At 41.8% G+C, this 72,089-nt stretch overlaps 1 protein-coding gene across 2 annotated transcripts; it reads right to left on the bottom strand.

Moving 5' to 3' along the window:
- Positions 1–26,998: 26,998 nt before the first annotated feature.
- On the bottom strand, positions 26,999–55,983 carry BNC1 (basonuclin zinc finger protein 1). 2 transcript variants are annotated; one of them, XM_015142893.3, is made up of 5 exons: positions 55,811–55,983; positions 39,277–39,376; positions 37,995–38,230; positions 34,088–35,952; positions 26,999–29,214 (listed from the first exon to the last, which is right to left on the bottom strand). In XM_015142893.3, the coding sequence occupies exons 1-5, from the start codon at positions 55,907–55,909 to the stop codon at positions 28,530–28,532; spliced, it is 2,985 nt and encodes a 994-aa protein (XP_014998379.3). In that variant the 5' UTR covers positions 55,910–55,983; the 3' UTR covers positions 26,999–28,529. The 2 variants fall into 2 exon arrangements, with proteins under 2 accessions (XP_014998379.3, XP_001111612.3); XM_001111612.5 differs by lacking the exon at positions 55,811–55,983 and adding an exon at positions 54,429–54,962.
- Positions 55,984–72,089: the final 16,106 nt, after the last annotated feature.

The raw sequence follows: 72,089 nt of genomic DNA, 5'->3' as shown, positions 1-72,089 counted from the left end.
CAAACCAGCAAGGTAAATGGGGATGCAATATCTTTTAAATCTTTGATGATGGCACTGACCTCTGAAATTCTTCCAGAGATGCTTTTGGTTTACATCCTGGTAGGGAAGGAAAGTTCCAAGGTCGTCTTCCAGTTGGCTCTTCCTGTCAAAATAGTCCTCACTCAGTAGATCAGAGGGCCAATGTAGGGATTCTTACAGTTGCTGAATAGGCCTATTTCAATTATACATTCAAGAATTGTGTAAATAACCTAATTTTCTGTTAATTTCAGAATGTGTTATTGAACAAAACACAACTCGTGTCTAAAATAAAATGTCTCTGAAAGGTTGACAGTCAAAGTATGGGCACAGACATAGTAGGCAAATGACAACATAAAGAATACAATCCTGGCCAGGCCCGGTGGCTCACGCCTGTAATCCCGGCACTTTGGGAGGCTGAGGTGGGTGGATCACCTGAAGTCAGGAGTCGAGACCAGTCTGACCAACACGGTAAAACCCCGTCTCTACTAAAAATACAAAAATTAGCTGGGCGTGGTGGCATACGTCTATAATCCCAGCTACTCGGGAGGCTGAGGCAGGAGAATCACTTGAACCCAGGAGGTGGAGGTTGTGGTGAGCCGAGATCACGCCACTGCACTCCAGCCTGGGTGACAGAGCGAGTTTCCGTCTCAAAAAAAAAAAAAAAAAAAGCCCACTACATCAATGATACAATGATGACTGGTTCTGATGACAAGGAAGTAGCAAGTATCTTGGTTGTCATATTAAGACACATGTGTGCCAAAAGGTGGGAGATAAAAACCACACAAATTCAGGGACTTAGAGAGGTTTTTGGAAGTTCATGGGCCTAAAGCATGTTGGAATATCTCTTCCAAAAGGATTGACATAGTACTATAATTGCACTTTCTACCATTAAAAAAGAGGTTTCCTTTTTAATGCTTGACTTGCTTCTGGAGGTCAATGTATGGTATATTTGAGTGTGCTCCAACTCAGTACCTTGACAGTTTTGAAGGGGGCTCCGAACACTAAAAGTCTCTGCATCAGGTCCAAGCTGTAGTAACGAGCTGTTTTGCAACTTGAACCTTATGTGCCAGATGTACTTGATAGGTTTATGGCACAAAGAGATGTTCAGTGAGGCCTTCTGAAAATCCCTGAAGGAAGATCACAGAGCAGGTCTCTAGGATTTGAAAGCAAAGTCATGCCCCATTCTCCAATTGAGAACTAGCTCTTACTGGGTTCCTGTAGAGCTTGATTGTTTAACCATGGAACATCAAGTTGACCATGTAATCTTAGTTTCCTCTTATGAACTAGGTGTTATCTGATTCATTAAGCAATAAAGGTGAGCATTCACAGCAGCAATTATTAATTAAATAGAAAATGTAATAGGGATCAAAATTAAGCAAACCGTGAGGGCACAAAGAAATTACATATGACACCTACTCCTGCTTCACTGTTCCTCTCCCTCTATGTAACCCTATAATTTACTGTTGAATTCCTTATTACCAATTGGCTTAGGAAGAAAAACTCAAACGTAATGATACTTGTACAAACAGGAAGTAGACTGCTGTAGCATTACAACCTCAGAAGGATTCCTGAAAGACAGTGTTGAAGAGAAATTATCTCACCTAGCAGAACTTCCAGCAGTCCATTTCACTGGCAACTGGGTCAATGTGAAATACTCAGAGGAGAGAATCTGTACTGGCCCATGGGCAGGGGTTAAAGAATTGGCCAGTTGGTCAGGGACATTGGAAAAAATAAGATCTGCAAATCAGTGAGAAGAGATCTAGGGAAGAGATATGAGAATGGACCTATTTAAAAGTGCACAGAGTGTAAGAATATTTGTGTCCAATGTGGATGTTCACCAAAGGCACCTACTATAGAATAATCATGTAGACAGAAAGACATGCTCTGAGGAGGTTAGCCAGCCCCTTTCCCACCCAATGTTTGCTCAATTGCTCATGTTCAAAGTGGCCATAATGGCAGGGATGGACTTAACAGCATAGACTACCCTCACCAAAGGTGATCCAGCAACCATTGCTACATGTCTAACCTCCCAGCAGCACAGACCAGTGCTGATCCCCAATGTGGTGTGGGTGATAATTTGTTCCCATTGAATAATCAATTATTATATGGACATGGACTTATCTTTTCTCTCTGCAATGCTTCTGATAGTACCATCCTCCCTAGACTTATGGAATGCTTTAGTCGTCACCAGAGTATTTCATGCATCACTTTTGACTAAGTAATTCATTTTACAGAAATAGAAGAGTCACAGGGGCTCATGCCCATGTCATTTACTGGTTGTACCACATATCCAAACACCCAGAAACAAATGGCCCAAGAGAACAGTGAAACAGCCTACCAAAGACAATTACAGTATAAATCGGAAGACAACACTCTAAAGGTTGGGGTATATTCTACAAGATGTGTGTGTGTGTGTGTGTGTAGCCAGTTATCAATATATGTGCTATTTTTTCTACAGCCAGAATACTCAAGTCTGGGGATGAAAGTATGGAAGTGGGAGCATATCCTAACGCCCCACTCACAGAATTTTTGTTTCCTATCTTTGATAAGGTTCTGCTGGCTTAGAAGTCTTAGTTTTCCAGGGAGGAATGCTTCCATGAGGGAACATAATTGATTTACATTTTTTATTTATAAGTTGGGACTACCATTGGCCATTTTGGACTTCGTATGTCTCTCAACTAACAGGCAAAGGAGGTTATTGTATTGGCTGGAGTCATCCCAATTACATAGGGCAATTTAGTTGCTCAGACATAATAAAGCTCAGTAGATTCTCTAGGGTACCTCTTAGTACCATGTCTAGTAGAAAAAAAGCTAATGAAAAACTAAATGAAGACAAATGGGGATCAGACCTTTCAGGAATGAAGGTTTGGGCTACTACAAAGAATCTGGGTCAGTTGAGATACTAGCTGAGGATAAAGGGGGCTGAAATGTACAGTGAGATAGGAAGCTCTATATAACAACTACAGCTTCAGCACCATGTACAGAAATGGGGTGAGGCAGCTATGTATATTTTTTCCTTTCTTGATATATACGTATACATCTGTATATATTATTTTTCCTCCCTACTTCTCCCTTGTTATTTTAGATAAGGGTTACTGTTAGTCATTAGGTCCCAAATGATTCTCATGGGATTCCAACTAAACTAGAAGAGAAAGTAGCATCACACAGAGATGGATATGGGGACTGTAATGAGTTTGCATATTACTTTTTCAGGGAAGAGGATGAGAACTTCTTTGTTGTTCTTGTTGTTCTTTGGTTGTGTCTTGATAGGTGGAGGCACAGAGTTGTCATTTTTCTTGGAAATTTAAAGTATGAGCAGAGGAGTGTACATGAATTCTAGTAGAGAACTGTTCCAGTTATTTACCTATTGTTTTTTAGCTTAAAATTCCCCTCTCTATGCTTTGCCATATATGTGATACTGGGGCTAGTCTCTGCAAACTAGATTTCCTAGATTCTCTCACCAACTGGCTTTTTTTTTTTGTTTGTTTTTGTTTTTTACAAAGTCTTGCTCTGTTGTCCATGCTGGAGTGCAGTGGTGTGATCTTGGCTCACTGCAACGTCTGCCTCCTTGGCTCAAGAGATTCTCCTGCCTTAGCCTCCCGAGTAACTGGGATTACTGGCGCCCGCCACCACGCCTGGCTATTTTTTGTATTTTTAGTAGAGATAGAGTTTTGCCATGTTGGCCAGGCTTGTCTTGAACTCCCGACCTCAGGTGATCTGCCTGCCTTGGCCTCCCAAAGTGCTGGGATTACAGTTGTGAGCCACTGTGCCCAGCTGCCAACTGGCTTTTAAAAATGATGCTCCACGAGGTCAGGAGATTGAGACCATCCTGATTAACACAGTGAAACCCCATCTCTACTAAAAATACAAAAAATTAGACGGGCATGGTGGCAGGCGCCTGTGGTCCCAGCTACTTAGGAGGCTGAGGCAGGAGAATGGTGTGAACCCGGGAGGTGGATCTTGCAGTGAGCCGAGATCTTGCCACTGCACTCCAGCCTGGGCAACAGAGTGAGACTCTGTCTCAAAAAAAAAAAAAAAAAAAAAAAAAAAGATGCTCCAAAACACTAACAGAATAAAATATTTTAGATATACACAATATATGCTTCTTTATTCCCTTATAACTTATATACAGGTATGCTTACGAATTCTGTTAGAGATAAAAACACATTAAGATAGAAAAATATAAACTGATGAGATAGAAATGGACTATACAACATTTAAGACCAAATAATCTTTATTGTATTTATTCACAGCACAACTTTACTGATACTGGATTTCAAATACTTTTCCTGATAAAATCTGACTTTCTTGGGACTGAGTTTTTAGTAGATCTGTTTAGATCGTTGTAATAATTTGTTATATACACTTTGTAATGTGGTTGATAAAAGTTCATTCCTACCAGTAAAAAAATTGTTATGTCTGTCATTGCTTTATTGTTTTGTTTGCATATGCTTATTATTATCTTCATTCCACAGGTTTCTTGTTTGTTTTGCTTTGGCAGGAATTTTTGTAAATTCTTTGTTCACTTTGTACTGGATGGCTTTTAAAACTAGATAGTAAAGGATGTTAGCAAGACTGTGGAGTAGGAGATCTCAGCCTTCATTCTGCCACATAAAACAACAAGTAGCTCTGCATGAATGGAAATAGATCTGGGAGAACTCAGGAGTGCAGTATAAAAGCTGCAGCAACACAGTGGAGAAAGAAAACACAACAACTCTGAGAATAATCACACAGAAAGGGAGAAAGGTAGAAAGGACAGTTTCATTTTGCCTACTTCATCCCACCCCTTAGGCTGGCACAGCTCATGGGGGAAAGGGAGAACAGGGTGAGCATCCAGCTTCCTCAGCATTTTGTGGCACTGTCTGAAGGACCTGCTTTGGTTTCACCCCATCCAGATTGCCGGGGAGATTGGCATAGCCAAGACATCTGGAGACAGCTAGGAACAAAGAAGAAAGGTACCAACCATGATACTGATGAGTGCCACTGTAGTCCCTAATAGCCTGCTCTGCAGAGGAGCCCAGATGACTTCAGTGCTGAGGACCTCAACAGCCCTTGTGGCCACCAAGGACCTTATAGCTTTTACTGCCGAGGACCCTGCAGTGTTTGCCATTACAGAGCCCAGTGCCTGGTCCACAGAGGACCCCAGCAGCTTTTGCCAATGAGGACCAACAGCCAGTACAGCTACAATGGATCCCCCATTCCCCCCAGCTTTTGCTGCTGCTGAGGGCCTTGCAGATTTTTTTGCATTTGTGGACCCCAGCTGCCTCAGCTGCCCCCTGCCCCAAATGGAGCCAACCCAGTCAGTGCTACCACAGGCATCCTAGCCCCAGGGCCCAGCACGGCTACTGCATGTGCATGTGTACCTGTAGCCAGTCCCATACCTCATTGCTGGCCCCCACTGCCTCGTGTGTACCTTCAGCTGGCCCCTGACATACATGCTTAGTGCTGGCCCTGGCTGCCATCACTGCCTGCCTCAGCCATGCCTACTGAGCAGTACTCGTTGCTAGACTGAGAGGTGCTGCTAAGGACCCTAAGACCCTTCACAGTCACCATGGACCCACCATAGACCATGCAATTGCTGAAGTCACAGACCCAGCTGCCTGAGCTGATGCGTCATCACATACCCTTGAACTTGGAACTGCCACACCCTCCCATATTTGGTGTCCTGTGTCATTAGATCTGATACCACAGCATGCTCCAGTGCCTCCACCCCCAGTTGGCACCCCTATAAACCTTCTCCTGAAATTGAAAGTCTTTTATTACTGAAGCCAATCCACAAAGGCTGGAAGAGGTGACTGTCTTCAAATGCACACATCACTTGAAATTATGCAGTCACAGGAGAAAAAATAATAAAAAATGAAGAAAGCCCACAAGATCGATGGGAGTCCAGCACACAAACCAATATATGCATTATGGGAGTCCTAGAAGGCAAAGAGAGAGAAGACAGGGGTAGAAAGCTTATTTGAAAAATTGTAACTGAAAACTTCTCAAATCTGGGGAAGGAAATGGGCATTCAGATTCATGAAACCCTTAGGACCCCAAAAAAGTTAAACATAAAGAGGTCTACACTAAGACACATGATATTTTACCACATTATAATTAAACTGTTAAAAGTCAAAGACAAAGCAATAATTTTGAAAGCAGCAAAAGTGACTCATCACATACAAGGGAACTCCATAAGACTATCAGTAGATTTCTCAACAGAAATCTTGTAGCCAGGAGAGAGGAATGACACTCTGAAAGTGCTGGAAAAGAGGACTTGAAATGTTCACAACACATAGAAATAATAAACACTCAAAGTAATGGAGGTCCTAAATACCATGACTTGATCATTACACAGTCTATGCATATAACCAAATATCACATGTACCCCATAATATGTTCAAAATTATGTATCAATAAAAAAGAAATAAATGAAGCTCCAATTATGGACATTAAAGAAATGGAGATATATGAAATGACTGAAAAAGAATTCAGAATAATCCTCTTAAAGAAGTTCAGTGAACTACAAGAATATTTAGATAGAAAATTAAATAACATTTGGAAAATAATACATGAACAAAGTGAGGAGTTTAACCAATAAAAACAATGAAAATTAGTCAAATAGAAATCCTGGAGATGAAGCACTGAAAAACTCAACAGAAAGCTATAATAGCAGACTCAATTAAGCAAATGAAAAAATCAGTGTACTGGAAGACACAGCATTTAAAATTATCCCATGAGAGCTGCAAAAGACAAAAGATTTTAAAAAATGAAGAAAATCTATGAGAATTATGGGACACCATCAAGAGACCAAACCTTTACATAATAGGAATTGTAGAAGTAGAAGAAAGAGAAAAAGGGTTAGAAAGCATATTTAAAGAAATAATAGCTAAAAACTTCCCTAATCTAGGGATAGATGCCAACATATAGGTACTGGAAGCACAGAGGTCTCCCATCTATTTCAAACCAAAGAGGAGTTCATCAAGACATATAATAATCAAACTACCAACAATCAATGGCAAAGAAAAAATACTGAGAGCAGGAAGAGATAACAAACACATCACGGAGAAATGCCAAAACAACTATCATTTGATTTCTCAGCAGAAATCTTGCAGGTCAGGGGAGAGTGGGATGATATACTGAAAATATCAAAGGAAAGAAAAATGGCAACCAAGAATACTTTACTCAGCAAATGTGTCTTTCAGAAAGGGAGAAATAAAAACTTTCCCAGACAAACAAAATCTAAGAGAGTTCATCACTACTAGACCTATAAATTGTCAAGGGATACAAATTACAAAATGATGTAAATTCTGACATTGAAAACAAAATGTGTTTGTATGGGAGTAAAAGTGTAGAGTTATTATATGTAATCAAAGTTAAGTTGTTATAAGCTTGAAATAGGCTGTTATAAGATGTGCTATGTAAGCCTCATGCTAACCACAAAAAAAATCTTTAGAAGCACAAAACAAATTGGAAAGGATTCAAAGCATATAACTAAAGAAAACCATCAAACAACAAAGAAAACAGCAAGGGAGGAAGAAAGAAAGAAAGCATCCAGAAAACAACCTGAAAACAATTAACAAAATGGCACTAGGAAGTCCTTTCTTATCAATAATTACTTTGAATGTAAATGAATTAAGTTCTCCAATAAAAAGACACCCAATGACAGAACAGATGTAAAAACAAGACCCAACTATGTGATACTTATATTTATTATTATAGTATTAAAGTATTAATTATTTAATACTTATAAGTATTAAAAATACTTCACTTTTAAGGACATACATAGACTGAAAGTAAAGGTATGGAAAAAAATATTCCATGCAAATGAAAACCAAAAGAGGCCCGGCACGGTGGCTCACGCCTGTAATCCCAGCACTTTGGGAGGCCAAGGTGGGCGGCCCACGAAGTCAAGAGATAGAGACCATCCTGGCTAACATGGTGAAACACAATCTCTACTAAAAATACAAAAAATTAGCCTGGCGTAGTGGCGGCGCCTATAGTCCCAGCTACTCGGGAGGCTGAGGCGGGAGAATTAACCCGGGAGGCGGAGCTTGCAGTGAGCCGAGATCGCACCACTGCACTCGGTTCTGGGCGACAGAGCGAGATGTCATCCCAAAAAAAAAAAAAAAAGGAAAACCGAAAGAGAGGAGGGGTAACTATACTTTCATCAGATAAAATAGGCTTTAAGTAAACAATTTGTAAAAAGAGACAAAGGACAACATTATATAATAATAAGGGGTCAATTCATCAGCAGGATATAACAATTGCAAATGTATATGCAGCCAACATCAGAGTACCTAAATATATTTTAAAAACTTAAAGCAAACTTGGCCGTGTGTGGTGGCTCTGCCTGTAATCCTAGCACTTTGGGAGGCAGAGGTGGGTGGGTCATTTGAGGTCAGGAGTTCAAAACCAGCTTGGCCAATATGGAGAAAACCTGTCTCTATTAAAAATACTATATCTATCTATCTATCTATCTATCTATCTATCTATCTATCTATCCATCTTAACCAGGTTTGGTGGCTGGTGCCTGTAATCCCAGCTAATCAGGAGGCTGAGGCAGAAGAATTGCTTGAACTCGGGAGGTGGAGGTTGCAGTGAGCCGAGATCATGCCACTGCACTCCAGCCTGGGCGATAGAGACAGACTGTCTCAAAAAAAAAAAAAAAAAAAATTCAAATTTGTCTAACCCACAGCCTGTAGGCAACATGTGGCTCAAGACAGCTTTGAATGCTAAATGCTGCCCAACACAAATTTGTAAACTTTCTTAAAACATTATGATATTTTTTTCATGATTTTTTTTCTCATCAGCTAGCATTAGTGTTAGTGTATTTTATGTGGCCCAAGACAATTCTTCTTCCAATGTAGCCCAGAGAAGCCAAAAGATTGGATACCTCTAAAAGATCTGAAGGGAGAGATAGATTGCAATCCAATAATAGTAGGGGACTTTAATATCTCACCTTCAACAATAGACAGATCATCCAGACAGAAAATATTGGACTTGACATCACTTTAGACCAAATGAACCTAACAGACATAACAGAACACTCCACCCAATAGCAACAGATTATACATTCTTCTCAAGCACACATGGAACGTTCTCTAGGCTAGATCACATGTTAGGGTACAAAACAAGCCTTAGAAAATTTAAGAAGATAGAAATCATATAAAGAATATTTTCTAACCACAATCATATGAAACTAGAAATCAATAACAGGAGGAATTTCGGAAAATTCACAAATACATGGAAATTAAACATGCTCCTGAACAACCAATGGGTCAATAAAGAAATTACAAGAGAAAACTTAAAATATCTTGAGATAGCAATAAAAAGACACCATACCAAAAGCTCATGGGATGCAGCAAAAGCAGTTCTAAGGAAAGTTAATAGCAATAAATGCCTACATAAAAAAAAAAAAACTCAAATAATTTAATGTTAAGGAACTAGAAAAAGAACAAACTAAGCCCAAAGGTAGCAGAAGAAAGAAATACATCCTCGTTCATTCTTGATGAACACAGATGCAAAAATTCTCAGCAAAACACTAGTAAACCGAATTCAATAACACGTTAAAAGGATCATCCACAATGATCAAATGGAATTTATTCCTGGGATGCAAGATTGGTTCAATGTATGCAAATTAACAAATGTGGTACATCACACTAACAGGATGAAGAACAAAAACTATATGATCGTCTCTTAGATGCAGAAAAAGGCTTAGCAAAATTCAACATCTTTTCATGGATAAACACTCTCATTAAATTAGGTATAGAGGAATGTACTTCAACACAATAAAAGCCATGTACAAGAAGCCCACATCTAACTTTATACTCAATGGGGAAAAATTGAAAGTCTCTCCTCTAAAATGTGGAATGAGACAAGGATGTCCACTCCTGCCTTTCTTTTTTCTTTTTTTTTTTTTATTGAGACAGAGTCTCGCTCTGTCGCCCAGACTGGAGTGCAGTGGCCGGATCTCCGCTCACTGCAAGCTCCACCTCCCGGGTTTAAGCCATTCTCCTGCCTCAGCCTCCCGAGTAGCTGGGACCACAGGCGCCTGCCACCTCGCCTGGCCAGTTTTTTGTATTTTTTAGTAGAGACGCGGTTTCACAGGGTTAGCCAGATGGTCTCGATCTCCTGACCTCGTGATCCGCCCCTCTCGGCCTCCCAAAGTGCTGGGATTACAGGTTTGAGACACTGCGCCTGGCCACACTCCTGCCTTTCCTATTCAACATAGTATTATAAGTCCTTGACAGAGCAATTAGGCAAGAGAAAGAAATGAAAGGCATCCAAATAGCAATGGAAGAAGTGAAATTGTCAGTCCGGATGTGGTGGCTCACGCCTGTAATCCCAGCACTTTGGGAGGCTGAGGTGGGTGGATCACCTGAGATCAGGAATTGGAGACCAGCCTGGCCAACATGGTGAAACCCCATCTCTACTAAAAATACAAATATTAGCCAGGCGTGATGGCAGGCGCCTATAATCCCAGCTACTTGGGAGGCTGAGGCAGGAGAATTGCTTGACCCCAGGAGGCAGAGGTTGCAGTAAGCCGAGATCGCACCACTGCACTCCAGCCTGAGTGATAGAGTGAGACTCTGTCTCAAAAAAAAAAAAAAAAAAGAAAAAAAGAATCAGTAGCATTTCCATATGCTAATAATGAACTATCCAAAAAGAAATAGAATAATTTCACTTAAATAGTTATAAAAATAAATAAAATGCTTAGGAATAAATTTACCAAGAAGGTGAAAAACCTATATACAAAAAACTATAAAAGAAATTGGGCCGGGTGCAGAGGCTCATGCCCGTAATCCCAGCACTTTGGGAGGCCGAGGAGGGCAGATCAGGAGGTCAGGAGAAGGAGACCATACTGGCTAACGTGGTGAAACCCCGTCTCTACTAAAAACACCAAAAAAAAAAAAAAAAAAAAAATTAGTTTGGCATGGTGGCGGGTGCCTGTAGTCCCAGCTACTAGGGAGGTGGAGGCAGGAGAATGGCGTGAACCCGGGAGGCGGAGCTTGCAGTGAGCCAAGATCACGGCCACTGCACTACAGCCTGGGTGACAGAGGGAGACTCCATCTCAAAAAAAAAGAAAGAAATTGAGGCCAGGTGCAGTGGCTTACGCCTGTAAATCCCAGCATTTTGGGAGGCCGAGGCGGGCTGATCATCAGGACAGGAAATCGAGACCATCTTGGCTAAAACGGTGAAACTCCGCTCAATTAAAAACACACACACACACAAAAAAATTAGCTGGGCGTGGTGGGGGGCGCCTGTAGTCCCAGCTACTCGGGAGGGTGAGGCAGGAGAATGGCGTGAACCCAGGAGGCGGAACCTGCAGACAGCCAAGACTGTGCCACTGCACTCCAGTCTGGGTGACAGAGCGAGATTCTGTCTCAAAAAAAAAAAGAAAGAAAAATTTTAAAAAAGAGAAAGACATTAAAGAGTCTGGGTGCTGTGGGTCACACCTGTCATCCCAGCACTTTGAGAGGCCAAGGCAGGCGAATCACGAGGTCAAGAGATAGAGACCATCCTGGCCAACATGCTGAAACCCCATCTCTACTGAAAATACAAAAAATTAGCTGGGCGTGGTGGCGCATGCCTGCAGTCCCAGCCACTGGGGAGGCTGAGGCAGTAGAATCGCTTGAACCCAGGAGGCAGAGGTTGAAGTGAGCCAAGACTGCGCCACTGCACTCCAGCCTGGGGACAGAGTGGGACTCTGTCTCAAAAAAAAAAAAAAAAAAAAAAGAAAGAAATTGAAGTATACCTAAATAGAAAGATATCCTGTGTTCATTGAGTGGAAGAATTAATATTGTTCAAATATCCGTGCTACCCAAAGGAATCTACAGATTCAATTCAATTTCTATCAACATTCCAATGTCAGTTTTCATAGATACAAACAAACAAAAAAGTCCTAAAATTCATATGGGACCACAAAATCCCCTGAATAGTCAACAAAATCATGCACAAAAAGAACAATGCTGCGGATCACAAGGTCAGGAGATCGAGGCCATCCTGGCTAACAAGGTGAAACCCTGTCTCTACTAAAAATACAAAAATTAGCCGGGCGAGGTGGCGGGCGCCTGTAGTTCCAGCTACTCGGGAGGCTGAGGCAGGAGAATGGCGTAAACCCAGGAGGCGGAGCTTGCAGTGAGCTGAGATCCGGCCACTGCACTCCAGCCTGGGCCACAGAGTGAGACTGTCTCAAAAAAAAAAAAAAAGAAAAAAAAAGAAAAAGAAAAAAAAGAAAACTATACTACAGAGCCATAGCAATTAAAACAGTATGGTACTGGCAAAAAAAAAAAAAAAAAAAAAAAAAAACAGGCATATCAACCAATGCAATCGAATAAAGAGCCCAGAAATGAACTCATGCATGTATAGTCAATTGATTTTGTATAGAGTTGGCAAGAATGCACAACTGGAAAAGGATAGTCTTCAATAAATGGTTTTAGAAAACTTGAAATCCACATGCAGAAGAATGAAATTGGATCCTTATCTCACACCATATATGAAAATCAACTCAAAATGGAATAAAGATTGAAACATAAGATCAGAAACTGTAAAACTACTGAAAGAAAACATAGAGGGAAAACTATACAACATTGGTCTGGCCAGTGATATTTTGAATTTGGCCTCAAAAGGGCAGGCAACAAAAGCACAAATAGATAATGGGATTATATCAAATTAAGAAGCTTCTGCACAGCTAAGGAAACAATTGACAGTGTGAAGAGACAACCTATGAAGTGGGAGAAAATATTTTCAAACCACATATCTGATAAGGGGTTAATATACAAAATATATAAGGGACTCAAACAACTCAATAGCAAGAAAACAAACAAACAAAATAATATAAAAATGGGCAAGGGACTTAAACAGACATTTCTCGAAAGAAGGCATACAAATGCCCAACAGTATATGAAAAAATGCTTGATATTGCTAATCACTAGGGAAATGCAAATTAAAACCACAACGTGATATTTCACACCTGTCAGAATGACTATTACCAAAAAGACAAAAGATAACAAGTGTTGGTGAGAATTTGGAGAAAAGGGACTCTTGTACATTGTTGGTGGGGATATAAATTAGTACAGCCATTATGGAAAACTATATAGATGTTCTTCAAAAAACTAAAAATTGAATTACTATATGATCCAGCAATCCTGCTTATGGTATTTATGTAAAAGACTTGAAATCAGTTTGTTGAAGAGATGTCTGGACTTCCATTGTCATTGCAGCACTGTCCACAATGGCCAAGCTATGGAATCAAGCATAACTCCAAGTAGTGGAGTAAGGGGAAAATGGAGAAATGATGGTCAAAGGGAATGAAATCTCAATTAGACAGGAGGAATGAAGTTTTTTCTTTGAGATTTATTGCATAGCATGGTGAATATAGCGAATAATAGTGTTTTGTACGTTTCAAAATTGCTAGGAGAGTAAATTTCAAATGTTCTCACTATAAAACATTGTAAGTATTTTAGGTGATGAATATGTTAATTAGCCTTATTTAATTTTTCCACTTTGTATTCATAAATCACAACATCACTTTGTTCCCTATAAATGTATACACTTATAAACTTAATTTATACTGGGGTAGGGAGGCAGTGGGGTCAGGGAATTCCATTTTTTTTTTTTTTTTGAGACGGAGTCTCGCACTGTGGTGCGATCTCGCTCACTGCAAGCTCTGCCTCCCGGGTTCCCGCCATTCTCCTGCCTCAGCCTCCCGAGTAGCTGGGACTACAGGCACCCACCACCATGCCCGGCTAAGTTTTTGTATTTTTAGTAGAGACAGGGTTTCACCATATGTTAGCCAGGCTGGCCTCGATTTCCTGACCTCGTGATCCGCCCGCCTCCGCTTCCCAAAGTGCTGGGATTACAGGCGTGAGCCACCGCGCCCGACCGGGAATTCCAATTATTGTAAAAGCTTTTTGGTGCTAGTTGACTTTAAAAATTATATGCATATATTACTTAGATAAAAAAATGAAAAGTAGATGATTAAACAAACACTTTTTTTTCTTTTAACAAAAGAAAGGAAGAAGATGGTAGGATGCTGGCAGGTGGTAGTATTAGAGTGATCTTTTTTTTTTTTTATCCTTGTCTTTTACTGTTTCCATGCACATCCCCCCTCTGTACCTCCAATTAGTTTGTATTACTTTTGCATTCAGGAAAAAATTCCCAATATTTAGGAAAAGCTAACGCTTCTTCATATCCTTAGATCTGTACTCCGGTGGCTTGGATATTGGGTCAGAGAAGCTCCTTCCTTCATTAACAAAAGTCATACTATCCTACATGTTTATTTTTTTATCCAAGCATTGTGCAATAGCTTTTTCTCCCTGTCCTTCAGGAAGCTGTTCAGGCTACACCCTACTGCACATCCTGACCTCAGGCGGTCCCTGTCAGCGGACAGCAGAGTCCTCAATTGACTAGCTTTGGAAGAATTGAGTGGGGTCTGAGCTGTAGGCAATGAAAGTGAATCTGAGTTAGAGCACCTGGCTGGGTTGAATACCCATGACCGACCAGCCAAGGAGAACTGCTCACCCAGAAACTCAGGCAAGCCTCCACGTTTTGGTTCATTGACCCAGCTCAGGAAGAGGGAGAGTGGAGAGTGAAGGAGGAAAGGACAGTAGAGACTGGTTCTGAAAGTTGAGAGAGCAGACAGCTGAGGGTTCTCACTTTCTGTGTGTCCTTTTTTTCTGAGCCCAGAGGTCATGTGGTATAGCGGGAGAAACACTAAGTCTGGGAACTCTCCCCGTGTATGTTCCTTCCTGACGTGTAAAATAGAGCTGCCCTTGCAGGGCTGATGTGAAAATTAACTCCATTAAGTGAACTGTATATAAACCATATGGTGCTTTTCAAGACTACAAGGACTTATTAATCGATATAGTTTATTATTAATAATGAAACAGTGGGGTTGGCTCAGTTTATCCCTGAACTTTTTGCTTGGAAGCCTCTCAGGTATTTAACATTGAGGTTTGGGTCTTTCGTAACTAAGACAATTGGATTTTTCCCAGCAGCTACTATTGATTCAATTAAAGAATTTCAGGCCAGGCGTGGTGGCTCACGCCTGTAATCCCAGCACTTTGGGAGCCGAGGCGGGTGGATCATGAGGTCAGGAGATCGAGACCACGGTGAAACCCCATCTCTACTAAAAAAAAAAATACAAAAATCTAGCCGGGCACGGTGGTGGGCACCTGTAGTCCCAGCTACTCGGGAGGCTGAGGCAGGAGAATGGCGTGAACCCGGGAGGTGGAGCTTGCAGTGAGCCGAGATCACGCCACTGCCCTCCAGCCTGGGCAACTGAGCCAGACTCCCTCTCAAAAACAAAACAAAACAAAACAAAACAAATTTCAATAGGCATAGTGATAACTTTCTAAAAAGTTATTGTTTATAAACCCAGCAGAGTTAAATCCTCATTTTTTAAAGTAGGGAGAAAAAGATAATGTCTAGAATGGAAGATTAAGCAACAAGAAGTAGAGCTGACCCTTAAACAACACAGGGGTTGGGGCACTGACCCTTTCCACACCATGGAAAATTCACGTGTAACTTCTGACTTCCCCAGAACTTAACTACTAATGGCCTACAATTGATCAGAGGACTTACAGATAACATAAACAGTTGATAAACACATATTTTGTATGTTACATGTATTAGACATTGTATTCTTCTAATAAAGTTAGCTAGAGGTATTAAGCCTAGTACTCAATAGTTATTCTTTTCTGATTCTCTTCCTCCTCCCAACCTCCACCCTCAGATAGGACTCATGTCTGTTGTTTTTCCCCTCTTTGTGGCCACATGTTCTTATCATTTAGCTTCCACTTATGAGTGAGAACATGTGGTATTTGGTTTTCTGTTTCTGTGTTGGTTTGCTAAGGATAATGGCCTCTAGCTCCATCCATGTTGCTGCAAAGGACATGATCTCCTTATTTTTTATGGCTGCATAGTATTCTATGGTGTATAGGTACCATATTTTCTTTATCCAGTCTACCATTGATGGGCATTTAGGTTGATTCCATGTCTTTGCTATGGTGACTAGTGCTGCAATGAACATATGCGTGCATGTGTCTTTATGATAGAACGATTTATATTCCTTTGAGTATATACCCAGTAATATAATTGCTGTGTCAAATGGTAGTTCTGTTTTTAGCTCTTTGAGGAATTGCTGCACTGCTTTCCACAATGGTTGAACTAATTTATACTCTCACTAACAGTGTATAAGCATTCTCTTTTCTCTGCAATCTTGCCAGCATCTGTTATTTTTTGACTTTTTAAAAATAGCCATTCTGACTGGCGTGAGATGGTATCTCATTGTGGTTTTGATTTGTATTTCTCTAATGATCAGTGATGTTGAACTTTTTGTCATATGCTTGTCAGCCACATGTATGTCTTCTTTTGAGAAGTGCCTGTTCGTGTCCTTTGTCCACTTTTTAATGGGATTGTTTTTTCTTGTAAATTTGTTTAAGCTCATTATAGAGCTGGATATTAGACCTTTGTCAGAGGCATAGTTTGCAAATATGTTCTCCCATTCTGTAGATTGTCTGCTTACTCTGTTGATAGTTTCTTTTGCTGTGAAGAAACTCCTTGGCTTAATTAGATCCCACTTGTCAATTTTTGCTTTTGTTGCAGTTTGTTTTAGCATGTTTGTTATGAAATCTTTGCCAGTTTCTATGTCCAGAATAGTATTGCCTAGGTTGTCTTCTAGGGTTTTGATAGTTTTAGGTTTTACATTTAAGTCTTTAATCAATCTTGAGTTGATTTTGTATATGGTATAAGAAAGGGGTCCAGTTTCAATCTTCTGCTTATGGCTAGCAATTCTCCCAGCACCATTTGTTGAATAAGGAATCTTCCTCATTGCTTGTTTTTATCAGTTTTGTTGAGGATCAGATGGTTGTAGGTGTGTGGTCTTATTTATGAGCTCTCTATTCTATTGCATTGGTCTTACGTGTCTTGTTTTGCCAATACCATGCTGTTTTGGTTACTGTAGCCCTGTAATGTAGTTTGAAGTTGGGTAGTGTGATGCCTACAGCTTTGTTCTTTTTGCTTAGGATTGCCTTGGCAATTCAGGGTCTGTTTTGGTTGCACATGAATTTTAAAATAGTTTTTTCTAGTTGTGTGAAGAATATCATTGGTAGTTTGATAGGGATAGCACTGAATCTGTAAATTGCCTTGGGCAGTATAGCCATTTTAATTATATTGATTCTTCCTGTCCACAAGCATGGAATTTTTTCCATTTGTTTGTATCATCTCTGATTTCTTTGAGCAGTGTTTTAGAATTCCCTTTGTAGAGATCTTTTACCTCCCTGGTTAGCTGTATTCCTAGGTATTTTGTTCTTTTAGTGGCAATTGTAAATGGGATTGTGTTTCTGATTTGGCTCTCAGCTTGACTGTTACTGGTTTATAGGAATGCTGGTGACTTTTGCACATTGATTTTGTATCCTGAAACTTTGCTGAAGTTGTTTATCAGCTCAAGGAGCTTTTGGGCTAAGTGGGGTTTTCTAGATATAGAATCATGTTGTCCGCAAATAGGGATAGTTTGACTTCATCTCTTGCTATCTGGATGCCCTTTATTTCTTTCTCTTGCCTGATTGCTCTGGCCAGGACTTTCAATATTATGTTGAATAGGAGTGCAAAGAGAAAGCATCCTTGTCTTGAGCCAGTTTTCAAGATGAATGCTTCCAGCTTTTGCCCATTCAGTGTGATGTTGGCTGTGGGTTTGTCATAGATGACTCTTACTATTTTGAGGTATGTTTCTTCAATATCTAGTTTATTGAGAGTTTTTAACATGAAGGCATGTTGAATTTTATTGAGGCTTTTCTGTATTTATTGAGACAATCATGTGGTTTTTGTCTTTAGTTCTGTTTATGTGATGAATCATATTTATTGATTTGCATATTTTGAACCAAACTTGTATCCCAGGGATAAAACCTACTTGATTGTGGTGGATAAGCTTTTTGATGTGCTGCCGGATTTGGTTTGCTAGTATTTTGTTGATGATTTTTGCATCAATGTTCATCAAGGATATTGGCCTGAAGTTTTCTTTTTTGTTGTGTCTACAAGGTTTGGGTATCAGGATGATTCTGGCCTCACAGAATGAATTAGGGAAGAGTCCCTCCTCCTCAACTTTTTGGAATAGTTTCAGCAGGAATGGCACCAGCTCTTTTTTGTGCATCTGGTAGAATACAGCTGTGAATCTGTCTAGCCCTGGGGTTTTTTTGGTTGGCAGGCTACCTGTTACTGATTCAATTTTGGAGCTTGTTATTGGTCTATTCAGGGATTCAATTTCTTCCTGGTTCAGCTATGGAGGGTGTATATGTCCAGGAATTTATCCATTACTTCTAGATTTTTCTAGTTTGTTTGCATTGAGGTGTTCATAGTAGTCTCTGATGGTTATTTGTATTTCTGTAAATGACAAAGTTTACTTGGTTCTTCTTTCTTCTTTCTTAGTCTAGCTAACAGTCTACCATATTAATTTTTTCAAAAAACTAGCTCCTGGATTCGTTGATCTTTTGAACGGTTTTTCATGTCTCAGTCTCCTTCAGTTCAGCTCTGATTTTGGTTATTTCTTGTCTTCTGCTAGCTCTGAGGTTGGTTTGCTCTCGCTTCTCTAGTTCTTTCAGTTGTGATGTCAGGTAGTTGATTTAAGATTTTTCTAACTTTTTGCTGTGGACATTTAGGGCTATAAATTTGAAACAGCCATTTTTATCACACTCACTGAACATTTACTTTGGGCTGGATGCTCTTCAGGAAGAAGAAGACAGAGAACACCCTCAGCCCTTACCATTCTCCTTAATTTGGCTCAAAAAGCAGGGCAGGGTGGTGCAGGTTAGAGCAACTTAACACGCAGACACACCTCCTCACAGAAACACTCATGGTAGGAATCAGAGAAAAGTGCTGGAAGAATTTTAGAGGTCACTTACTGCATGCTTTTCAAAAGGAAAGTCTGTCTTTTTTAGCAGCAGAACACAAAACAAAATATTAAAAGTACATGAAAACCAGATACAAGTGGAATGAGCTCGTGTGGTGCTTGGGAGTTGTCCACTCAGCTACTTCTTATCTCCTCTTTAGCTCTCTCTCCAGGACGGCCTGTGAGGCACCTGTAAGGTTCCCTAGAACCCCTCAAAGTAGAGTCTGAAAGGGCAATTTTACAGATGGAGAAATGAGGGCTCCAGCATTAGAGATGTTTAAGGCCCCACAGCTAGGGATGTGCAGAGGTGGAAGCTGAAACCAGGACCTTGGAGTCCCCAAACGTGTTCTTTCCACCACATCAGTCCTCCGCGTGTAGGGTGGCTGGTGACCCAGGGGGGCTCTGAATTCAGCTTCTTTTCCGGGAAGGCAAATGCCAAACTCGGGAGTTGCCATGGAGGCCCGTGGGAAACCTACTCCAAACCAATGTCCTAGGCTGAGGCACTCAATTCCTGGAAGCAGGATTAAGACCATTCAGAAAATATGTCCTCTTTTCAGTTAGCCTTGGAACTGGAAGACGTACATGGGGACTTTACAAATATAATACATTTTGGAGGTCTAATAGGACTCAGAAGTAGCGCACAATGCCTATTGCAATAACCAAGTAATTCCAGCAGAGGGTACTACTTCCTAACAATCTGAAATGCTAACCAGCATTAAGATTGTAAGGCTAGGAAGCTCCTTTAAAAAAAAATTTTTTTTTTCAGTAGTCTTAGTTCTCTGCAAAGAACATAAGTAGGGCAATTCAGACAAATTAAAATTCCCAATCACACAGATTTCTAGGGTGTAGTTTTAAAAGAATCAGGTGACCAATAGGCATCCTGTTCTTTAAACAGTTTGCCTGTGGCTGGTTTTAAAGTTTCTTGACTAATCCGGCTTTAATGATCAGCCAGAGCATATCTTGCAGAAGAAAGAGCAAAAGACGTTGAAGCACACTGAGCCAACCACACATTTCAATAAATATGCAGATTTTGAGACACTGTGAACCAACATGCATACATTTCAATAAGTAGATAGAAGCTTAGGGACAGTGAACCAACCCACATATTTCAACAGATAAACGTGGAGGCATTGTGAACCAACAAAGAAAAAAAAAGAGTTGTGGGTGAGAAGGGGGTGACAGGCTGGGCTACCTGCTCAGGAATGCACAGCTGGTGTCCAGAGACTCAGTCAGACACTTCTCTTCTAGCCCCACGATTGCCAGGGAGCTAAGAACAGGTTCTCATTTCCCCAGATGTGGAAATTCTGGTCCAAAGGGGTTTTCCCTCAGGGGTCTCAAGCTCCTCTGTAGATGCCCCAGCATCTGAGGAGGTGGGAGGAGAGGCTGAGAGAGGCTGCCCAAGTCAGGGACTGAGTCTTTTCTCCCCATGAACAGAATGAGTAGCAGGACTTTTCCCTTTTAAGAATAGTCTAGACCAGTGATTCTCAACTGGGGGCTATTTTGTCACCACTCCCAGCAAGGAATATTTGACAATGCGTGGAGACATTTTTGGTAGTCATAATTTTGGGGGTGCTATGACATTTAGTGGGTAGTGAGTGACCAGGGAAACAGCTGAACATCTTACAAAACACAGGACAATTCCCTAGAAGAAAGAACGATCTGGTCCAAAATGTCAATAGTGCCAAGTTTGAGAAACTGTGGTTCAGACCAGGGACCAGAAATTCTCAAAGCGTAGTCCCCAGTATGGCACATCATCACCACCAGGGACTTATTACAGATGGAAATTCTTGGGCCCCACCTAGACCTTCTTAATCAGAAGCTCTGGGAGCAACTTGTGTTTTAATGAGCCTTTCAGAGAATCTAAGGCACACTCAAGTATGGCAACCGCTTGTTTGGGGACTATACTGCTTGAGGCTGGTAGTCTAACACTGTACTTCTAAGTTATTAATGTGCTTACAGTCACTGCAGAATTGTTAAAATGCAGGTTCTGATTTAGTCGTTGTTAGAATTTGCATTGCTTACAAGCTCCAGGTGATACTGATGATACTGTTCAACTGGAGGGATGTTCAGGGCCCACATTTTAAGACACAAGAAGGATCTAAGATACTGCTTCGAAATTTGCCAGATCATAAAATACACCTGAAGTGTATGTTGAACCTTCAGATTCCCAGTCCCCTTCTGAGACCCTCTAGATAGGACATTTCCAGAAGATGGGCCTAGGATTTTTTATTTTTTTCCGAGTCAGGGTCTCACTCTGTTGCCCAGGCTGGAGTGCAGTGGTGTGATCATGGCTCACTGCAGCCTTAACCTCCTAGGCTCAAGTGATTCTCCTTCCTCAGCCTCCTGAGTGGCTGGGACTACGGGCATGTGCCACCATGCCCAGCTAATTTTGTTTATTATTCGTAGAGATGAGGTCTTGCTATGTTGCCCGGGGTGGTCTCAGACTCCTGGGCTCAAGCAATCCTCCAGCCTTGGCCTCCCAATGTGCTGGGATTACATGCATGAGCCACTGCACCTGCCCAGAATATGTATTTTTATTAAGTGTCCCAGAAAATTCTCACAATCAAACAGATCTAAAAACACTGACTTCAAAGGGCAGATTCAAGAGTTACTGATGAATACAGCACCTCTGAGTCCCTTTCGTCTGTATCAGAAATTCTCAACCCAGGCTGGGGAGAATCACCTGGGGAACTTTGAAACTCCCGCTGCCCAGGCCACAGAGTAGACCAATTACATCGGAACCTCCGAGGGTGGGACCTAAGAAACAGCACTTTCTAAAAGTTGTCCAGGTGATTCCAATGTATAGCTATGTTTAAGAATCAGTGACCTTAGGAAAACAGTCTGGCAGTTTCTCAAAAAGTTAAATACACAGTTACCATATGATCCAGCAATTCCATACCTAGGTATATACCCAAGTGAATTGAAAACATATGTCCACACAAAAACTTGTACATGAATGTTCATAGCAGCATTATTCATAATAGCCAAAAATGGAAACAATTCAATGTCCATTGGCTGATGAATGGATAAGCAAATTAAAATGGATATGTCATATCCACACAATGAAATACTATTTAGCAATAAGAAGGAATGATACATTTACAACTGGAATGAAGCTTGAAAACATTATACTAAGTAAAAGAAGCCAGTTGCAAAAGGCTATTGTATGATTCCACTTACAGGAAATATCAAGAATAAGCAAATCCATAGAGGCAGAAAGTAGATTAGTAGTTGCTAGGGGCTGCTGTGAAGGGAAAACTGCTTAATGGGTACAGGGTTTTATTTTGGGGTGATGGAATATTTTTTAACTAGATAGAGGCGATGGTTGCACAACATTGTGAATGGACTAAATGCCACTGAACTGTACACTTTAAAATAGTTAAAATGGTAAATTTTATGTTATGCAAATTTTATCATAAAGGAAAAAAGAATCAATGGTTTATAAACTTTCCTAATAGAGATAGATTTTAAGAAATCAGGCAAAATCAGGATGTGAGTGAATTAGGTCACTCAGGAAAAAGATAACCTAAAATAGACAATCTGCCATATCTGTGCCCATATATTCTTGGACCCTTGCTAGGGTAGGATGTAAATACATTTTCAGAGCCCTGTGGACAAGGGCAGGGACAGTGTATATTATACTTACCACCATAGATTCAACAGTGCTAGGCACATAGTAGGTGGGTTCTCAATAGATCTGTTGATTGAAAACTGGAGGCCACGGGTAAAGCCTTTTGTTGACGGGGGAGTGCTGACAGTAGGACTGCAAATGAGGTTGGGGGGCAGTGGTAAGGCAAGTCTGTAAGCAAACCTCGACCACATGGTGCCATAGGCTGGCCCAGCACTGTGGAGGAAGGAGTGAAAAGAGGCTTCCTGGAAATGATGATACCTGAGCGGAGGCTCAAGGGGAGGCTCAAAGGTTAGTGGGTCAGAGACTGGAAAGGCAGCTCCCACAGAGCCAGCAATACACGCATGGCCATAGGCAGCTGACCAGCTCTGGGACTGTTGAGCAAGGGCTGGGGTCAGCCTGCCGAGGCCAGGCACGGTCATGAAGGACAGGTCTGGCCTTGTTGGCAGTTCTACCCTGACGGCAGTGAGAAGCAACTGGAGGAGCGGAGACAGAGCCTGGTCTGTGTTACTGTAGAACCCCCTGGGAATGTCATCCGAAGGATGGATTTGAGAGTAAGTCAAAAGACTGCTGAGATAGTCTTAGAGAAGGAAGAGAAAGGAGAGGATCGTCTTGTTGAACTAATGTTGATTACGCACATGAAAAGGGTAAAATTTTAGTGTTTTTTGGTAGGTAGACTTGTTGGGATTTGGCAACTGCTGCCTATTGGAAATGAAATAAAAGAAGCCTAGGATAGTGATGATGATGATGATAATGATGATGATGATGAAGATGATGATGATGAAGATGCTTGTAGTTAACATCTGTTGAGTGCTTATGTTCCAGGCATTAAGTGCTTCATATACACCTTGTCATTTGAGCCTCATCATGAACCACTAAAGTATAGACTATTTTGTTATTGTTGTATGGGTGTTTTAATTCTGATCAATACCTTTTCATTTTTGGGAGAGGGGTGAGACTGTTTTTGTTTGTTTCTTTGTTTTTTGAGGCAGAATCTCTCACTGTTGTCCAGGCTGGAGTGCAGCAGTGTGACCTCGACTCACTGCAGCCTCCGCCTCTGGGGTTCAAGCGATTCTTGTGCCTCAGCCTCCTGAGTAGCTGGGACTACAGGCATGCACCACCACACCCAGCTAATTTTTGTATTTTCAGTAGAGACAGGGTTTCACTATGTTGGCCAGGCTGGTCTTGAACTCCTGGCCTCAAACGTTCCACCTGCCTCCACATCCCAAAGTCCTGGGATTACAGGTGTTGTTTTTTTTCCTTATTATACAGACGAAGAAACTGAAACTCAAAAAGCTGTGACTTGGACAAGGCCACTCATTTAGTATGTGGAGTAGCCAAGGTTTGACCCCAGTGTTGGGGAGGGTTGGACCAGAAGAGCCATGCTCTTAACTGTACCTGGTATTGACCCTGGGTTTTTAGTTTGGGTTGGCTGGTGGGTGGTGGCACCATTCTTCAATCCAAGGAAACAGGAGGAAGAAAATGGTTGATTGGTGGTGAAATGACAAACTGAGTTTGGGACAAGTTGGGCTGGAGATGCTGTGGATTATTCTGTGATATCCAGTAGGTGTTTGCTAGTCAGGAGTGCAGCTCTGGAAGGACTCTGTTGGAGGGGTAGACTTAGGAGGCACCAGCTTACAGACAGTAACGTCATGGGAATGAATGAGACAAGCTAGGAGAAAGCATGAGAGTGAGGAGAGGAAAAGGTCAAGAACAAGACTAGGGGACACTGAAGAAGCAAATGTGTCCTTTTGGATATGGCCATCAGGAAGTCACTGGGAACCTTAGTTTCCTAAATGGTAAGGAGCCCTAAAGGGTAAGGGGAAGAAACAAGAGTGCAGTGATTAGGGGAGAGGCAAAATCTGCTATTCTAAGGTCCTCGGCTGTAGAAGGAGGAGATAATATCACTGGAAGGGATCTGTGATCAGGGTCCAGAAGGCTGTCTTTTTCTTTTAATACATTAAGATGAGAAAGATCTGTAAATGTCATAGGCTAGAGAGATGGAGCCACCGGAAAGGATGAGTTTGATAATGAATGGGAAAGAAGGGTTGGCACCACACCCTTGAGGCAGCTAAAGGGGTGAAGTGAGGGCATCAGGCTTCAGAAAGAATAGGGACTTCTTTTGAGTCCAGAGAAAAGTTAAGTATAGGTTTGAATGCACCTTGAACAGCACATAGGGGCTTTAGAAAGGTTAAGATTTGGCCAAGGGCTCCCCCTACTATACTCTGAAATCCACTGTTAACATTTGCTCTGCAGCACTCTTCCCATGGGCTGCTCAAAGCCAATGTCTGATCATGGCAGGAATATAATTGCAGGGAACCCATTCCCCAGAGACGCAGGACTGCTCTGATTGTTGACCTTGGCTCAAGGGCTCATTATGGCCTTCCTGAACTTCCCTCAGGCTGTGTCAGCTTTGGATACTTTCACCTGACCTTCCCTCCCTCTCCCCTTCACTGAGAGCCAAACCTGTGTTGCACAGGCTGGCTCTCCCAGCTTTGCTTGGCACTCTCTCTCTCTTTCTATAATATGTATATGTTATATATAATATATATAAATTATATGTATATTAAATTATATATAATTATATATATTATGTAATTATATATATACACATATATTTGGACAGATTCTCACTCTGTGTCTGCCTGCCGGGTTCATGCCATTCTCCTGCCTCAGCCTCCCGGGTAGCTGGGACTACAGGTGCCCACCACCACATCCTGTTGATTTTTTGTATTTTTAGTAGAGATGCGGTTTCACCATGTTAGTCAAGATGGTCTCATCTCCTGACTTCGTGATTCGCCTGCCTCGACCTCCCAAAGTGCTGGGATTACAGGTGTGAGCCACTGCACCCAGCCTGGCTATTTTATCTCAAAGTAATTTATCTTAATAAAATCCATACACATTTAGCCCTGTTGGCATGGGCATCATGGAGGACCCAAACACAGCCCCCTATAGGTGCAAGTGGATAAAACCAGAAAGGCTGAGCCAGGGAATTTCACATCTCTCAATGACAGGTGTTGAGCCCAGGGAGATCATGATGGGTCTGAATGTGACAGCAAAATGGGTGGTGGTGGGATCCTGGTAACTTTCTCATAGAGATGTTTGCAGCTTACTGTGACAGCCCACCGGGCATGAGGTGGATTTTCAGGAGGTTGAGGCAGATGTGACCACATGAAGATGGGTGTGATTATACACAAACTGAAAAGGATGTGGTGGGCAATGGGGGAGGGGTTATCTCCCAATTATCCAAGAGTAGGATGTGAAGCCAGCTACTGTGAATATGGAGAGTTGGTGGGGTGGGATCCTGCAAAGTGGTTTCAGAAGAACAGTGGGAGAAGGAAGATAAAGCTGGTAACAGCTAAAACGTAAGACTAGTGGGAAAAGGAGATGGCGAAGTAGCAGGGATGGGAAGCTTCCAAATGACAAAGCTGTAGGCCTTGGGAGACTGGATTTTATACTGTTAAGGGAAACCACCGGATGGTTTTGAGATGAGGCACTACATCATCTGATGTACATCTTAGAAGGACCATTTTGGCCATTGTACAATGTATGAATGGAAACAAGTTAAGAGGCAACTGCAATCATTCAGAAAGGAGACAGGGCTTAGAGTAGGGTGAGAACAGTACAGATGATGGTAGATGTGTTAAGTTTCCCTCTGGTAACTTTTCTCCCAGTGAAATATGAAGCAAGAACATCAACTGAGAGAGTGGCTGGATGGGTAGATAGGATCATACCCTTATTTATATATTGGAAGGGTAGGATAAAAGGTGAAAAAATTAAGTTATAAAAATTTGTTTTTTAAAAAAGCCTGCATTTTTAAGAAAAGGCTTACATTTTTTTACTGTATTCTATTTGGAGCATTTGGAGACTTCTCTTTACTGCATTTTTTTAAAAAAATCTTTTTTTTTTTTGAGATGGAGTCTTGCTCTGTCGCCAGACTGAAGTGCAGTGGCATGAACTCGGCTCACTGCAACCTCTGCCTCCCAGATTCAAGTGATTCTCATGCCTCAGCCTCCCGAGTAGCTGGGATTACAGGAATGCACCATTATGCCTGTCTAATTTTTTGTATATTTAGTAGAGACAGGGCTGGGCTTCGCCATGTTGGCCAGGCTGGTCTCGAACTCCTGACCTCAGGTAATCTGCCCACCTTGGCCTCCCGAAGTGCTGGGATTACAGGCGTGAGCCACCGAGCCCAGGCTATATTTTTCTTGATAAAAGATCAGCACACTCAAATCCTCCTCCCAATGAAGTAACCACTTCATTTCTTTTTGAACTCATTAATTTCTGCAATTTTTGTTTGATGCGTCAGTAGTTACTGACACTCTTCTCTGTCCACCAGACTCTCCCCCACCCTCCAGGGTTTTCAGCTCTGTCAAATTCATAATGCATCTCTGTGTGTGTGCATAAGGATATACACTTGTACAAAATTCAGCCCATATGACAAAACCATTTTTACAAATGTTTGCCTTTTAAAACAAAAGGTGTGTCATATATTTTTATTAAATCATAGAAACATTTGTATACAAATTTTTTCACTTTGGGAAAACTGGAATATTAAACAGCTGGGTAACAAAACAGTTGAAAGATACATCTCACTTTAAATAGAAACAAGTTTTAAGTTGTCACATTTATTAAAACAAAAAAAGTTGAAATAATTGGTAACAGGTTGTTGACTTTTTTTAAACCTTTAGACCACAGAAATAATATGTCTTATAAGCCTCAACTTTAAGAATGTTTTTTATTACTTACATCAACCACGAATTTAAAAGATAGTTAACTTGAATTCTGAATACAAAATCAACGTCCTTGTAACTACACAGGCTTTTAGAATACTGTAAATGCTGAATTTCAGGAGATGGTTTCATTCCACAGGACTGATTAAACTTCCTTTCTACAATGGAAAATGTATATAACAGTGTGGAATATATTTCAGAATAAGTTATATATTAAGACATACAATATGGCAATAATGTCCTACTTTTTTTCCTACCAAGTAAATTCAAAAGTTCATCCTAATCTTAAACATTTATAAAAGGGTGAAGACTGAGGGATCCAGTGATACGGAAAATACACAACAACCATCAGAACCACATTATCTATGGCAGAATATGTACAAATGTTCCTGCCAAAATCATGCTTGCATTCATTCCACAGGTGACCAAAAATAACAGACTTTGAAGTTCACCAAATGAAAATGAGCGGTGATTTTGACATTTAGGTCATCACTTGTTCTCCTTCTGAGCAGAGATCCAGAGGTGACACAGTGCAATATCTGCACTCACACCAAACACCACATAAGCACAAATTAAATATTATCAAAATATTTTTAAATTAAATTGAAGACCATTATTTGAGTGCATGAGATATTTTCCCCTTAGCTTCTTGAATGCATGTTACAGAACAAGAATTAACAAGGAACATGTTAGAGGCCAACCCAATCCTCTGAGAACTCCCTGGGGTAACATATGAGACCTTTGGCGCAGGGCTGAGGGGAGGGACAATTATCCACTCCAAATACAGTGATGGTCTCAAAAAGTCAGTCTTCCAAACTCAGGTCTGGATTTCAAACTAATTGAAGAAGGAACTGAAAATGCTATCTTTGGGACTGGTGAGTCTTCCTCCCCAGGACACTTCTTATCCAAGACCCTTAACACTGCAAGCCTCATTTAAAGCCACCCCCAGGTCCTGGGCCCACTGGTGTCAATATGCAGACCTGGATCTGTCCTAGGGAACATGTAAACAAATCTGGGAAAAACTGCATTTCTGCAAGTTTTCCTTGTATCATCAGTGAAAGACCTCTTGGACTAAGAAAAATGATAGGAAGGGCTGCCCCAGTGTCATCTTCCCACAAGGTTTGTCTTTTGCTCATTCTGCTGTGGAAAACTATAAAGTCAAATCAAATAATTTTGCCTGACTCACCCCAAATGATATTGAAGAGAAACATTTCTATGGACTACCTTATTCCTGAATTATGAAAAAAGCTTATCTGAGCATACTTAGTTTGCCATCTTGTTACTGGAGGTGACTTGGAGATGAGGCCAGGCTTTTGTGCAGGTTGGGATTCTGGCTGTGTCTGTTTCGACTGCGAACAGACGAAAACATGGTGTTGCAGCCTGGTACTTTGCATTTGTGGAGCTGCCGGAGGTGCACAGTTTTGTAGTGGGCCCTAAAGGTCCCTTTGTTACTGTAGGTCTTTTGGCAGAGATGACAGGTTATGGGCAACCCAGAAGGCAAGCTAGCAAGGCTCTGGTCAGCCTTCTCCATCAGGACACAGATGGGGTACTCATCTTCCCCAGGGACAAGGCTTGACCCTTCACAGTTCCCATCACTGTCCTCCATAAGCATAGTGCCTTCCTCACTCACCCCGTCAGAGTCCCAGGAAGAATGGCTGCTACTCTCTGACTTCATGCTTGACGTAGTGCTCAAATCCAGGATGGTGCCCTCGCTCAAGGGGCCAGAGTTGTAGCTCTCCAGGTTGGCACTGTGGACTTGGGTTATTGGGTAAACCAGACTGCCCATTCGACTTGCTCCTTTGAAGATGACAGATGTCTGGGAGGCTTGCTGTGTAAAAGCCACATCCTGATAGGCTTCCTTAGCCACATCTTTCAGAAGGTAAGCTGTACGGAAATGATCTTCACTGCTCTCCAATGTTTCTTGGCTCAATGCTTTTTGGTGGAGGTTTAGGTTTGAGCTGTGCCTACAAGAGTGAAAAGATGGTTAGTAATGGGTTGGGTTGTTTTAGAAACAGCCATCATTCTGAGTGGAAAGACTTGGTAGATACCAGGAAAAACGTGTGGTGTGGGAGCACCGATGATAAGGGGGTAGGCCCCCATGGGATGTAACACCTGTCTAGTGGATACAGGCCCACTGTTGTTCACTGCTTGTCAGAAGTTAGTGTTCACCAAGAAAGTCGACAGTCTGGAAACTGAGAATATGTAGTCCTGATTTCCACTATCTGTTTGATATACTTTCTGTACCTTATGTACTTTCTATACATGAGCTCACTGTTTCAGAGCTGCTGGTTTGACATACCCCTTCTTCCAGGAAGCTTTCCTTAACTTCTCATGGTGCCCTCCCATGTGCCCACAGCAGCACTTCTCTCACTGTAGAAGTCATCACATTCAACTGTAATTGCCTGTTTCTGGTCTGTCTCCCAGAATGGCTAGACTACATCAACTAGATCAGTTTAACAGGGACACTGGAACCAGGAGATCCCAGGAGAAAACTGGTCACAAACTATAAGGAACTAAGAAGAGGACTTTATTTCAATGAAATCAGGAAATATTACCTTCTGGGGCTGCACTGTCCAATGATAGCCACTAGCCATATATGGATACTGAACACCTGAAAAATGGCTAGTACCGTATGTTGAAAGGATATTTTGAATATACTGAAGTTAAATGTTATTAAATTTTATTGCATCTGGTTTCTTTTTTACTTTTTTACAGTGGCTATTAGAATATTTAAAATTTCACATGAAGCTTGCATCGTATTTCTATTGGATAGCACTCGTCTAGAGCACTGACATACAGTGCTCTGTATGTGAGAATCCGATTGGCTATAATTGTGTGTGTATGTAGTTTAGTTCATATTTGTAATGTTTCACTATCCTATACCAGACAGAAGTTTTGCAAATGCAGCAGAATAAGCATACCACCAATCTTCTACCCAATGATTACTCTCGAAGGACAGATAATGAGTATCCATTATGACACATACCTTTTAGTCATGTTATCATTTGGAAGTAACTTGTAAATCAATGTTGGTCTTCCTCAGAAATCCTCTGCTAACTTTTGACAAGCAAAAACAGTCCTTACCAAGGGGGTTACAATCTTAAAGGTGATGAGAGAATTATTCCAAATAGAGAAAATACTCCCCCAATACAAATCGGAATTTATGGCAGAGTCAAGTTGGGAAAACACCTTCACCAAAATAACTAAGAATTGAACTTTCTAAATCCCTGAAGACATGTGTGTGGGAAGCTTTATAAAATGTACAAAATCTACTGTTCAACTTCCATCTTCTATTCCCTTACACATATTTTCTGGACATAATCAGAATTATACTCCCAGATCACCCACTTTGCAAGCAGCCCTTCTTAACTCCAACTCTGCCCTGTGATTATGTCAGCATTCTGGGTTGAAGAGGCTGGTACATGTCGGCAGAAAACCAGACACTGGGTTGATATACAGGTTCCAGTAAATACAAGTGGTTAAAAAGGAAGACAATCACTTTTATTGGAACCTTGTAAAGAAAGGTCCCTACCGGAACAAAGCAAACCTCTGGGCCTCATACTCAACTCCTGAGTATTCCATGCACACTAATGGCTAACTTGTGGGCTCTCTCACTCCTCTCAAGCCTTAGTGGGTTAGATACATTTCCTGAGGTGCCATGTCCCCTGAGACGAGTAACTACAACAACTGTAAAAACCCTCTGGATCATGTACCAGGCTTTGGTTTCTAGGACTCTGCTAATCCTGTACTCACTGCCCATGTCTCCATCTCTTCCCTTCAACCCTACAACCTCTACATCTCTCCTCCAACTCTTCCTCTTGGCTTCTATTTTGATTAGTTCAGACCAGTGATTCTCAAAATGTGTTCTGAGCACCCCTAGTGATCCTGAGGTCTTTTCGGGGGGTTCCTGAAGTCAGAGTTTCATAATACTAAGATATTATTTGCTGTTTTCACCTTGTCTCATGAGTGCACAGTGGAGTTTTTCAGAGGCTACGTGACATGATTTTGCAACAGAACATATGCAGAAGCAGATATGAGAATCTAGCTGTCTTCTATGAAGTCAGACATTAATGAGATTTACAAAAATGTAAAACAAAGTCACTCATCTCACTAAATTTTTGCTTTGGAAAATGTAGTTTTTTTTCATAAACATGTTAATATATAAAGTTTTACAATTAAAAAATTTTTAATTTCTAATATGATAAATTTTGATAGATATAACCCAAATAAAGAAAAGCTCTTGAGTAACCTTAGGTTTTAAGTATTTGTAAAGGCGTTATAAGACCAAAACGTTTTAGTTACTGGTGTAGACATATCCCTTCTTCCAGGAAGCTTTCCTTAACTTCTCAAGGTGCCCTCCCATGTGCCCACAACAGCCTACATTTCCTTCACTCACTGCAGAAGTAATCACATTCAACTGTAATTACCTGTTTCTGGTCTGTCTCCTCCACTACAGAAGGCCTCTGTGGGCAGGGATTATGTCCCCAACACCTAACATAGACATTTCTTAATATTCACTGGGTAAATAGGCATCCAGGGTGCTGTCCCAGTCCCTTCCTGATGGGTCTTGGTAACTGTTGCTGGCAGTAGCAGTGGCTCAAAGAGAACTTAGGTGTCCCTACAGGAATGTGGTTCTCAATCTCTGACTGAGAGAAATGGTGTTAGGTCTGGACCTGCCCACAAAGTCAAATTTAAAATACTGTAACTTAAATCAGAGATTCTAGGTAAAATGCATTTCAAGCTCTAGACTAATTCGTGGTTTTAATTTATAATGCAAGATGCTTTCCTGTTGTGGTGGGGGAAGGCTTGGATCTATTAGTACAAATAGGTCAGAACATAAGGAAATATTAAATCTATGAAAAAATAAGTATCAAATGAAAAAGTATCTTGAATCCAATATGCCTTCTAATTTAGTAGATATTGTAGGATAGAACAGTATCATAAATATCAAAGATAATATGACCAACATGATTGTCTCTTTATAACAACAGCTTATTCACAAACAAACACTCCTCCTCTTGGAGGCTGAAGGAGAAGGACTGGTTCACTAATTAGGGTACCTTGGTGGTTTGGTTCAACATCCTATCAGTAGAAACACTGATTTAATATAAACATTTAACTAATATCTCCTGTGCTCTATCCTCTTTGCTAAAGACAATGAGTATGTTCTTATGAGCCCTGTCCAGGAATGTGTGTGGGAGTCTGTACATTTTCACCCTCTTAACAAATTAGGCATTACAACTTGGACCAAGTGGTGGTGCTGAACTGCTTCAAGTCAAGCTTGTTTCTGCAAATGTAGCATTTTAATATTCAGTGTACCATTTAGCATTTATCATATTCCATTTCATCGATAGGCAGCTGATCTTTTCCATAAGCCTCCTGGGGCCATCTTTTGGTATGCTTGCTCTTCCAATTTATAGGCTGGGGAGGAAGGTGACCTGAAGAGTGGTTAAGTGACTCAAGTTCATGAAGAAAAGCACAAGCAAGACAGTAACACCAGTGCTATCCCCACAGTGATGAGATACGCTCTATACCGGGGGTCTTTGTAAACAGTTTGCCTCTATGTGTGTCATGAAAACTCAGGATCTTTCAACCAGAAATCACAGTCCCTGAAACAACCTGCCAACTACCTTTTATTCTTTTATCTTAATAATTAAAAAACTTTCGATCAAGCAGTGATTCTTCCTTTCAAATGTAGCTCGGTAACTAGAAATAAAGGAAAATATTTTATTCTATGGATTTCATATTATCAAATGAAAATGAGTCAAGTTTTGAGACGCTATCGTGGTAATTTAAAAAGCTCCCTTCTCACTCTTATTCAAGTAGTTATTTACGCTTTACTCAACCTGCTAATGTGACAACTAGTTCATGATTTTTTTCTTTTTTTTCTTGTTTGAGATGCAGTCTCGCTCTGTCACTAGGCTGGAGTGCAGTGGCGTGATCTCAGCTCACTGCAATCTCCGCCTCTTGGGTTCAAGTGATTCTCCTGCCTCAGCCTCCCCAGTGGCTGGAACATGACTACAGGAACACACCACCACACCCAGCTAATTTTTGTATTTTTTAGTAGAGATGGGGTTTCACCATGTTGGCCAGGATGGTCTCGATCTCTTGACCTCGTGATCTGCCTGCCTTGGCCTCCTAAAGTGCTGGGATTATAGGCATGAGCCACTGCGCCCGGCCGTAGTTCACGATTTCTTATCCCACACCCTTGGGGCTGGATGTGTTTCTGAGTTCAGAATTTCTCAGACTTCAGACAGGCAGAATGATGCATATAATGAAACACTGTTAATGCCTTATAATAAATCCATTACTATCTGTACTATATATATATATATATATATTTATATATATATAAATCTGTACTATATATATATATATATATATATATTTATAAATCCACACAAAAGGAGATTAAAGAAGATTACAAATAACCTCACATCACTCCAGGTCAGGTTTTGCAGCCAAATTAGGTTAGGTTTTTGGAAGTCAAAATTCATGTATGTTGAAATATGAAAATTCATAGAACAGTTTATCAAACTGTAGCCCCCAGAATAGTAACACCAGCATCATCTGGGAACTTGTATTCATGAATGTTGAAATATGAAAATTCATACAACACTGTTTCTCAAACTGTGGCCCCCAGAATAGTAACATCAGCATCACCTGGGGACTTGTTAAAAATACCAACTCTCAGGCCTCACCCTAGACCTAATGAAGTGGAAATTCTAGGGTGGGGCCCATAAGTCTGTGTTTTAACAATTCTCCAGGTGATTCTGATGCATGTTAAACTTTAAGAGCCACTGCCTTAGAAAACATGATTGCCTACAGATGCCTTACCTGTCTCTGCTCCTGCGGGAGGGAAAGGTAGCATTACAGCCTTCCACTGTGCATGTGTGCATTTCTTTGACATGCATATTCTTATGATGCATTTTCACACTGCAAGCATTTTTAAAGGTCTTCTTGCAGATGTCACACTGGAAGCGATTTTCTTCTATCTGCCTTGCTAATGCATGTTGACCCATGTGCTCCAGTTCTTTAGAATCTTCAAGACAAGGAAAAGCCATTCCCCTGTTGGACAAAGCACTGAAGAGTCCCCCAGTCAGCAGGCGCTGCTGCAGTTCCATGTAGTCAGGAAAAGGAACTTGGGGCTCCATCCCAGGTGTGAAGTAGTGTTCATGGCCACCATCCTCGACCTCCCTTGGCACCATGATCAACGCTGGTGTCTGCTCAGTCTCCCTCTCTGAATTGTGTGTGGCCTGCTCAGGGGTTCGGCTGATGGCTCCACTGGACTCAATCACTGATTCACGATGGCAGGGCCTCTCTCCTTCAGGGAGAGGCTTCCCTAAGCTTCCTGACTGTACGTGCTGCTCCTCAGATACTCTGTGTGACTGAGGACTGCAGGCCTCCCGCTCATCTTCACTGACCACCTGTAGGGGCATGTCTTCATCTGAGCTGAGGTTATGTCTTTTCTCATTAGCTATTTCCACAGCTTCTTTCTCTATTTTGATAGGCATACTGGACTTCCTGGATTTCTTCTTGGGAAGGGCATCAAATGGCATTTCATTTGAAACGAGCTGTTCTGGGATTGAAGAGGACAACAGCGGGAGGGAAGGCAGTATCCCAGGCGTGTTTGCTACCTCGGCAGGTGTGGCTGGACTGCGGTAGAAAGGAAGGACTGGCTGGACTGTCTTTAGGTTGGGAAAAAGCACACCATTTTGCCCAATGTTTGGGTAGGCTGGCTGGCCTTTGGAATCCTCTCCTGAACCAGGGTAGCTGGGAGGAGGCCTACAGTCTGGGGACGTCACTGTGAAACCTGGGCACTTGTAGTTCTCAGAGCTGGCCAGGTTCAGGCTGTTCCTGAGGTCTTTGTCCCGGTTATTTCTGTTCATTGGCATGTGCAGCCGAGGGTTAGGGTTGGCGCTATGGCGATTCCGGCTCCTTAGGGAGCTGAACACCATGTTACACCCTTCGATGGTGCACTTATGCTTGATCTTCAGGTGGACGGCATTGTAGTGGATTTTGAGGGTGCCTTTGTCATAGAACGTCTTCTCACATGCGGTGCAGAACACTCGGCCCTTCTTTGTACCAAGGCTATTCCTCTCAGGCTTCACTTTGGCCTCAGGGGATAACTGTGTCCTTTCAAACTTAGTGACAATGTTATATGATCTGGAGTCACTTAAATGGGTGCTGTCTTCTTTTTTAGTAATAGCATCTGGACAGTTTAAACACTGATCTTTTTCAACCTGAAATGGTGTGGAACTGGAAGTTAAGAAGCTGCTGTTAGGGAAGGGCCCATGGACTTCCTGTCTGGGGTCCTGACTTTGGTCATGACCCTGCTCCAACATATATTGTTCGGGCAGTGACCCTATCAGTGCAGGAGGCAGAGGGTTGAAGAACTGGAAAGGCAGCATGAAAGTCATGTTGCTTATGAGGTTCTCAAAGGGGTGTATACTGCTGGGGTTTCCTTTGTCCACAGGAGTGGGGAGGCTAGAATTCCTGTGGCTGCAGCTCTCAATGAAAGCCCTGATATCTACGTTTGCTGTGGAAGGTGGTATGATAATGGATTGCTCTTCTTTCTCTTGAATTGCCATGAGTTCAACTATAGATTTAGTCTCTCCAAAACGAAGGAACTGCTGCAAGGTGGCCACTTCTTCCTCACTGGTCATGATGCTCCAGTGATCCAACACCTTTCCTGATGCATCCTAAACCCAAACCAGATGTTAGAAATGTGATTAATTTACAACTCTTTACCCTTTCCTCTAAAAATGTAGTCCACTAGACTATAGGATACTTTTGTGCATATAAGGAAAAGATGAACACAGGGCTTTGGGGAATTTAGTCCCTGCTTACCCTACTCTCCCAGGTCAGAAGCTTTGTGCAGACCATAAGCTGCACAAATATTAGCAGTACTCCTACAATTGGTGCAAAAGAGACAAATAAAATCACATTACTCAAGCTGAAGTCAGGGAAATGTAGTGATTATTTTTCACCTCATTTCAGACCAATTGCTTGTTTTGTATTAGATGTAATAATTTTCCCTACTAAAATTAAAATAGGTATCATTTGAACAATAGTAACTTCTTTATCTAAAGAGGATAGATGGAACAATCAGGCCGAGATACAGCTCAAGTGTTCATTTGCTGCAAGTTTAATAATCTTCCTAAGCAACTAACATCAGAAAACAAATGAACTTGTATTGATCTATTGCGCACGTTCACAAAGCACAGCTGTAATTACACTGGAGTGTTGGAGATCTTTCAAACTCTAGCAAGGCCTAACTTTCCCCAAAACTACAATAAATATTTTATCACAGAACGTGTATTTGATGGCCTACTGAGATTTTTCACAGTGCATGTAAGAGTTCTGAAGATGATAAAGAATGTAACATCATAAATTTTTCATGCACTAGAGGTTCAAGGTAATTGATTCCATATTTTTAATCTTAACACTAGAAAGCAAGATTATTAGGATGATTAAATATTGATCTATGTCATAACGTAAGATCATAATGCTACTCTACATAAACGGTTGTTTCTAGTCTGCTGGGGGTCCTGCACTAGAGGTGAGCAAACGTTTTTACAGGGAAAGATTATGGTCGTTTGAGTTAAAAAGAAGTGAGTACAAATTCTGGGTCTGCCACATACTAGTGAAATGACTTTCAGCATGATTTTGAGGCACTCTGAGCCTCTAGTTTTTTGACTGGAAAATGGGGATAATATGCCTAACACTTAAGATCATTGGGAAAGGATCTAGGTCTATAAAATTGTTTTTAGTGTTCATTTTAATTACATGGCCTACCTTAGTAAGACTGACATCTATGCTGGTCTTGGAAATATATTCGCCTCCCATTTCATTGAAATCTTTACCAAACTTTAACATTTTCTAGTGTAATGGCAAGAAAATACAATGCTGTAGCTGTTTCATATCTTAAAGGAATGATGCTTCATCTCAGGAAACATGTTCTTTGCTTCTAAAAACACCTTGACAGCCTCTTTGGAAATGAAACATGAAGCCTACACACTCAGCATGATCTGGGAACAGAGGTAAACTACTCTGCAAAATAAAGAGAACAGAGAGGATGAAGGGCTTGGAATGTTGGAGAAAAGAAGAGAATGTATGAAGATGCCAAAAGAAAACTGGGGTGTGGGGAGGGAAGGAAGGAAGGAGGGAAGGAGATGTGCATATATATATATATATATACACACACACACACATATATGTATATATATATAGAGAGAGATTGAGAATGAGCAAATGCATACATGAACACAGAAATACCATAAAAAATGGAGCCTAGGAAGGAAGAACATCAGTGAGATGGCAGAAGGCTTTAAAGCACAGGAAGGTGTGCTATGAAATTATAAGTTGTTTGCTTTGTGATTCTGTAAGTTCCCTTTCTCAATTCCAAACTCTCAGTAAAATCTGATACAGACAGCATCTTGTGTTAGTAACTAGTTTGGGACTAATGAAAGACATGGAGGCAGCACCTGAAATGGGGCAAATGGTTTATTGTTGAAAAGGTAGTTTAGTAAAAGCCAAATCAGAGAATATGTAATGCTCCTAAAGCTTCACAGATACCTTGGACATCCCCCAAGAACATGAGGTAGGGGCTTAGGCCATTAGAAAAGAAGTATTAAAGGGAAAGATGGTCACCAAGGGCTGTAGCATTGGGAGGTAACTGGGTTACGTCAGTTATATGGGCACAGAAAACACCGTAGGAGGACAATGGTCGTGGTTACTGTACCTGCAGCACGTATCCACGGATGTAATCCTGAAGTGTCCAGTCCAAGGCATGGAGGATCTGGAGAACCTCATCTTGCTTCAACACACTGAAGAGCCGGTCCAGTAGGATTTTTAGGCGAACGGGGATGGCCTGAGTCCCATAGAGCATGAGGCTGCTAATATCAAACACCACATTGGACTGGACAATCTCCACCTGGCTTGTTGGATACATGGAGGGGATCCTGAGCTTACTTAGAGCTGAAAGATCAAATTGAGGAAATGTCATTTAGAAAAGTTCTAATTGTAAGAGAAACACTGCAAAAAAAGTAGGTTAGGACTAATTCTTGGTTACTTGTTCCACAGAAAATACATGAATATACAAATGATTAAATACCTTAATAGCTATGAAGCTTCAAATTATTTACAGGAACTTCTAAAATAAATGAACTAGCTTGGGACTTTTCTCCCTTTCTTGTGGCCTTGCTAAGGAGAGAAATAGTCACCAACAAGGAAGGAATAAGGAAAAGGGGTAAAAACTGAGGTGGCAGGTGCATAATCAAGAGGATGGATAATCAGGAAGCATAGAGTCTGGGGGTAAAGAATCTGGGTTTGGGAATCTGAGAGATCTGGGTTTGAGTATTAGTTGTGGGGCTTTATATTTTCCAGTTGTGGGGCTTGACAAATTAACTTCCTGAAGGCCACAATGTCCAGTGTAATAGCCATCATTCACATATGGCTATTTACATTTAGATTAAATTAAAATTAAATAAAATTTAAAACTCCATTCCCCAGTTACACTTGTCGCATTTCAAGTACTCAGTAGCCACAAGTGACTACTGTAGAGTTGTCAGATTTGGCAAATAAAAAAAGATGCCCAGTTAAATCCAAATGTAAATTTGAGATAAACAATGAATGGGTGGGATATACATATACTAAAAATATTCATTGGAATATACCTAGGTTAAAATATGATCGTCGTTTATCTGAAATTTAAATTTAACTGAGCATTCTGTATTTTATCTGGCAACCCTAGCCTAGAGGCTGTATTAGATAGAACAGAACATTTCTATCATTACAGAATGATAGCACTGAAGCACTAGTTTCTACATCTTTAGATTGAGGTTAATAAGACACTTCCCATATAGAGTAGTTAAGGTTCAAGACTCTTTGAATCTTAGCCTGTTACCTGGGACATGCTAGTAACTTACTAGTTTACTAGTTAGTTGTCATTCTTAAGATATGAAATCAGTTCCTGAATAACTCTATAACACTACAGGCCAAGAGAGGGTGAAAAATAAAGTTACCGTGGGCCACCCATCCATGCTTGCATTGGTCACACTGACGGTGGTTTATTTTCCCGGGTTTGAAACTTTGGCAACTACAGTTCAGAGTACAGCTGATAGCCTGAAAAAGAGAAGAACACAGGTATGTGGAGCATATAAGTGATGCGTGAAACATTCATCGTATTTCAAACAAAACATATGCCTCCATTCGGCAGCATTTATTGAGCAGTATGTGCCCACCGTGTGCCAGGCCCAGAGGTGTACATTGTACTCTGGAAAGATGAGCAGCCAGCCCTGCACTTGGAGACCATGAACACATTACACAGATATTCCACATTCAAGAATGAGCTTAAACATCAGAACTTTTTCTAAGAAAAGATTATGGTTTAGAATGAATTATCCTGCACTGTTATTAAGGTCATAGAAAGGGTAAACATATTTTCACCAAATTTCTAAGTTGACCAAAGCAGCAACCCTGGAAAGTATACAGAAGCTGTCTTGGAACAAGTAAAAGGGAGAATGACCTGAACTGAGAATAATCTACATATAAAATTTATTTTCCCCCACCCACAGATATGGTAGAAGCTGAAAATACAAATAAGATTTGAGAACATGTAATAGCTGACTATACTGAAAATGATTCCCTGACATCACTCACTGAACTACGTGACTGTCAGAGACAAACACAGGCTGAACAAGCCTTGCATCAACGCCCCTTGCATGTTATGGTGCCATGTTTTATGTGGGGGTACAGAGTGTACAAAAATGTAGAGAGGTACATGTCTAACAAAGTTCTAGTACTAAAAACAAAGCTTCGTCTGGGCGTGGTGGCTCATGCCTCTAATCCCAGCACTTTGGGAGGCCGAGGTGGGTGGATCATGAGGTCAGGAGTTCAAGGCCAGCCTGGCCAGTATGGTGAAACCCTGTCTCTACCAAAAATACAAAACTTAGCCGGGCGTGGTGGCGCATGCCTGTAGTCCCAGCTACTCGGGAGGCTGAGGCAGAAGAATCACTTAAACCCAGGAGGCCGAGGTTGCAGTGAGCTGAGATCATGCCATTGTACTCTGGCCTGGGCGACAGAGCGAGACTCCCTCTCAAAACAACACCACCACCACCACCACCACCACCACCCACAAAGCTTCACATACATTTTTAAGATGAGTTCCTCAAAGGAGATACAGTCCTGAAGAATATAATCTATTATTAAACAGAAAAAGCCCTCGAAGCAGCTTTGTCAGTGAGGTTTCTGGGAAGACCTGCTGGGTAGAATCTGTATGATTCATGAGAGTCTTGAAACTGGAAAGTGTGTGTGTGTGCGCACGCACGCGCGCGCAAGAGCATCTGGAGGAGGGATAAAAAAGCCTTACAATTAAGGGTTTAAACCTCTAATCTGCCAATCAACGGACTATGTGGCCTGCATTGGGGAGAGGGAAGGGAGAATCTAGCTGAAGACTTGGGAAATTCATTTTAAGGAGTATATGATCAGTCTGCACTTAAAAATTGGTTGCTGGTGGGATTGTAAAATGGTACAGCCACTTTGGAAAACATTCTGGCAGTTCCTCAAAAAGTTAAACATAGAGTTACTATATGACCCAGAAATTCACTCCTAGGTATATACCCAAAATAACCAAAAACATATGTCCACAAAAACTTGTATATGAATGTTCATAGCAGCATTATTCACAATAGCCAAAAAGTAGAAACAACCCCAACATCCATCAACTGATGAACAGATAAACAAAATGTGATATATCCACTCACAATTGGGTACTATTGAACAATAAAAAGCAATGAAATACTAATACACGGTGCAACATGGATGAACTTTGAAAATATATGTGCTAAGTGAGAGAAGTCAGGCACCAAAGTCATGGATTGTATGATTCCATTTACATGAAATGTCAAGAACAGTCCAATTGATAAAGGCAGAAACCAGATTAGTAGTTACCTGGGGCTGTGGAGAGTGGGGTATGGATAACAAGTGACTGCTAGTGGGTAGTAGGAGAGAGTGTGTTCTTGTTTGGTTTGTTTCCATCTTTGAGAAAAACAGCTTTATTGAGATACAATTCACACATATATAACTCACCTGTTAAAAGTGTACAATTCAACGATTTTTAGCATATTAACAGAGTTATACAACCATCATCACAATCTAATTTTGGAACATTTTCATCTTCCCCAAAAGGAACATGTACAAGAATATGGTAGACACATGTTTTCATTTCTCTTGGGTATAGTCCCAAGAAGAGAACTACTGGATTGCACAGTAACTCTTGTTTAACTTTTTAACAAACTGCCAAACTTTTCCAAAGCAGCTGTATCATTTTACATTCTCACCAGCAACATATGAGAGTTCCAATTTCTCCACATCCTCAACACTTGTTATTGTCTGTCTTTTTGATTAGAGCCATCCTAGTGACTGTGGGTGGGATCTCATTATGGTTTTGATTTGCATTCCCCTGATGGCGAATGGTGCTCAGCATCTTTTCATGTGTTTATTGTCCATTTGTATGACTTCCCTGGAGACATGTCTCTTCAGATCTTTTGCTTATTTTTAAATTGGGTTGTTTGCCTTTTTCATATTGAGTTATACAAGACCTTTATATATTTTAGATACACGTGCATTACCAGATACATGATTTGCATACACTTTCTCCCATCCTTGGGTTATCTTCGCTTTCTCGATGGTATCCCTTGAAGCACAGAAGTTTCATATTTTGACCTCGGTTTCTTTTTGAAGTGATGAAAATGTTCTAAAATTAGATAGTACTGATAGCTGCACAACTCTGTGAATATACTAAAAGCCACTTGACTGTACAATCTATAAGTTAATTTTATGGTATGTCAATTACATCTCAATAAAAATGTTATTAAAACACAGACCGAGCGCAGTGGCTCATGCCTATAATCCTAGCATTCTGGGAGGCCGAGGTGGGCGGATCACCTGAGGTCAGGAGTTCAAGACCAGCCTGGCCAACATTGTGAAACCCTGTCTCTACCAAAAATACAACAATTAGCCAGGTGTGTTGGCATGCACCTGTAGTCCCAGCTACTCAGGAGGCTGAGGCAGGAGAATCACTTGAACCTGGGAGGTAGGGGTTGCAGCCTGGGAAACAGAGCAAGACTCTGCCTCAAAAAACAAAACAAAAAAATGAGTGACCCTGCTTAAACACAGGTTAAATTTTTCATGATTTGATTGTCTTCTACCATTTATTTTGGACTAGAACGGGTTTGAACACAGCTGCAGCTAGGCATTTTCAGGTGATGTGGAATAGGGCTGTTCATAACTGAGGTGTACAGTAAATACAACAGCATTATCTAATCCATTCAAGAGGCTACCAGAAAACAGGAGATGTGGGAGAAAAGGTTTTGCTCTTGTAAACTGTACAGTATAATAAAAAGAACTCCATGTGATTACACTGTCTCACTTTAATAATGCATGCATTCTCAAGGGTGATGCTATCATCCCCAAACGAATAAAAATTGGTCTTGGGGGGTGAAAGAATTACTCTATGTATAAATACAGATGTACATACATACACAAACCTACATCGCAATGGTGTGATACTAAAATTTCATTGGAGAGTCACAATTAAGAAACAATGTCTAAAATCTCCTTAGGTGTGGAGGTTAATGGAAAAAAAATCAAGAAACACTGCTCTAATGACAGAAATTATTTTACTTTTTGGTTACAGAGCTTCAACTTGTATATACATATACAAATGTATTAAATACATGAACAGTTTACATCTATATACATAATTATATAGTTACCTTGAATGTAAGTTAAAGGATAAAAGTGAGTGATGGTTGAATTTACATTACACATTGTCAAAACAAAATTCTAAAAGGCACCATTAACTTAGTTTGTAGTACACCTAAAATGTTGTCCAGCATCTCAAATTTGGCTGCAACCCTCTGAACATCAGCTCACGGATGAACCAATTATTGCTACATTCCCAATAGCACCAGTATTAAACCTGTGAAATATTTTGCAATCTTGATTCTATAAATATCATTTTATAGAAAATTTTTAAAAGGGAGAAAGGTTCTTATTTTGGATTATACCCCTCAAAATGCCATTCCTTTTGTTAAAATTTTTATTTATTTATTTATTTATTTATTTATTTATTTAGAGACAGAGTCTCACTCTATTGCCCAGGCTGGAGTGAAGTGGCACAATCTCGGCTCACTGCAACCTCTGCCTCCCAGGTTCAAGTGATTCTTGTGCCTCAGCCTCCTGAGTAGTTGGTATTACAGGCATGCACCACCACATCTGGCTTTTTTTTTTTTTTTTGTATTTTTTAGTAGAGACAGGTTTCGCCATGTTGGCCAGGCTGGTCTCTTAACTCCTGACCTTAGATGATCCACCTGCCTCGGCCTCCCAAAGTGCTGGAATTATAGGTGTGAGCCAGTGCACCAGACCCCATTCACTCTTTAAAAACAAGATGCTGGAACTGTATGAGTAAATTCACATTTTGCTTATTTGGAAAAATAAAACCTGCTTTAACCAGAAGTAGACATGTCCTTAAGCACATGCTTCCTCTACTCCCTGAAGACTCTGCTCAAAAGGCTCACGCAACCCAGGAAGCTAGGTGACTATCTCAGGTTCAGCACAGCAAAACCACAAAGGGAACAATTCCAAGCACATTTCATAGATCAATACTGAAACTTATATTTTGCATCTCTTGTCACCTAGGTCAGGTTTTCTCAACTTTGGCACTACTGACATTTTGGCTGGATAATGCTTTGTGGTGGGGGGGGGTTATTCTGTGCAATGTATGACATCTGGTCAGCATCCCTGACTGCTACAAACCATATGCCAGTTACACCCTACCCTCCAGTTGTGACCACCAAAAATGTCTCCAGACACTGCCAAATGCCCTTGGGGGGGCCTATACCACCCTCATGGGCATTTAGGGCCTATAGTTTTAGTTTGGGGACAATTTTAGCTTTCATTTCAGGACAATTTTAAATAATTTTGTCTATAATTCAATGAATGAATGCAGCTTTATGAGAAATATTCTTGTGGTTCTCCATGAACCCATTTGAATAAGGCTTAACAAAGCTCATTAAACATCTATGGAAATAAATCTCAGAGGAATTATTTATGAACTAAAAAAGCTAATTATAGTGTCTAAGAAAACTTCCAATATCAAGGCCCTTGGGTTTTTCCACCCATCTTAGAACTCCACAACGTAGTAATATTACAGCACCATTATCTAAAGATAAATGAAAACTTCTAAAATGAAATTAAATGAAAATATTCTAATTACAGGACAAAAAGCACTCATGTAAATCAAAACGGAAAACTCTTAAATGTATATCCTTTGGAATCCATTCTAGTTCCATTCTTCAGAAACATAAAGCAGAAGTTTACAACATTCTGAACTCATCAAGACATGATTATTGCTTTTTAACACACTCATCTTAATCAGACTATTTCAGAATTGTTATTAGTCATTTTTGTGCTACAAATCAACATTCAAAATCCTGGCTTGCTTTTTTGTAACTATCATTTTCTCATTCATCTAAAAACTACTGACACACCTAGTATGTGATGGAAGATTGGGTTTTGCAGTCTTGGGATAGAAAGTTATGACCTAGTTTTTAGGCAGGCTCCTGGACCCACTTCGTCTCTCAGACACCCTGTTCTACCTTTGGCTTGAGGAGATGCTACCACAGGCCTCTTGTCAGGAGATGCTGAGTTGAATTCCTGGAAGCGGTCAGGCTAGGCACATAGTTGGGTATATACACAGATACTCAGTGCTGGATAGAGTAGGCCTCTCATGGGATTTGAATTATTGAGCTCAGAATAAAAACTGTTTAGTTCAAAGCTGTTTTCATCTCTAGTATGTGCATATACTTTCATTTCACTGAAGATAAATCTAGGGGGATATTCCTGGGGGAGTAACTGGTAAGGGGAAGAGGGAATTTTGGGGTTCCCAGATTCACAGCACTGGCCCTTTGAGGGGAATCATTTGTGTTAATTAAAATCAAATAAAATGGCCGGGCACCGTGGCTCACATCTGTAATCCCAGCACTATGGGAGGCCAAGGCGGACAGACCACAAGGTCAGGAGATCGAGATCATCCTGGCTAACACGGTGAAACCCCAAAAAATTAGCCAGGCATAGTGGCAGACACCTGTAGTCCCAACTACTGGGAAGGCCGAGGCAGGAGAATGGCATGAACCCAGGAGGCGGAGCTTGCAGTGAGCTGAGATTGCACAACTGCACTCCAGCCTGGGTGACAGAGCGAGACTCCGTCTCAAAATAAATAAATAAATAAAATGTAAAATTCGGTTCCTTGGTCACACCAGCCACATTTCAGGTTCATAGGAGCAACGTGTATGTAGTGGCTACTCTACTGGACAGTGGAGATATACAACATTTCCATCATCACAGAAAGCTCTATTGGACAAGGCTGAGTCCAATGGTTAGCCAACCTTCCAGCATCTGCTTTTTGACATGGTAAAGTTCACGTTTAACATGTAATCTATTTTAAACCTCACTACAGTGCTGTGAGGAGAGAATTATTCTCAGAAACTTAAATTTATGGAAGATTTGTAACATGCCCAGGGTCACACAGTTGGTGAGCCTTATTGAGCACTTATTTATTACATGTGAGACACACTGTACTAATCAGTGTACATGTATCATTTCATTTCTTTCTCACAACTACCCAGGGAGGTTAGGTATTACTATCCCCATTTTATAGATGAGGAAGGTGAAGAACTTACAGGCTACTGGGATGGTCTCTAATTTGGATATCAGGGGAGGATTACACCTTGAAATATCAGTATTTGGTGCTAACTACAGTTCTATTTATGGTTTCACTTAATTCCTGCAACCACTTTCAGAGTTAGGTATTATCATACACATTCTGCAGATGAGGACATTAAAAGTTCCACACAGTAAAGAAATTTCATTCATTGAATAAGTATTTACTGTGCATTTATGAGCCAGGCATTGTTCTAAATTCTAGAGACTAAAATGTTGAACAAAACTGATAAGGTCCCTACCTTCAAGGAGCTTATATTCTAGAGGGAAGAGACAGGAAATGAACAACAAACAATATCATTTCAGAGTAAAGCAAGTGTTATGAAAGAACTAAGAAGACGCTGGGCACAGTGGCTCACGCCTGTAATCTCAGCACTTTGGGAGGCTGAGGCAGGTGGATCAACTGAAGTCAGGGGTTCAGGACCAGATTGGCCAACATGGCGAAACCCCATCTCTACTAAAAACACAAAAATTAGCCAGGCATGGTGGCGCATGCCTGTAATCCCAGCTACTTGGGAGGCTGAGGCAGGAGAATCGCTTGAACCCAGGAGGCGGAGGTTGCAGTGAGACGAGATTGTGCCACTGCACTCCAGTTTGGGTGACAGAGACTCCATCTCAAAAAAGAAAAAAGAAAAAAGAACTAAGAAGAAAGCTATGCTAGTGATAACTGGATGGCATGGAGGGATAGGGACAGGAGTAAGAATCTTTAAGATTGAGTCATCACCAAGAGCCTTTGAGGAAGTAACATGTGAATTGAGTCTCAAGGGATGCCAACAAGTTGGTCATGTGCAGACTGGAGAGAGAGGAAGTATTTAAGGGAAAAGGCATGGCAAGTGCAAAGGCTCTGAGACGCAATAGAGACTGGGGTGTTCAAGGAACAGTTAAGGGGCCAATGTAGCTGGAGTGAAGTTGGTGAGGTTATTAGCAAAAAATGGGAATAAGAGAGGTGACAGAGACCACTCTGCATAGGACCTTGTGGGGCAGGTGAAGGAGTCTGGATTTTAACAGTAAGCTTTTTTTTTTTTTTTAAGGTATGAAATGAATATAATCTCCCTGTTAAAAAGATACCTCTGGTTGCAGGGCTGGGGAGTCTGAGCTCCTTCCCCTTTAAGGTATGAAATGAATATAATCTCCCTGTTAAAAAGATACCTCTGGTTGCAGGGCTGGGGACCCTGAGCTCCTTCCCCTTTACCTCACTGGGCACCTTTCACTGAGAGGTAGTAAAACCTAGGATTGGCCTCAACCTATGTCTTACTTCCAGTTAAGCCATGTAAAAACTTCAGCTCCATGCCTTGGTGCCTTTGGCTATACCATGGGCTGGAAACCTGCTCATGCCTACCTCAAAGGCCTGTTAGCCATATTAAGGAGGATATACAGATGGTGAGCTGAAGCAATCAATCAAAACAGTGAAGACCCACAACAAGTAAGTTCTTTGGTCTTCTGGGCTCTGGTGGTCCGCCTCTGCACAGAGCTACCAAAAATATCTAGGTAAAAGCCCCTATAAAAGGTGCTTCACAATGAATCATTCCTGGAAGAGGCAATGAAACAACTAGAACTCCAAACCAACACCTAGCACTGAGCCTGATACTTGGTAAGCCCTCCACTGATACTATTTGAGAAAGTAAATGAATGATTGAACAAATCTATGAGAGAACTGTACTATGCTTACTGATTATTAATCTTTTCCCCCCAGTTATCTTTTTCCCCATATGCCTTAGTGAAAAGAACTTTAACTTCCAAGTCTCAGTTGGTGGTCAAGTGACTTAAGTACTGACCAATGGTATACAATACAAATTGTTGGGTGAAGTATTATAGAAAACTCATAAATAGCAGCTGACTCTACTGTAAAACCTGTCTGCCTTTCCCTCTTCTTCTTTCTTCGAACAAGAACCTGATGGCAGGCGCTCAGACAGCATTTTGTGACTATGAGGTAACACCGAGGTCACGCCCTAAGAATGGCTGAGAAGAAAGGGTAGCAACTATTATTTAGGAATTCTTTTAATTTGCAGCCAAATGCAGTTCCTAGTTTACACACTGATCTTCCTGTTGACTGTGGAGAGGGCCATGTAAAAACCGTGTGGAAAATGACTCACTAGCAGAGATTACCGAAATTAAGTTTAGAGTCTGTGGTCCTCTCTTGTGTGTGAGATTCTAAGGCTATGCCAGATTCTCAGTGGAAAAAATTGTAACTCTTCAACTTGAAATTAAAGAACCCAGTCTGGCAAACCACAAATCACTTTTTAAAAGCCACCAAGCTTTATAATTAAAATGCTTCAGGATTTTCTTGAGACAGGGTCTTGTTCTGTCACCCAGGCTGGAGGACAGTGATCACTGTTCACAGCAGTCTCTACTTCCCGGGCTCAAGGGATCCTCCCACTTTAGTCACCCTCCTAAACCCCACATAGGCACATGCCACCATAACCAGCTAATTTAAAAAAAAATGTTTTTCGCAGAGACGGGGGTCTCACTATGTTGCTTAGGCTGGTCTTGAACTCCTGATTCAGTGTTTTCTTTTTAATCTTTTTTTGGAGGTAGAGTCTCGCTCTGTCGCCCAGGCTGGAGTGCCGTGGTGCGATCTTGGCTCACTACAACCTCTGCCTCCTGGGTTCAAGTAATTCTCCTGCCTCAGCCTCCTGAGTAGCTGGGACTACAGGCGCATGCCACCACACCCGCCTAATTTTCTGTATTTTCAGTAGAGATGGGGTTTCAACCATGTTAGTCAAGATGTTCTCTGTCTCCTGATCTCATGATCCACCCACTTCAGCCTCCCAAAGTGCTAGGATTACAGGCGTGAGCCACCACACCTGGCCAGTTTTTTCTAAGTAGTACTTTTTAAATGTTGAATATAGATAATTGTTGCTAACATGCATATCGAAAACTGCCAATCAGGACACATAAAACAAGACATCTTTTAAAGCAGCTGGGCCACCTTTTTGGTGTCTAGGTGGAGAGCCTGGCTTCATTTAGCCTGTTATGAAATTGTCATTCTTACTCTTTCTGTGGCTGCAGAGCTAGCCTTCCTGGTTTAGGAAACTGCATCATTCAAAGGTGGGAGTTAGTTCTCTAACCCACTGCTCTTTGGACTGCTCTGCCTCTGCACTTCTCACTTTCCTTATTAGAACTGGATTTTTTTTTTCTCCTTACCTTCCCATCTCTTACTTCTCACTCACTTCTTTCACTTTTTAAGTTTCCCATTGTTTTTCTTACATATGCAAACCCATAGAGGTACAACTAGGATTCTGAAAAATAGTATCACCCTTTGCCAAATAGGTAATAAGGACAACCGGGAAGAAGAGAGGGGAAACCCATCAAGTCCTTTAATGTGAGGCAGCTTATCTGCAGACGACAGTGTCGGACTTTAGCTGACCTTGAGAAACACACACGGGGCAGACACTCAACACGTCATGCCATCATCTTACATTAATAGTTTCACCAAATGATAATCATTTATTTAACAAAGTTTTTATTTGTTTCAAAAGCATCTACCATGTACTTGGTAACCATAGGGAGCTTCATGGAGATATAAAGATGAGTAACTCCCAGTGTCTGACTCTAGGAAGACTTTCATGACTGCAAGAAAAGTCACACAACTGGGTTGGTCAAAAACAGCAGAGTACAGAATATGATTTGTCAAAAATTAGCATGAGTCATTCACTGTGTTAAAATCTAGGAATTCAAAATATATGCAAAACAAACAAAACTCATTGGCCACCTTTAGAAAATGCTAGGAAACCAACTAATATTCTGAAAACTGGCAAACAAAGGAAAAGAATCAAGTATGTATCCTTTTCTATATAACCCGTATTTCAGGATAAAAAAATCATTGATGAGACAAAGATTCTCTCTGAATGTGAATCAAATAAATGAAGAACTAGAGTATCACCATTCCACAACTCCTAATGAAAAATATGACAACCAGGCCATTTGCCTCTGGACTGAAGGATACATCCCACCACACATCTGGTGTTCCTGACAAAAAAGTTCAAACCTGAATTGGATCAAGCCTCTTACTCAACTCCAACTGAAGAACATACAGGAGATAGAGTAATGTTTAAATGATACTACAAGGAAATAATCATTGAAATTCGGACCAGGGAGCACTCTACAGGACAAATGATCCAGCTTTTTCAACAAATAAATTGTAAGGAAAAAAGTAAAGTATGAACCTATATATTAAAAAAGACAATGTATGGACCTTACTTGAATCCTGATTTGAAGAAACTAACTGTAATATAAAGTTAGCAGGTAATCAAGGAAATTTGAATACTAATTGGAAATTAAATGACATTACAGTTATTGTTAATGTTTTAGGTGCTCTATGGTATATTGCTCTGGTTTTTTAAAAAAGAGCCTTTGCATTTTAGAGCTTCATATTACAATATATATGAATGAAATTATACAATGCCTAGGATTTGCTTTAAAGTAATCCAGTGTTGGTTACAATGGGGAGAATGGGTAGGAAATATAGATGAAATGAGACTGGCCCAAAGTTGGTAACTGTTGAATCCCCAAGCACATATTACCAAGTTTCATTAAGCAATTCTAATTTTGATTGTTTGAAATAATTCTAAAATAAAAAGTGAAAAAAATAAAATAAGTCAAACTCCTACTCTCCCCCAAATTAAATAGTCTGAGTGAAATAGGAGAAATGGAGAAGTCAAGGTTGTACAGGGAGGCCAGAGAGGGCTTCCTCCAGGAAGAAGGCATATTCTCATCAGTGAGTGCATGTAGGAAATACCACAAGCCTAGGTACCAAGTAAAGCTTACCATGTACATATGTGTCAGGCCAAGGAGCCTGGGCCACAGAGCACAGGTCTGTTATGGGCAGTGAGACCTACCTTGAAAGACAACATAAGGTGGGCCTGGGCTGTCCAGATGGGCAGCCAAGAGTCTCTTTATTGGGTTCATAGGACCATTAGCTTTTTAAACAATGGGGAGGCACTGTTTACCACAAGCATGTTTGAAAGGGGATGTGGGGAGCCCGACAGCATTTGCAATATAAATACAACACTAAAGGAGAATGGACAAAATCTGACTTCTCACTGCAAGTATGAGGATGAAATAAGAAAACAAAGAAGACTGAGGGCATGGAGAAGGGTCTGGCGGAGAAAGGGCAGGTGGGAGGTAGAGCTCCTTCAAGTGACAGATACTGGGCTGAGTCTACCTGTGAGTTTAAAGTATGCATGACACATCTGTAGTGTTCTCTTGCTGCTTAGTTCAAAGTCAGTGATGGGGAAAATACTGGTTCTTTTGATGTCTATGAATCAAAGTATAAACTCTGTGCCAAAATAATTTAATGTATGAGCTTTTTTTCTTAAAATTATTAGTTTTAAAAACTGAAAATATATAAAATAGCTGAAAAACATGCAAACATTACCTTAAAAGCCAAGCCAAATATTTCTTTAAAAAAATTTAAGAACTGTACAGAAATGTAAATTATATGGATATATTTTTTCCTTTATAACCTAAATTTGGGAAACCTCACAGGTAATCTTTAGAAACCCTTGGTAACAAAAAACCAAAAGATATTAATTGCATTTAAAGGGAACTTTCTGAACATAGTTGAATCAGCCTGAGGGAAAAAAAATACAGAGCAAAACACTTATATTTTAGCGTAATTTTACTTAAGTTACATGAGCAATGCAACTTCACTACTGCTGCTGATACAAAATAAAGACGAAATCGTGAACATTTCTAAGTAAAGTTTTGTAAAACATTTCTTTTGGGGACTTAACGAGAACTAGGTTTTCGGAACTAAGTTTTTAAAAAGAAAAGATCAAACTTAGTTAATTATGTCATCCCGATCACTTTCTTCAAATTCAGCATGAAGTATCATGAAATGTTAAGAGTTGACAGTATAAAAATTTTACCTTCATAATGAATAATGCAAGAAACAATAAGAGAACTACAGAACAAGGACAACACTTCTGGAAGCTGATGTACAGCTAGAAAAAAAACTGGGTTTGAGTATTTGGTAGGATCACACAAATAATCTGTAAGAGAAGACAACCAAACTAATCTAACTATATGAAAAAATGTTAGAACCCTGAATTAGTTTACCTAAGGCAACTATTTCCCTATGGACAGGGCTGTTTGGACCTGACCCTCACATTTTATTTCTCCATCTCTCTTTTGTTTCACATTAGTCGAATGAAATTATCATTTCCCCAAGGCAGAGTCCTCCTGTGATTTGTTAGGCTGGTTTATAATAATGAGTCCATGTGTGGACGGCAAGAGTGACAGTCTGTTTGCCTATAACTAACTATGTGAGGTTTGAGAAAGCCTCAAATTGGACCCTGGAGAAGCAAGTCTGTTCTCTGTTTATACCCACCCTCTTTGGCTAAAATAGGCATGTGTCTGTGCGGAGAAATGGTGCCACATTGGAATCCTGGAATTTCCAGAATTAGGAAAAGGACTTCAAAGAATGACAAGATATGCAGAAATAAGGTTTTCAGGTGGAAACCAGTTTAAAAGGAAAAAGAAACGCTTTCCAGATGCTTCTTTTGAGCAGAATCCAGTTATCTTTAACATTTCTCAGAGAAGTCATCAAAAATAAAGAAACAAAAACTCTGCAGAATACTTGTAATTAGGTAATTTTTAAAGAAGTACCAACTCCGTAAATCTTCATTTTAGATACCAAAAAGATGGGTGGCTCATCGAGATTTTACCTTAGCTAGGGTATTTTCAGTTCTTTCTAAAAAGGACAGTTTCTGACAAAAGTAACCCACTCTAAATGACATCTGTAGAGAAAATTCACCCTGAGGTGAAGAACACTCCTGTAAGTAATTTACCCTGTGGAACCTTCAGGGCATCCCTTTTAATGGCCATGTCAAAATTACTTCTAAAGCCACATACAGAAGCTAAAAGACACTTCTGTCCCCCCCTCCTTAAGCTGCAGTTTACTTTTACTGACAAACTGAACTTTTAAAATGCTCCCCTGTTTATACTTATCCCTAGGCATTCATAAATGACAAATGTGTGCTTAGGGACAATTATTTTGTTACTCAGGGAAACCTGTATGCCTTTTCTCTCTCATCTGTCGGGTTGGATCACCTTTCCACTCTGATGATCTTGAGGTACAGAAAGTGGGCATGGGCCTGGGATGCAGGCCTAACTGCTACATGTGGGAGATGCAGTAAAAAAATAGAATAGCCCTCTAGTAAATCTCACGCTTCCAAGGCAACTACTTCATCTTAGTCAATATTTCTAATGTGAACTATAACCACAGCAAAAAGATCACTGTTTCACATTTTGGTAGATATCAACGGCCAAAGAACAACTTTAACCACCTTCTGACGGAGGAGAAGGTCCCTAAATCCTTACTAGTCTGAAGGGACACTATAGGTACAGACGATATTTAAATTAAATTATGCAGACGCCTGAACATAATTACAAGTTTCCAAAGTGTGAGCAGCATGTGTGCTAGGTGAAGATTTCACCACCTCATCTCAGCATTTAACTACAACAGGAACATGTTCAACCAACAGTTGACTAGAAATAGTAATAGTTTCTTGGTGAAATTAGTTAGCAAACTTATTAGATGAGAAATCAAATGATGACTCGTATCTTACTCGTTTTAACCATCTGATTATGCCAAAAAGAATAGTTATTTCTCAAAATTCATCATCACAAAAGGGGAAGCTAGCTTTTCACACCTCTTTAAAGAGTAAATCAAATCCAGTACAATTTGTAACATATGAAGTAACGTTCTTTTATAGGATGTACACAATTTTATTTTGACATAAACTATTTTAACAAGGTTTTAATAATGTGTATCAACGAATTTGGGAAGGGATCATTGAAAAGAGAGTCAGTGTATCTATCACTGAACAAAAGTTTCAATACATAAACAAGTATTTGCAAACTCAGGGTCGAAGACTCTTAGAATCTTATGAAGAGATCCCATAAAATCGAATAGCAAATTAAAACAATAAACAGCGAATGAAAAAAAAATCTGCCAAATGCTTTTTTTCAGTTCACTTACTGTCAAGCAGAAATCTTGTCGCTTTGATGAAAAGAATATATTTTTTTAAAAATTGTTGCTACATCTGCTCTGTGGTCCTATGCAGCAACACATGTTCTCTCTCACGCGCGCACACACACACACACACACACACACACACACACACACACTCTCTCTCTTTCTCTCTGACAGGGATTCCCAGGACACCGGTGGGGCCTCTTTTAGACCCCTTAAGTGTTAACAGCAGAGGCCTGGCTGAGACCAGGCGTCTGGGCCGATTTAAATGCCCTGGCCTTCAGAGGGCTGCGGCGAGCACAGCCATAAAACCAGGGGACCTTACCGAACCCCCGAGCGTCTGATCCTCCCACCCCCTAAACGCACGCAACTTCACTCACACAATTAAGGCTGGGAGAAGGCATTCCACTTAACTGTCAGGCTTGGAGCGGTGGCAGCCCTGCAGCCACAAAGAGATGCCTTAAATGAGAAGAACATGTTTCTACACCGCATTTGAGAAAGTTTGGCTCGGAGCTACGCGCTGATTAATATCAGATCTCCTTCACTCGCCTCGCCACAATCTTGTCACATCTGGCTGACAAATCCTGAGGAGCTCAGGCAAAGCCAGGCGGCGGCGGGGCTCCGGGTCTGGGCGGCGGCTGCGAAGGAGCAGCGGGAGACCCCGCAGCCGCCGCCTCCTCCGCCCGCAGCCCCAGCCCCGCCGCCGCCCGGCTCCCAGCACGGAACCGACGGGGCGCTCCCGAGATGGGCGAGCGAGGCGCTCGCAGGTCCCGAGGCCGGGCTGGGCCGGACTGTTAAGGGAGCTCCAAGTTGGGGGCGGGGGCTTCCCGTCCCGGCGCTTCCCAGGCAAACCCCTGAAGGAGGCGGCGGGCGCGGCGGCGGGCTCCGCAGCCCGGGCCGACTTCCTGTCGCTCCAGGGAAACCTCGGAGCGGCGGACGCGGCTCGGCCCGGCTTCCACCCCGGAGCCCAAGCGCCTTAGCCCCGTCCCAGCGCTTTCTGAAAGACGGGCCACCTCGCGCGGAGCCGCGGCAAGGACTCCAGGGTCGGTCGTGAAGCTGGTCAAATCTGCCCCGCACACGCTCAGCGCTCGGTCCACGTCCCGGAAGCTTTCGGACCGGACCTGTCTAGCGATTTTCAGTCGTGGGTTTTTTGTTTTTGTGGGTTTTTTGAAGTTTGTTTTGTGTTTTGTTGTTGTTGCTCTACAAAAGATTTGTCCCGCAATGGACGGGAGCCTCCTCACGGCCACCCGCCCGTCCCCGCAATGCTCCTCAGAGTGACCGGAGGCTGCCGCGCGCCCGTTCTCCAGAGAAATAATCCCCGGGGAGAAAGACGGCCAGTGTGAAATATCAGCTGTTTCACAAATTCTGAGGTAAAAGAAAAAAAAAAAAAAAAAAGAAGGGGTCGACCCCCACAGGGGGAAACAGCAAGTCCCAACGTCCTGGGCTGAAGCCCGGGGTGCGGGCGGCGGGGAGTGGCGTGTAGGGGACCCGAGTGCCGCCGCCAGTTTCCACAGGCTCGCCCGTCGGCACCTCCGACGCACCCGCTGCCCCGGCGCCGAGACCGTTTGCCGGCTCCGGGATGTCGGGCGGGGACGGGTCCCAGCGACCCCCCACCCTCCCGGCCGGAGACCACGGTCCCTCCCGCCGCGCCTCAGGGCCACGCTGCTGCGCAGGTAGCCAGCCGGCCCTCGGGAGGTGGCCCTCGGGTACCCACAAGAGCCAGACCCCAGCGGCGTCCCGGGCCGCCTGCCCCGCGCGCAGAGAGTCCCCGCGCCCGCGGAGGGCGCCGCGCTTACCTCGGCCATCCTGCGACCGCTGCGGTGCTGGGGCTCCCGGCGCGTCTCCCCGGCCCGGGCCGCCCCGCGTCCGCCCCGGCTCGGCGGGCGACGCCGCATCCACGCTCCGGCTGTCGGGGCCCGACCCGGCGAAGTGGGCGGCTCCCCCGGCGCCCAGGCTGCGCAGCACGGTGGCCGCCCCCGCCGCGCACCGCGTGTGCCCGCACGCCCGCCCCCTGCGCCCCGGGGACGCCCCTCCGCCCCTCCCCCTCCGCCCACCGCCCGGTCGCCCCACGCTGCGGGCCCTGCTGCGCCGCCCGGGAGGCCGCCTCCCGCCCCGGGACCGGATAACGCCCTAAATCAGCGCAGCTGAGGCGAGGCCGTGGCCCCGCAGACCGCGGAGACCTAGCCGGCGGCCGGCGCGGAGGTGTCTGCCCCCGCCGGGCTTGAAGGCACTTGTTGGTAAAAGACACAGACGTGTCGGTGTTTGCCTCTCCCGGGGAAGGGCGAAACGCTCTGAAGTTCTCTGGCGCTCTTCTCAGATGATTCGGCCTCCCCTCCTACCCTGGGGCGCCATCGGGGTCTCACTGCCGCCGAGGAAGAAGGCAGCGCCGCCCTCGCCTGCAGAAACCTCATTCCCGAGAAAGTGCGGGACGAGCGTCCCGGGAGGTGGAAAAAGGGGGTCGCCAGGTTTTCTTAAGAACTCAAACAAGCTCTCCCCCCAGCCCCTCACACACACACCTTCCCTTGGGTGGTCTAAAGAGAAAAGTCCCAGCTTGACCACTTTCCCAGGACAAATGGCTTTGCTCTCTGGGCCTCAGTGGCTTCAGTTGTAATATGGGGATTAAGTTTTTCGCGTCTTATTGGATGCTAGGGACGGAATGAAATGAAGTGCCCTGGAGAGGCCAACTGGCGGTGGTGGCCCCGAGAGCAGAGGCGGAGGGGCTGAGGCCGCAGGATCCTGGAGCCCAGGAGCTGACGGAGATCGCCCACAGCTGCTACAGCGGCGCCCGGGTTTCTGCTGCCCCAGGGCAGGGCAGGCTCTCCCAGCCTCTACTGCTCCTTAAAAGGAGTCTCTAAAGGCTAGACTGGGAGGGGGTCGGGGTCCTGCTTCCTCTTCCCCCAGTTTCTTCCACCTGCCTTGCTGCTGGTGGGGATCCTTGAAAAGGAAACAAAGCTCTTCCTTCCCTCTCTGAGAGGAAAAGGAAGATGAAGTGAGTTGCCCTCAGCCACCCAGAGTGTGCCTGGTTGTGGCTATGGAAGGCACAGGCAGGTGGAAGGCTTCTGAGGGGAAGAGGAGGGAAAGGAGGGAACAGGGTGCACGACGAAGAAAGTGTGGGTGTCTGGGCGTCCTGGGGTCCAGCGGGTCCTACTGCCTCTCCTGGGGTGGACACGCAGGCGAGTGTCCTGGACCTGATGTGTGGCGCCTTTCCTTGTACCAGGCATGAAGTCTCCTGGCCTCACGTGATGGACCTTGCCCTGGGGGGAGATCCGTTTTGTTTTTTTCATGTAGCTGACTTCATGATATAGCTTTGCTTGATTGATTCCGCATCTAAGCTGCTTACCTCTCATTCCTCCATGCCCCGGTATTTATGCCTTTCTTCTAGCGCCTCCTTCTCTGTTTGTTGTAACACAGTGCATCTTTCAAGGACTTTCTGGAATATCACCACATCTCAAAAACCTTCCCCGATCCACCAAGCCTCCACTCGATGTGCGATGTGCTTTTGCCCTGTTGTGACCCCCAAACACTTTTTTTTTTTTTTTGCCTCTTTCATCGTGCCTGTTGCATTCTGTAGCCTAGTTGTGTTGTGTGCTTGTCTTAACTCCTTTGGTCATTACTCATCTTAGTGGCTTCTGTGCTATGAGATACGGTAGCAGACAAACCTCTGGTTTTGAAGTCAGAGTGACCCGGGGATAGCTCATTCCTAGCAACTGGAAATTGGCTGAGAAAGTCAGCTTTCTTGGCCCCGCTTTCCTCGTCTATAAAAGCAGATATGAAAGCCTGTCTCAGGCCAGATTGGTAGGACTAAATAAAACAGTCTCTGTTCTACAGACCTTCTCCCCCTTTCCTTTCTGCTGCATCTAAAACCAATTTTTGGATTAACTTAAATTTCTTACCTACAATAATATTGTTACCAAGAGAGATCCTTGATTACAATATTACTAAATGCCACCTATGCTTATTATAAACACACCACAATGTCTATGTCCCAGGCGGTGGTCCACTTAAATAACTTTAATCTGTCCAGTTGAAGGTTTTGATCATTATCTTTGTATTAATTGCAACTAAATTATATGTGTTTTATTATTGCAATTATATGTGTTTTAGTAAAACTTTCTGCTAGCAACAAATATCAGGATCAACTCTGTTCCTAGCTACAAACACAAGAAGGATTTTGGCAGTATATAATTTGAAAACATGAAAACAAGCTGCCTCTTCCAACATGTACCGTTGGGATGGACAGATATACTTTTTTCAAATATGATGATTTGGACCCATATAGAGAGAATCAGTAGGTCGAGATAAAAATTACTAATTAATCTTTTGCAGGTTCATTTTAAATCATGTACCTGATAGTACCATATGACCTCTGAAATCAGTCCTCAAATTTATTTCTCAGGTCTGATGGGCTTCTCTGCCATTCCTTGGAAATGTAAGTAGAAACAGGAACAGAGAAACCACCTGTGCCTGTAGACAGGAGTGTGGTACTGGCTGGGTAAAGACTACCCAGACCATCTTCCTATTTTCCTCCCGGTTACCAGTGGGGTCTAGCATGGCCCTTTCCCTCCTGTAGACCTCAGCTTTTTCATCTGGCAAATGAGAGCATTTCTGAGAGCCCATCCTGCTCTTGCAAAGTCCTCGCGTTTTGCTTCTATGTTTCAACCTTGCCATTTTCTTTTGTGGCAAGTTCCTTGTCTTGGCAAGTGATAAAAACAGATTGTCTTCCCTAACTTTACATTATCAAGGACTAAAAGAAACTTTATTAAAAATTGGGAGATTGAGAAGATACAAAATAATGAAATCTTTGTGACCTGATGATAAGGAGGTAAGAATCAGCTCTTCTGAGATGCAGGGCTTGGTTGGGTTGCTGTGTCTCTGACTGAGGCATTTCCCAGGGTGAATGTGTTGTCAGTCCCCATCCTGAGAATCAGTGACAAATGCTGAGGGGCTGGGCAGGCTGAGTCAGGGGAAAGCAGAGAGGTGGGGGGTCATGTGAACCCAGAGCCGGTGCCTATCTGAAGTGGGCAGTAGTTACTAAACTTGTCATCAGCCAGGAACGTGGGCTCAGTTTTGCCTGATTTCTTGAGTTTTCAAGAGAAGCTGTAAATGTTCTGATGTTTAAAAGTTGGCAACTGATAAATATGGTATGAGTCAAAGAAAATGTTTGCGAGCTGAATCTGGCCAATGTGCTATTCATTTCCACACTCTGCTATATAGTGATGTCTTCTTGAGGCCTGGGATTGTAGCACATAATAGATGTGCAATAAATATTTGTAGCATGAACATCACTCCTGATGGAGAACAGCTTATAACCTCCCTAAGTTTTAAATGAAATTCTCGAAAAACACTCTGAGATTAGACAACCTTTTTGTGTTGGATCTGAAGTCCGCAAACGGGCAGGTAAACCTTTCTAATATTTACACCATAGAAGACCCCCTCCAGTTGTCGATAAATAATTCTGTTAAATACAGAATAGCCTCTTCTTAGGAAACTAATTCTCACAAGAAGTTTTTCCCCAGTGGGGACAGATGAGCTTGAAAAAAATTTTAAAGAATATTTTTAATCATGGAAATCATATTAGAAAAAAAAAACACACCTTTTAGCTATGGAGGTTTGGGCACTAACAATGGGAACATCTTGATACTACAGCAGGTCAGGCAAGCAGGTAATCTGCCTGAGGAGGTAGCCGCCTCTCACTTGAGCCCACCAGCGGCCTGGAGGAGGAGCCAGCCCTGGGGCTGTTGGCAGAAAAACAGGGTGAGGGCCAAAGGGGCAGGGCAGGTAAAGGCTTTTAAAATAGCAGGGTGTGCAAAGAGCAGTGGCCCTGTCAGTGGCCTTCTGCAGTGTCCTCTCCTGAGTCCTCCACATTCCTCTGAGGTGTCAGGAAACAGCAGGAGGCAAGAGTCACATTTGTGCCATCACCTCCCAGCCCAGAGACAGACACCTGGTGGCGGCAGGTCTGGGCACATCTGCAACTTGGCTCGGTGTTAAAGCCTGACTAAGCAGCACTTGGGCCAAACTGGCCCCCCCACGCAGCTGTCTGCTTGGGGGCAGGCTAGCCTGCCACAAACCTGGCACAGGTGTCACAATTTCCCCTCTTCAGGGCTGCTCTCTTTTGAGGGAGAGGAGATGAGGCCATCCCAAATGTGGCCCTGGGTTTTGGTGGCAAAAAATTGTCCCTGTTCCTCAATCTCTCACACAAGGCCTGGGGTTGAAGGGAGCAAAATACCCTGCAGGTCCTTCTACTCAGAGTCAAATGCACTGTGCCTGGCATTTTGGGTTTTGCCAAAGATTGCCAGATCTCAAGGGGGTGGTGGGAGTTGGTGTCAGTAAGGAAGTGATAAATACAATGGTAAATTCGTAAGTGAAAACAAACGGGGGCCTGATTCTAACTGCTTGCCTGAATGTGGCTGCCAGTGGTGCAACTTGTGAGCCTCAGTGGCACCTTCTGCAACCAGAAAATTCTCATTTCTGAAACAGACGAATTGAAGGCTTACAGTGATTTTTTTCAAGTGGAATGCTTGGAATAAATATTGCAAGTTTGGCTACCATTGTTTTGGTATGTCTGGGGTGTGTGAGGTTAGCTTCTCATTTAGGCTGTTGTCCATGGCCTTTAAACAGTCAACAACAGTCACAAGAAGGCGGTGGCTTGCCTTCCAGACAACTCATTCTTTCATCACCAAGGCAGTAGGAAGAAAATACTGCAGGTGAACTTATCCCTGGACACTGTTTAGTAACAAGCTTGTCCAGTCTAAGTTCTGTGGGCCACATGTGGTCCAGGACAGCTTTGAATGCAGCCCAACACAAATTCGTAAACTGTCTTAAAACATTATGAGTTTTTTGTTTTGTTTTGTGTTTTTGCTCATCAGCTGTCGTTAGAGTTAGTGTATTTGATGTGTGGCTCAAGACAGTTCTTCTTCCAATGTGGTCCAGGGAAGCCAAAAGATTGGATATCCCTGGTTTAGTACTACACATGTGGAAGAAATACTTAGTTGTTGAAAATCCCTTAAACTAGGCACTTTACAGATTGAGTTGGTGAATTTGGGGTGAGTTTCATGAGGACAGGACAGGTCCTGCTTAGATGGGTTTTGGGAGGCTGGTGAACGTATCTCAGAAAACTTTTAAAGTTCATTATGCCTTGGAACATGGTGTCTTCTGCAGATTTAATGATCCATTATCCAAGGTGAAGAAGAGTATATTTGGTTAGGTCATATTGCTTTTGGAAACTGAGAATAAAAGGGTTAGGGAAGATGGGCTATAGGACAAATTTTGAATCATTCTCACTCACTGATATCAAATGGTAAAAACATTTTTAGGGAGATAATTTTTATATATTCTTAAGGGAAGAGAGAACTCTGTAAAAAAAATAAAATTTGAGTTACCCATTTTGTTATGTTTTTGAAAAAGTAAAACCATCTTTAAATGTCTGACTTAGGAATTTTATAGACAACAGATTCCCCTTTATAGAGTTTATGTCTGATATTGAATAAAAAAATTAATTAGCAATCTAAGCTGTGCATGAAAAAAGATTATAGCAGGCAGTATGATGTGTGACTGGCCTCTTCACCCTTCCATTCATTCCTTCTCCACAGTGTAACAGCCATGTTCTCTGGGCAGTCAACCCCAATCCCATAGGTGATTGGCTCAGGTGACCCATGCCTAAACCAATCAGCACCAAGGTATTTTCCTGGGCACAGGAATCGGTTCCAGGTGGTCCAATCAACTCAAAGCTCAGAACTTTTGTTTGATGGGCATGAATTGCCGAGTTCTTTTTTTTTCCCCATGGGGTGAAGAAGGAAAACATGTAATCCCTGTTGTTTCTGGCATCTTGTAAATAATAAAGTGAAATCAGACTGGGAATAGAGCTGACATGTGGAGATGAGAGCTGAAAGAATTGTAGAGAAATTCAACTGGAGCTCTGATTCACGCCTGAAGCCTTTGGCCTTTATGGATCTGTGAAAAATTAAATCACTTTTGTCATTTAAGCCAGTTTGAGATGGGTTTTTTTCTTATTTTTGAGAGAAAGCTTCTCAACTGATATAGAAACTTACATTAGGTTTTACTGGAAGATTATTCTGGCTGAAGGACAAGTGAAATACCAACTGTTCTCTGTCATGACAGTCTTTGTTCATTATTTGCACTTTTAGATGACATTGGTGATGGAGGATTAGGAGAGAACCTCCTGACACAGACCTTCAATCCACAAACCCTGGGTCAAGTGAAGAGATTTTTCCAATCAAAGTACATTGATGTTGTAATCATTATTTTTTTCCTTAATATTAAGTAAAATATTTTCCAGAAATGCACTGACCACATACTTTGATTTTTTTAATAACATTTTCTTCATTGGGTTACGAGATTAGGAGGTTAGGGACTGTGTTGTTGTTGTTGTTGTTTTTCTTTTCCGAGACAGAGTCTTGCTCTGTCACCCAGGCTGGAGTGCAGTGGTGCCATCTGGACTGACTGCAACCTCCGCGTCCCAGGTTCAAGTAATTCTGCCTCAGCCTCTGGAGTAACTGGGATTTTATGCGCCAACCACCACAACTGGGCAATTTTTATATTTTTAGTAGAGATGGTGTTTCACTATGTTGGCCAGGCTGGTCTTGAGCTCCTGACCTTGTGATCTGCCCGCCTCAGCCTCCCAAAGTGCTGGGTGCTGGGATTACAGGCATGAGCCACTGTTCCTGGCTTTTTTTTTTTTTTTTTTTTTTTTGAGACAGAGTTTTGCTCTGTCACCCAGGCTGGAGTGCAGTGGTGTGATCTTGGCTCACTGCAACCTCTGCCCCCTGGGTTTAAGAGATTCTCATGCCTCAGCCTCCCACATAACTGGGATTACAGGTGTGTGCCACCACACTCAGCTAATTGTTGTGTTTTTAGTAGAGATGGGGTTTCACCATGTTGCCCAGGCTGATCTTTAACTCCTGGCCTCAAGTGATCTGCCCGCTTCAGCCTCCCAAAGTGCTGGGATTATAGGCATGAGCCACTGCACCCGGCCCAGGACTGCTGATTTTTGCTGTATCTAGCACAGTGCTCATCTGTACACTGTAGGTGCTTCTTAAATGTGGACTTTACCTATACATGTATAAATGAAGAAATTTAAACACATATTCCTGACTTGTAGCTCCTTAAAAGTACCTTCTTGTAAATGGTGTTAATAGAAGACTTCTAAAAATGTAATTGCTAATTGTGCTTGGAAATCTACTTTGTCAAACTGTGGCTTCTAAACCTTGTCTCCAACACCAAATCAGTTTTGATACTGATGTTTTCCAGAGGTGTGGCTTTTAATCCTCAAATTACAGCACAAGTTTTAACAGGCCAGTTTTGTCTGTCACCAGGTGTTTAGTAATTAACAAAATGCTCCAGCTCTAATGGTTTATCAAAAGGCCAGTAAGCAAGTAAGAGACATTATACAGGAAACAGACTTGGTATGCCCATTGAGAGAATTCATTTAAGGAGCACTCCAATTACACGTTATGTTTAATTTGAGCCCAGTTGCTGAAGCTCTATGTAAGACTTGCAAAGGGAGGTCTGAAGCAAGCCCTGACCATGGATCCTATATATGAACAAAATTGAGTGTCCTTCTGAACGTCCGTTCTAAGAATCACATACCTTGGAGTCATTTTCACAATCATGGATGTTTTGCAACAGACTTTGCTACAAACACTTTAATAAAAGTTAGTGGTTTTTCTTGGGAGTCCAGGACAGGCGTATAACAACCACTGAGTAACCTGCAAGTAATGTTCGTGGTGACAATTCTACTTTGTTCTGTGGGAGTGTAAGTAGCTGAATCAGGACACAGATCGCTCTCCGTGAGTGTTGGGAAAGGAAGGTCCACACACTCAAAGCAGGGAGTGTTCTCTTTATCTGAGGTGGCTGCCAAGTCTTAAATACTAAAACATGTAGGCGTACTTGAGTAAAGAGAAGGCACTGACATTTCAAAGATAACTTGATAGAAGGCAAGAAAGAAGAGGAACTGGGTTATTTGGCAGAAATGTAAGTTTCCCCTGGAAAGGTCACCTTTCTTAGGACCTTGGTGTCCTGAGATTCTGACAGAGGGTTGGACACATCCTCAGGCTGGTGTTTGTGCAGAGCAAGCTTTCTGCCTGAACCTCTCCTCTCACTTTCCTTCATCAGGACACCCCTAATGGATTGCAGATGTCGTATTTGGTTAGAAGCACGTTTCAGATGCATCTGCCCTTCTTGCTTTTATGCAAAAAACACCTGCAAATCTTTATCTTTGGTTAGATTTACCACACATTTGAAGCTTTGAAATTTGGGTCCAGTGGGAAAGAGAAGCATGTCACCACCTTCCTCCTTAAGTTGAATTCCATAACTGACAATAACCTTTGGGGGAGATGTTTCCATTTTTCTTTAAGGATAGTAGTTGGTAAGGTTTTAAAAGCCTCTGTACTATTCAGTTGAAAGTTCATTAATTTCTTTATTCCTAGGGAGTCTGGAAAAATCCATAGTGACTATGGGTAGATAACTAATATGTGTGTGTTTGTGTTTCTTCCTGATTTTCTGAGTTTTAAAGAAAATGAGACCACAGTACCACAAGAGGAGAGAACAATGAGATGTTGGCAAACTGGCTAGAATAACGTTACAGGACCAGATTCCTTGGATGTGCCTTGAAAAGACATGTGGTGTATTTCCAATAAGTAAATCCCTCTAGGCCTCAAGGAAGATTTTAACCACTCCCTTTATTCATTCAACTGTATTCATTCAAAGATATTTCATCCCATCAACCAAACAATGACAAACGCCACTTAAATGGTTGTGAGATAATAAAATAATGAGCTGCCTCTGGGAATACTGAGAAGGACTTCCACATTGAGTATGGTTTTGTAAGGAAGTAGGAAGCCTTGACTAGGTGTACACTAGCTTTGGTGACTTTGAGCAATACATTTACCCTCCTGGGGCCTCAGTTTTCTCATCTGTAAAATGAGGGAGATGAATTAAAGTTATTTGTTTATTCCACAAGTTATTACTAATATTGAGCTTTTTTTTTTTTTTTTTTTTTTTTTTTTGAGATGGAAGTCTCGCTCTGTCACCCAGGCTGGAGTGCAGTGGCGCAATCTTGGCTCACTGCAAGCTCCACCTCCCAGGTTCACAACATTCTCCTGCCTCAGCCTCCCGCGTAGCTGGGACTACAAGTGCCCGCCACCACGCCCGGTTAATTTTTGTATTTTTAGTAGAGATGGGGTTTCACTGTGTTGGCCAGGATGGTCTCGCCCTCCTGACCTCATGATCCACTTGCCTCAGCCTCCCAAAGCACTGGGATTACAGGCGTGGGCCGCCACTCCTGGACTTTTTTTTTTTTTTTTTAAACATAGTCTTCTTCTGTTGTCCAGGCTGGAGTGCAATGATATAGTCTTGGCTCACTATAGCCTCCACCTCCCAGATTCAAGTGATCCTCATGTCTCAGCCTCCCGAGTAGCCAGGAGTACAGGTGCGCACCACCATGGCGGTTAATTTTTGTATATTTATTTTTATTTTTATTTTTAGATGGAGTCTCCCTCTGTCGCCCAGGCTGGAGTGCGGTGGCATGATCTCGGCTCACTGCAACCTCTGCCTCCCAGGTTCAAGCGATTCTCCTGCCTCAGCCTCTTGTGTAGCTGGGACTACAGGTGTGCTCCACCATGCCAGGCTAATTTCTTTGTATTTTTTAGTAGAGAAGGGGTTTCACCATGTTGGCTAGGCTGGTCTCGAACTCCTGACCTCAAGTGATTCGTCCACCTCGGCCTCCCAAAGTGCTGGGATTATAGGCGTGAGCCACCTCTCCTGGCCTAATATCGAGCATCTTCTATGTGCACTGTACTTGCACCTGAGGATACGACAGACCCGGTCCTTGTACTCATGAGCAGCCCTTCAGCAGCACTGTCACTTCCTGGTTACTTTCCATCATTCACTGCAGTCATTGAGAATTGGCTTACAACACTCCACCCCCTTCAACCTTTATTAATTCCTGAATTTTATTTTTTTTTTTAACAACATTCATTTTTGTTTGTTTAGAGATGGAGTCTTGCTGAGTTGCCCAGGCTGGATTTGAACTCTTGCACTCAATGGCTAGAGGGATTTACTTATTGAAAATACACTGTATGTCTTTTCAAGGCACATCCAAAGAAGCTGGTCCTGTAACCATATCCTAGCCAGTTTGCCAAAATCTCATTGTTCTCTCTTCATCTGGTGCTGTGGTCTCATCTTCCTGCCCCTCAGCCTCTTGAGTATCTGGGACTACAGGCACGTGCCACTGCACCCAATTCCTGGATTTTCTATCAAATTGCCCTCTCCAGTAACCCATGCTTCCTGGCACCATTATCCTTCTGCAGCACCCACCAACCAAATTCTAAACCAGAATCAATGCTGTAATCAGCCTTTTCAGACTCAACATGCACACTTAAGTATTGATGGAGAAGCAAAATGATGGCAGAATTGGTGTTCCCACAAATTCCATGTCTTTACCCCAGGGCCACATTTCCATGAACAACTCCCTTTTCTGTTCCCCTCAGTGATTAAACCGAAATACATACATAACCCATTTAAAATCTTTCTTCCACCAGGCTCAGAGGATGGTGTTCATCACCCTCCCTCTCCCATCCACCATACCTTTTGGGACCCCTTTAGAAATAGCCTCTCTTTATTGTGCATTCAGCATCTCCCTTTCAATTAGTTCCTTAGCCTATAAACATTTTAAATTGTAAAATACCCTTATATAGTGGACAATTAAAAGGATAAACAACCACCCCCCTGCAGTTCATCCCTTGTGTTCCTTCCTGTGTAGACTCTAGCCATGACCATGTAATTTGCTTTGGCTAAATGGTCATTAGCAGGTGTGCTACAAGTAGGGGCTCAGTAATTGCTTGCACACTGAGCTTATCTCTCCTGGATTATTCCCTTTGGAGCCCAGCCACCATGTTGTAAGAGGTCCAGACTGTCCTGATGGAGAGAACAGCCATGTGGAATCGGCTCCAGAGCATGAGAGGCCACTTTGAGAGGAAGGTTCTGAGAGCACATGGAGAGAAACCTCAAGTCCCAACCAGCCCAAACAGTTGGCCTACCAGCTAAAGGTGGACTAAATAGTCACCAAAGGAGAGACCAGAAGAAAAGCTACTTAGCTAATTAATTGATTGGATTCTGAGAAATAATCTTTGTTTTAAAAAGTCGTATGTTTCAGGGTGGTTTGCTGGGCAGAAGCAGATAACTGAAGCAATCCTAAAAATAAGAAACAATATTCCTTTAACCTCACTCTATCTCTTCTTGGCTAAGCTTCTGGAAGTAGTCTATATCCCTTAAAAAAAAAAAAAAACAAGCAAACAAACAAACAAAAAAACAGAGTCTCAGTCTGTCACCCAGGCTGGAGTGCAATGGTGTGATCTCGGCTCTCTGCACTCCACTTCCTGGGTTCAAGCAATTTTCCTGCCTCAGCCTCCCGAGTAGCTTGGACTACAGGCGCACTCCACCACACCTGGCTAATTTTTGTATTTTTAGTAGAGATGGGGTCTCACCATGTTGCCCAGACTGGTCTCAAACTCCTGACTTCAAGTGATCTGCCCGCCTTGGCCTCCCAAAGTGCTGGGATTATAGGCGTGAGCCACTGTGCCCAGCCTGGAAGTAGTCTGTCCTTGATGCCTGAATTCCTCAATTTCTAATCTAATAGGTGTTCTTCAGTTGTTTGCACTGCCCCTCTCTGCTGTACTAGTTCTCTGGGGACTTCTTCCCTGATTTCCATGACTCCTAGGCTCCTGGTTCTCCTCATTTCTCTCTCACCGGACATTTTCCATTACCTTAATGGCCTCTTTTTCCTCCACTTGCCCTTTTTGTGTTCCTCAGTCTCAGGTTCTGTCTTCAGCTACCTTTTTCTTTTTTTAAAAAATACTTCATACGCTGTCTGGGTGATCTCATTTGTTGTATGATTTCAGCCATAACTGATGATCCATAAATCTAGGTGCTGGGCATTGGTTTAGATCTATGAGCACAATATGAAAAACAGGCACAGTCCTAGGCCTGTAGTCAGTGAACACATGATAGTTCTCTGTAAGCACTAAACAATCTCTTGCCTCCATGCTTTTATTCCTATCTCCTCTACTGGCAATAGCCTCACCTGCTGAGGTGGAACAATGCTCCCTACACCTCCCTTTTAGCTAATTTCTGTTCCTCCTTTAAACTTAGTTCAAACACACTATTCTCTGAGAAGTCTTTGCTAATAGACCCATTTTATCTTTCCTTCATGGGCTACGTGACTTCAGTCCATGGCTGTACTCTTAATATATTTCATTTGCATTTAACTATTTTAATTGTTCTTTTATGTGTCTCCTCTCCTTTAGAATCTGAACTCCTTGAGGGCAAGGACCATATCTTACTAATTTGTTATTTCCCAGGGTTTAACATAGTGCTCAGTGTATCATCTGTGCCCAATAATAGTTGTTCAAGAAAAGATTGTTCAAAGACTGAACTGTAGACTTTCCGTCTAATGTCCTGTGGAATTCTATCCTACTGAGGTTTTCGTATCTGTATTTATAATTATAAGTGAAATTGGTCTATAATCAAGTGTGTATGTAAGTCAAAGAAGCCTGGAGTCCACTGACATGTTTAATTTGTAAAATGAGTTGGCATCTCCCATTTTCCCAATGCTACGGCAAAGTTTTTCAAACATGGAAATTATCTTTCTCTAAGATTTGACAGCACTCACCTGGATTCCCGATACTGGTAGTGGGGATACAGGTTTTTAACTTTTTTTTTTTTAATAGTTTTTTTCTTTTTCTATTTGTTTTCCTCTATTACACTTTTCCAAATTTGCTGTTTCTTATACTTTCAATTATTTTATTTTTAGGGAGAAATGATAACCTAATTGCTATTTTAAAATTCAAAACTCAAAATTCATAATTATATACAAACTTAAAAAGATATTCTAGAGGCAGGTGTGGTGACTCACACCTGTAATTCCAGCACTTTGTGAGGCCAAGGCAGGCGGATCACAAGGTCAGGAGATCAAGACCATCCTGGCTAACATGATGACACCCCGTCTCTGCTAAAAATACAAAAAATTAACTGGGTGTGGTGGCATGAGCCTTGGGAGGCTGAGGCAGGAGAATCGCTTGAACCTGCGAGGTGGAGGGTTGCAGTGAGCCGAGATTGTGCCACTACACTCCAGCCTAGGTGACAGAGTGAGACTCCGTCTCAAAAAAAAAAAAAAAAAAAAAGACACTGTAGCTACTATTGTATCAATTTTCTCAGTTCTAATTTTGCTTCCTTCTTTTCTCTTAAAGACTCTTAGATGGGCTACTATATTGCTTGTTTTATTTGTTCTTTCAACAAGTCTGCTTCTTTTATCTTTATTATTTCCCTACTCTTATTTTCTTAGAATTTCTTTCGTGTTATATTTCTAGAAGTTTAAATTGAATACTAAGTTATTTTTAAAAAATCATTTCATAAATTCAATTTTGAGTATATCTTTAACCATATTTCCTATATTTGCTTATGTAATGTTTCCGTAATCATTTTTTTCTAAGGTATCTTTATTATTATTTGTCTTTGAACCACATATAAGGCTTTTCAATCTTTTAATGACTTTTTTGTCTTAAACTTTATGATTTCTCACTTTATTACATATGATCAGAAATTATGACCAATATAATTTCTACTTGTTTGAATTTATTGAGAGTCTTATTTAAAAATATAAGTTACTGTTCATAAAGTTATAAAGTATAATTTATTAATTGTACCTTAAAATTATTTTGTTCATATTCTCTAATTCCGTTTTGGTACATACTGTATTTAATCTGACACAGCCCAATAACAATGAATTAAAATCTTTCACTACAGTCATCTGTGTGTGTACGTGTGTATGTGTTTTATAGTTAGGGCTTAGGAATCTTGGACAGCTCCCTGGAAGCGGGGTGCTGATATGGACATAATCTAAAACAGGGGTGTCCAATCTTTTGGCTTCCCGGGCCACACTGGAAGAAGAATTGTCTTGGGACACACATAAAATACACTTAAATTAACAATAGCTGATAAACTAAAAAAAAAAAAAAAAAAAAAAAAAAGGCAAAACGTCTCATAATGTTTCAAGAAAGTTTGTGAATTTGTGTTGGGCCGCATTCAAAGCCATCCTGGCCACATGTGAGACAAGCTTGGTCTAAAACAAAAGGGGTTAAAAATACTAAGATAGGAAAAGTTACATTGATCAACTTTTCATATGTCCTGTACTTCCCTCTTGTTGCACTTACTCTTCTGTGTTATATTTTCCATCAAATTGAATCAGACTTGTTTACCACAGTTATCTCAGTGGTCACTCAATAGTTATTTGCTCATCAAATAAGTTAATATTAGATCCTCTTTTTAAAACTAACCTGAGATTCCTTGGTACCTGGCCTAATTGTTTCACTTGCTCTGACTTCAGAGATTTTACTACATGTTCTCTCAGTGTTTCTTTTCTATTTCATGCTGGCATATGCAATATATTCTGTTTACTTTTAGCTATTTGGAAGCCAATTACCATATTGTTAACCTAGTAATAATTTCCTTAAAACAATTAGACATTTTTCGTTCTGTGCTTAATCAAAACTGGTATCTTTTGACTCACTTTCATGGAGAAAGAAATATTGTGCCCTTGAGGGCTTCCTTCTTCTTTTTCTCCCTTTCCCCATTTTTCTAAAATTTAAAATATAATCAGATAATAGGTATTTTAGTTGTATGTTGCTGTGTAACAAATTATCCTAAAACTGAGTGGCTTAAAACAACAAATATTTATTATCTCTTGGGATGTGACTTTGCTGGGTCCTCTGGTCCAGGGTTGCTAGTAAGTCTGCAATCAAGGTGTTGGCGGGGGCTGCAGTCATCTCAAGGCTCAACGAGGAAAAGATTTGCTTCCAAGCTCACTCACGTGGCTGTTGGCAGCATCAGAAGATCCACTTCCAAGCTCACTCACATGGCTATTGGCAGGAAGGCATCAGGTTCTGGCTGGCTGTTTGCCAGAGGTATCAGCTTCTTGCTACATGGGTCTATCCATTGGGGAGCTCACAACATGGCAGTGCTTAGAGCAAGCAAGAGAGAAAGCAGGAAGAGAGAGAAAAAGAGAGAGCATGTGAGAGTGCAATCAAGAGAGTGCAAGAGATGGTGAGCAAGATGGAAACCAGAATATTTTTGTAACCAGATCTCAGAAGTGACATCCCATCACTTTTGCTGTATTTTATTTGTTAGAAGAGAGTGTAGGTCCAGCCCACCCTGCAGGGGAGATTTCACAAAGGGTGAACATCAGGAAGAAGGAATCATTGGGAGCCATCTCAGATGCCGTATACAACAGTAAAAAACTTCCTGTCTCTATTCTTTCAAAGTCTTTTTCCTTTTATTCCAATATCTGTATTATTTTAGACACCATTTATACTCTTTCCCTGTTACTTGTAAAAACATTATGTAGCATTTTATACTTATTTCCGAAACTTAATATCAGTGACAATCACTATTTCTTTTCAACCATAACTTCCCAACTAATAGTTTAACATTGACAGTTTCAGAAGAGATATATAAGGCAGCAAGACTGATCTTAAATCCTTGTTCACCCTCTCCAAACTCTTATCAACTTACAGGTGTATTTTTATCTCTTGGGTTTAATAATTCACCAGAATTTATATTATTATTGTTCCCTTTTTGGCTGGGCATAGTGGCTCACGCCTGTAATCCCAGCACTTTGGGAGGCCGAGGCGGGTGGATCACAAGGTCAGGAGATCGAGACCATCCTGCCTAACATGGTGAAACCTCATCACTATTAAAAATACAAAAAATTAGCCGGGCATGGCGGCATGTGCCTGTAGTCCCAGCTATTCAGGAGGCTGAGGCAGGAGAATGGTGTGAACCCGGGAGGCGGAGCTTGCAGTGAGCTGAGATCACGCCACTGCACTCCAGCCTGGGCGACAGCGAGACTCTGTCTCAAAAAAAAAAAAAAAAAAAAAAAAAAAAAAAAAAAAAAAATTTTTTATTGCTCTTATCTTGGATAAAGTAAGTCCTCTTGATTTCTAATATCAGGGTTCCCCCTCCAGACCCCTAATTCTGAAAACTTTGATAATTAAGTCTTAACCA

Source organism: Macaca mulatta, chromosome 7, assembly GCF_049350105.2.
Source record: "Macaca mulatta isolate MMU2019108-1 chromosome 7, T2T-MMU8v2.0, whole genome shotgun sequence".
Classification (NCBI taxonomy): domain Eukaryota; kingdom Metazoa; phylum Chordata; class Mammalia; order Primates; family Cercopithecidae; genus Macaca; species Macaca mulatta.
This window is presented reverse-complemented; position numbering and strand designations above follow the sequence as displayed.

Excerpts from the sequence above, each read along its gene's own strand:
- BNC1 (XM_015142893.3), bottom strand. The coding sequence starts at position 55,909 with ATGCGGCGTCGCCCGCCGAGCCGGGGCGGACGCGGGGCGGCCCGGGCC. Across the intron at positions 39,377-55,810 it reads GCGGTCGCAGGATGGCCGAG|GCTATCAGCTGTACTCTGAA; the intron begins GTAAGCGCGGCG and ends TCTCTTTTTCAG. Across the intron at positions 38,231-39,276 it reads GCATGGATGGGTGGCCCACG|CTCTAAGTAAGCTCAGGATC; the intron begins GTAACTTTATTT and ends TTGATCTTTCAG.